General features: G+C 32.2%; 1 long non-coding RNA gene and 1 pseudogene across 1 annotated transcript; one reads left to right on the plus strand and one right to left on the minus strand.

Annotated features, from left to right (window-relative positions):
• Positions 1–6,934: 6,934 nt before the first annotated feature.
• Positions 6,935–24,283, minus strand: LOC143049924 (uncharacterized). The gene is made up of 3 exons (XR_012970365.1): positions 24,150–24,283; positions 9,782–9,842; positions 6,935–9,390 (listed from the first exon to the last, which is right to left on the minus strand). It is a non-coding gene; the product is annotated as an uncharacterized LOC143049924 (long non-coding RNA).
• A 21,246-nt stretch (positions 24,284–45,529) lies between these two features.
• On the plus strand, positions 45,530–47,783 carry LOC143049925 (uncharacterized; annotated as a pseudogene).
• The last annotated feature ends 11,878 nt before the right edge of the window (positions 47,784–59,661 follow it).

Consider the following 59,661-nt stretch of genomic DNA (forward strand, 5'->3'; position numbering starts at 1 on the left):
TAATGTGATGTGTTTTATGTCAAATTTTAAATCAGCGACACTTAATTTACAATTACTATCAATTCCAATTAAAAAATGCCGCATTCGATTCGAAATTTTAATAAAAGAAATTGATTTAAGACCAAATTTGTCATAAAATTCTAAGCTATTGTTACAGTAAAACATAGTTTCAAGTACAATTTTAATGAGCAAATACTAACATGTGACTCATCCTGGTGCGTTATCTTCCATGAAATCCCTCTCGTTGGAGTGGAACATATATGGGTATCTGTAACAAAAGGAAATTATAAATTAGTACCAGCTTTAAAATGGGAAATATTTTTTGGCTATTGAAATTAATGTGATGTGTTTTATGTCAAATTTTAAATCAGCGACACTTAATTTACAATTACTATCAATTCTAATTAAAAAATGCCGCATTCGAATCGAAATTTTAATAAAAGAAATTGATTTAAGACCAAATTTGTCATAAAATTCTAAGCTATTGATACAGTAAAACATAGTTTCAAGTACAATTTTAATGAGCAAATACTAACATGTGACTCATCCTGGTGCGTTATCTTCCATGAAATCCCTCTCGTTGGAGTGGAACATATATGGGTATCTGTAACAAAAGGAAATTATAAATTAGTATCAGCTTTAAAATGGGGAATATTTTTTGGCTATTGAAATTAATGTGATGTGTTTTATGTCAAATTTTAAATCAGCGACACTTAATTTACAATTACTATCAATTCTAATTAAAAAATGCCGCATTCGAATCGAAATTTTAATAAAAGAAATTGATTTAAGACCAAATTTGTCATAAAATTCTAAGCTATTGTTACAGTAAAACATAGTTTCAAGTACAATTTTAATGAGCAAATACTAACATGTGACTCATCTTGGTGCGTTATCTTCCATGAAATCCCTCTCGTTGGAGTGGAACATATATGGGTATCTGTAACAAAAGGAAATTATAAATTAGTATCAGCTTTAAAATGGGGAATATTTTTTGGCTATTGAAATTAATGTGATGTGTTTTATGTCAAATTTTAAATCAGCAACACTTAATTTACAATTACTATCAATTTTAATTAAAAAATGCCGCATTCGAATCGAAATTTTAATAAAAGAAATTGATTTAAGACCAAATTTGTCATAAAATTCTAAGCTATTGTTACAGTAAAACATAGTTTCAAGTACAATTTTAATGAGCAAATACTAACATGTGACTCATCCTGGTGCGTTATCTTCCATGAAATCCCTCTCGTTGGAGTGGAACATATATGGGTATCTGTAACAAAAGGAAATTATAAATTAGTATCAGCTTTAAAATGGGGAATATTTTTTGGCTATTGAAATTAATGTGATGTGTTTTATGTCAAATTTTAAATCAGCAACACTTAATTTACAATTACTATCAATTCTAATTAAAAAATGCCGCATTCGAATCGAAATTTTAATAAAAGAAATTGATTTAAGACCAAATTTGTCATAAAATTCTAAGCTATTGTTACAGTAAAACATAGTTTCAAGTACAATTTTAATGAGCAAATACTAACATGTGACTCATCCTGGTGCGTCATCTTCCATGAAATCCCTCTCGTTGGAGTGGAACATATATGGGTATCTGTAACAAAAGGAAATTATAAATTAGTATCAGCTTTAAAATGGGGAATATTTTTTGGCTATTGAAATTAATGTGATGTGTTTTATGTCAAATTTTAAATCAGCGACACTTAATTTACAATTACTATCAATTCTAATTAAAAAATGCCGCATTCGAATCGAAATTTTAATAAAAGAAATTGATTTAAGACCAAATTTGTCGTAAAATTCTAAGCTATTGTTACAGTAAAACATAGTTTCAAGTACAATTTTAATGAGCAAATACTAACATGTGACTCATCCTGGTGCGTTATCTTCCATGAAATCCCTCTCGTTGGAGTGGAACATATATGGGTATCTGTAACAAAAGGAAATTATAAATTAGTATCAGCTTTAAAATAGGGAATATTTTTTGGCTATTGAAATTAATGTGATGTGTTTTAAGTCAAATTTTAAATCAGCGACACTTAATTTACAATTACTATCAATTCTAATTAAAAAATGCCGCATTCGAATCGAAATTTTAATAAAAGAAATTGATTTAAGACCAAATTTGTCATAAAATTCTAAGCTATTGTTACAGTAAAACATAGTTTCAAGTACAATTTTAATGAGCAAATACTAACATGTGACTCATCCTGGTGCGTTATCTTCCATGAAATCCCTCTCGTTGGAGTGGAACATATATGGGTATCTGTAACAAAAGGAAATTATAAATTAGTATCAGCTTTAAAATGGGGAATATTTTTTGGCTATTGAAATTAATGTGATGTGTTTTATGTCAAATTTTAAATCAGCAACACTTAATTTACAATTACTATCAATTCTAATTAAAAAATGCCGCATTCGAATCGAAATTTTAATAAAAGAAATTGATTTAAGACCAAATTTGTCATAAAATTCTAAGCTATTGTTACAGTAAAACATAGTTTCAAGTACAATTTTAATGAGCAAATACTAACATGTGACTCATCCTGGTGCGTTATCTTCCATGAAATCCCTCTCGTTGGAGTGGAACATATATGGGTATCTGTAACAAAAGGAAATTATAAATTAGTATCAGCTTTAAAATGGGGAATATTTTTTGGCTATTGAAATTAATGTGATGTGTTTTATGTCAAATTTTAAATCAGCGACACTTAATTTACAATTACTATCAATTCTAATTAAAAAATGCCGCATTCGAATCGAAATTTTAATAAAAGAAATTGATTTAAGACCAAATTTGTCATAAAATTCTAAGCTATTGTTACAGTAAAACATAGTTTCGAGTACAATTTTAATGAGCAAATACTAACATGTGACTCATCCTGGTGCGTTATCTTCCATGAAATCCCTCTCGTTGGAGTGGAACATATATGGGTATCTGTAACAAAAGGAAATTATAAATTAGTATCAGCTTTAAAATGGGGAAGATTTTTTGGCTATTGAAATTAATGTGATGTGTTTTATGTCAAATTTTAAATCAGTGACACTAAATTAACAATTACTATCAATTCTAATTAAAAAATGCCGCATTCGAATCAAAATTTTAATAAAAGAAATTGATTTAAGACCAAATTTGTCATAAAATTCTAAGCTATTGTTACAGTAAAACATAGTTTCAAGTACAATTTTAATGAGCAAATACTAACATGTGACTCATCCTGGTGCGTTATCTTCCATGAAAACCCTCTCGTTGGAGTGGAACATATATGGGTATCTGTAACAAAAGGAAATTATAAATTAGGATCAGCTTTAAAATTGGGAATATTTTTTGGCTATTGAAATTAATGTGATGCGTTTTATGTCAAATTTTAAATCAGCGACACTTAATTTACAATTACTATCAATTCTAATTAAAAAATGCCGCATTCGAATCGAAATTTTAATAAAAGAAATTGATTTAAGACCAAATTTGTCATAAAATTCTAAGCTATTGTTACAGTAAAACATAGTTTCAAGTACAATTTTAATGAGCAAATACTAACATGTGACTCATCCTGGTGCGTTATCTTCCATGAAATCCCTCTCGTTGGAGTGGAACATATATGGGTATCTGTAACAAAAGGAAATTATAAATTAGTATCAGTTTTAAAATGGGGAATATTTTTTGGCTATTGAAATTAATGTGATGTGTTTTATGTCAAATTTTAAATCAGCGACACTTAATTTACAATTACTATCAATTCTAATTAAAAAATGCCGCATTCGAATCGAAATTTTAATAAAAAAATTGATTTAAGACCAAATTTGTCATAAAATTCTAAGCTATTGTTACAGTAAAACATAGTTTCAAGTACAATTTTAATGAGCAAATACTAACATGTGACTCATCCTGGTGCGTTATCTTCCATGAAATCCCTCTCGTTGGAGTGGAACATATATGGGTATCTGTAACAAAAGGAAATTATAAATTAGTATCAGCTTTAAAATGGGGAATATTTTTTGGCTATTGAAATTAATGTGATGAGTTTTATGTCAAATTTTAAATCAGCGACACTTAATTTACAATCACTATCAATTCTAATTAAAAAATGCCGCATTCGAATCGAAATTTTAATAAAAAAATTGATTTAAGACCAAATTTGTCATAAAATTCTAAGCTATTGTTACAGTAAAACATAGTTTCAAGTACAATTTTAATGAGCAAATACTAACATGTGACTCATCCTGGTGCGTTATCTTCCATGAAATCCCTCTCGTTGGAGTGGAACATATATGGGTATCTGTAACAAAAGGAAATTATAAATTAGTATCAGCTTTAAAATGGGGAATATTTTTTGGCTATTGAAATTAATGTGATGTGTTTTATGTCAAATTTTAAATCAGCAACACTTAATTTACAATTACTATCAATTCTAATTAAAAAATGCCGCATTCGAATCGAAATTTTAATAAAAGAAATTGATTTAAGACCAAATTTGTCATAAAATTCTAAGCTATTGTTACAGTAAAACATAGTTTCAAGTACAATTTTAATGAGCAAATACTAACATGTGACTCATCCTGGTGCGTTATCTTCCATGAAATCCCTCTCGTTGGAGTGGAACATATATGGGTATCTGTAACAAAAGGAAATTATCAATTAGTATCAGCTTTAAAATGGGGAATATTTTTTGGCTATTGAAATTAATGTGATGTGTTTTATGTCAAATTTTAAATCAGCGACACTTAATTTACATAATCAATTCTAATTAAAAAATGCCGCATTCGAATCGAAATTTTAATAAAAGAAATTGATTTAAGACCAAATTTGTCATAAAATTCTAAGCTATTGTTACAGTAAAACATAGTTTCAAGTACAATTTTAATGAGCAAATACTAACATGTGACTCATCCTGGTGCGTTATCTTCCATGAAATCCCTCTTGTTGGAGTGGAACATATATGGGTATCTGTAACAAAAGGAAATTATAAATTAGTATCAGCTTTAAAATGGGGAATATTTTTTGGCTATTGAAATTAATGTGATGAGTTTTATGTCAAATTTTAAATCAGCGACACTTAATTTACAATTACTATCAATTCTAATTAAAAAATGCCGCATTCGAATCGAAATTTTAATAAAAGAAATTGATTTAAGACCAAATTTGTCATAAAATTCTTAGCTATTGTTACAGTAAAACATAGTTTCAAGTACAATTTTAATGAGCAAATACTAACATGTGACTCATCCTGGTGCGTTATCTTCCATGAAATCCCTCTCGTTGGAGTGGAACATATATGGGTATCTGTAACAAAAGGAAATTATAAATTAGGATCAGTTTTAAAATGGGGAAGATTTTTTGGCTATTGAAATTAATGTGATGTGTTTTATGTCAAATTTTAAATCAGCGACACTTAATTTACATTATCAATTCTAATTAAAAAATGCCGCATTCGAATCGAAATTTTAATAAAAGAAATTGATTTAAGACCAAATTTGTCATAAAATTCTTAGCTATTGTTACAGTAAAACATAGTTTCAAGTACAATTTTAATGAGCAAATACTAACATGTGACTCATCCTGGTGCGTTATCTTCCATGAAATCCCTCTCGTTGGAGTGGAACATATATGGGTATCTGTAACAAAAGGAAATTATAAATTAGTATCAGCTTTAAAATGGGGAATATTTTTTGGCTATTGAAATTAATGTGATGAGTTTTATGTCAAATTTTAAATCAGCGACACTTAATTTACAATTACTATCAATTCTAATTAAAAAATGCCGCATTCGAATCGAAATTTTAATAAAAGAAATTGATTTAAGACCAAATTTGTCATAAAATTCTAAGCTATTGTTGCAGTAAAACATAGTTTCAAGTACAATTTTAATGAGCAAATACTAACATGTGACTCATCCTGGTGCGTTATCTTCCATGAAATCCCTCTCGTTGGAGTGGAACATATATGGGTATCTGTAACAAAAGGAAATTATAAATTAGGATCAGTTTTAAAATGGGGAAGATTTTTTGGCTATTGAAATTAATGTGATGTGTTTTATGTCAAATTTTAAATCAGCGACACTTAATTTACATTATCAATTCTAATTAAAAAATGCCGCATTCGAATCGAAATTTTAATAAAAGAAATTGATTTAAGACCAAATTTGTCATAAAATTCTTAGCTATTGTTACAGTAAAACATAGTTTCAAGTACAATTTTAATGAGCAAATACTAACATGTGACTCATCCTGGTGCGTTATCTTCCATGAAATCCCTCTCGTTGGAGTGGAACATATATGGGTATCTGTAACAAAAGGAAATTATAAATTAGTATCAGCTTTAAAATAGGGAATATTTTTTGGCTATTGAAATAGGTTGAAATTGCGCCTTTTTGTAAACAGTAATTTGGCAAACAAATCAGATCATTAACTGTAAGTTTCTTTTGAATAACGATAACAAGCAAAATTCAAAATTTATAACATGACGTTGACCTTCGATCTTGATCTCAATTTCAAGGTCATAGGTCAGTGAACTCAAAACGGAAGGTCAATCACTTGTATGGTTGTGGAGAAATTCTGATTTGAAATACATAAGGGGAAAAAACTCCTATAAGGGTTAACCAAAACACTTTGACTGAAATAGGTTGAAGTTGCGCCTTATTGTAAACAGTTATTTGGCAAACATATATCATTTACTGTCACAGTTTCTGTGGAATAATGATAACAAGCAAAATTTAAAATTTAAAACATGACCTTGACCTTTGACCTTGACTTCGATTTTCTTCAAATGGACCAAGGACTTCATATCAAAAGACTGTAGGCCTCTACGACTTATAACGTATGAATTTATCCAACAAATCGCCTATATTAAATTTTCAAAATCAAAAGTCAAAATAAACCAAATATTCTCAAGAGTAGACGAACAATTTGGTGAAAACAGTTTGCTAAAATCTTTTACGGTTTTAGAGATATAGCGATAACAAGAAAAAGGGAACGCGGGGAGGTAACTCCTATAAGAATAAGTGTTCGGTCACACAGGGTGAGTTTTGAAACCCTATTACTGTACAACATCATTGGCCAAAAAATCCATTCGATATGTTGTAAGACAAAAAAGCATCTCAGACGGCAGAAGAAAAAAAATAATCAGAAGAAAAACAAAATGTCTTTCCACGAAAAGTGGAAAGACCTAATTCTAATGACCAAATACTAACTATGCGACTCATCCTGGTGTGTTACCTGCAATTTATACAAAGTATTGTTTTCACCCCTTTTTGGCCCCCAATTCTAAGCAGTTTGGGCCATAACCACCTAAATCAATTCAAACCTTCCTTTCTAAAATAGAACCTTGTGGCACAATTTCAAAAAGATCCATACACTTACACAAATTTTTGTCTCGAAACTAGAAAAATACCTATTTTGACCCCTTTTGGGCCCCTTGTTTCTAAACTATTGAGACAAAAACTCCCAAAATCAATTCCTGTACTGGTTATAAACCTTATGTTAAAATTCTATTGATTTCTATTTACTTATTCATAAGTTATTATGCAGAAACCATCTGTCTTTGGACAACGCTGACAACGAAGTGATATCAATATACAACCAATTTTTTTTTAATTTTGGCAGTCATTTAAAAAGGAGCGGTCATAATAGCTGTATCATAAGCATTTTAACCAATTCTCCATATTTGTAATTAAGACAATAGAAGAAATTGATTCAACTGAAAAAACAAAACTTACTTTTAAATCTCTGAAATTTTCTTTATGGTACAAGTTTTTATCCTTAAACAAGAATGTGTCCAAAGTACACGGATGCCCCACTCGCACTATCCTTTACCATGTTCCATGGACCGTGAAACTGGGTAATAATCTAATTTGGCATTAAAATTAGAAAGATTATACTATAGGGAACATATGTACTAAGTTTCAAGTTGATTGGACTTCAATTTTATCAAAAACTACCTTGACCAAAAACTTTAACCTGAAACTCCCACTTTCATTTTCTCTGTTTAGTGGACCGTGAAATTGGGGTCAAAAGTCTAATTTGGCTTTAAAATTAAAAAGATCATATCATAAGCAACAAGTTTACTAAGTTTCAAGTTGATTGGACTTCAGCTTCATCAAAAACTACCTTGACCAAAAACTTTAACCTGAACGGACGGACGAACGGAAGCACAGACGGATGGACAGACGGACGAACGGAGCCACAGACCAGAAAACATAATGCCCCTCTACTATCGTAGGTGGGGCATAAAAAATCTTTTTTTTTAAGGTAGTCGCTGAACCATGAAAATGAGGTCAAGGACATAAGACAATGTGACCAATGGAAACTTCGCAACATGAGGCATCTATATACAAAGTATGAAGCATACAGGTCTTCCACCTTCTAATATATAAAGCTAACACCGCCACCAGATCAATATCCCTGTCAAATTTTCTGCTACAAAAGTTGCAGGCTCGACAAAAATGATCCATTTTGTTTACAAACATGAACATAGTTTTAAGGAAATACGTACATTATGACTTTGCTATCTGCCATGAATGTGTCTTCTTCCGTCAAGGAGGGCAACATAAATTAAAGAAATTTAACAAAAGCTCTTAATTTATATCAGCTTTAAAGAGAAGCTATTTGCTGTTACAATTTTTCAGAATTTTTTATCAGTGAAAATACAGCCAATTATGAAAATCTATTTTGGTGCACCAGCCATTAGCCTTGCTATCAAATTTCACAAATTGGTAAATATTAAAATTAAATTTTCTAAACACTTAAAATTGACAAACTCATTTATACTCTGGAGAAACTATAATAAGTCTAGGGTCAAAGTCAATCCAATGTTTTAATGCATGAACATTTATCAATGCAACTATCAAAAACATGATTTCATCATAACACATCAATATAGAGGTCAATAATGACTATGTTTTTTGAAGGAGCTAGTTCCAGTGGTCACTAGTCCCATTTAACTTGGATATTATGTCTAAAGTCTTTAGTCTAGGTGCAGTGTTTGTCTTCAGTCCAAGTGCAGTGTTTGTCTTCAGTCAAGGTGCAGTGTTTGTCTTCAGTCCAGGTGCAGTGTTTGTCTTCAGTCCAGGTGCAGTGTTTGTGCAATACATAGGATCTACAGAGTACAGATGAGTAAAATTATTTTTAATCAAAATTTTCTTCACAAATTTGTAATATATATGGTGTATGACTTAGAATACACTTAGAAGTTTAGTGTGCTTATAGGGATTCATGCGGTTACAACTTATTGTTAAAAGAAATGGCATCCAACATCATAACCAGTTTTTGGAAAAATGAAAAGTTATCTGTAATTGATGTAAGCACGACTATGGCTAATGTTATATTGGAAAAGTTTTTGATTTCTTTAAGTTATGTTATCATTTTAAAGAAATGCTGAAAAAAATGTTTATCAAAATTATATACCAAGAAACAAGATTAAGAGGAGGCATACACATAAATTAGCTCATTTAAATACATATCTTAAATACCGAAATAAATATAATTAAAAACAATCTTAACTAGTTTTAAATGCTTTAAAATGGACCTCCTCTCAATGTGATTAGAGTTATCTCCCTTGGCATACTTCATGAAAACAACTACCAGTCACTTTTCAATAACTTTTTTCAGTTCATGGTGATTAAGAACTTGAAATACTGAAGGATTTTTCTTCAGTTAATACTTATATTTAAGTATCTTGTGATATGAATGATGCAACAAAAAACTAATCACCATGTATATGTTAATACTAATATTCTTAATTACCACACTTTTTGTTATACATTACCTTTACATTACTTTCTCTAAACCTTAGGTTGTTCAAATTTTCTGCTTTAGTTATTAGATTTCTGTAAAATATCAAATTTGCATATATATAAATGTTGGAAAATAAAATTGAGAAAGGAAACGGGGAATGTGTCAAAGAGACAACAACCCGACCATAGAAAAAACAACAGCAGAAGGTCACCAACAGGTCTTCAATGTAGCGAGAAATTCCCGCACCCGGAGGCGTCCTTCAGCTAGCCCCTAAACATATATATACTAGTTCAATGATAATGAACGCCATACTTAACTCCAAATTATACACAAGAAACTAAAATTAAAATAATTCAAGACTAACAAAAGCCAGAGGCTCCTGACTTGGGACAGGCGCGAAAATGCTGCAGGGTTAAACATGTTTATGAGATCTCAACCCTCCTCCTATACCTCTAGCCAATGTAGAAAAGTAAACGCATAACAATACGCACATTAAAATTCAGTTCAAGAGAAGTCCAAATAGAAAGTAAGCTTACTCCTAATTTTAACCATGATTTTGTTTACTTAAGCGATAAATTTAGATATTATCCAGCTAAACTTAACAAATGCAAGTGCAACCTCAACAGAAGGACAAGGCCAAATAATGAGATGTGCCTAGGTAATACAACTGCAGTGTTCTCCCCAGGATTTTTGGATATAGCGCTGTGGTAAGCGCGTAATTTTCGACAATTCTTAGGAACTTTGTTGCGGTGCACGGTTTGTTTGTAATTAATTTGTTATGTGTTTTTCTTATATTATGCTATTGATGTTTTCTCTTGTAATGAGGTCCTCATCATGCTCTTGGAAGTTACCCCTTTGTTTGCTAATGTTATTGTCTGGATATAGAAGAAGTCTTTATTTCTCCATTGTAAATTCATATAATCCTCATACTATCTGTGTATCAAAAAAAAAAAAACCAAGGAGAAGTCTTTTTCCGTGATTGGTCTATAGTACCAGACTGCCTATGTGAAGATTTCTTAGCACTATAACAGGTGATGTTGCAGAACATGTAAGACCAACAATAAAGTCATTGTCAGCTTCTGTGTTTGGTTTTGTATCCCACTGTAGAGTGTACAGTTAACCTTACAACGTTTGACAGGAATTGATATTTTAATGAAGCATAATGATTTCTCATTTTTCTGAACTTAACGTTTTATAATTTCAAATGGCTTCATCCAAGCTGGACATGGAGAAAGTGAATTTCTCATGTCGTATCAGCTTGGGGTTTGTTTTTCTAATCATATCCTCTCAATTATTTTCAAATGGTAAAATTCACTACTGCTGACTAAACAATTATTAGATGGAATAGGTGATAATTAATACTTCAAAGACTTGCTCAATTTCGGGGTTCGTATGGATAGTAAGCCCGGCAAATTGTAACAAACCCCTGTGTTCGATCGTTTTTAAGATCATTGATTGTTTAAAGTTCGTAAAACAAGTTTGTGAGTGTCGGGAAATGCAGTCAATTTATTTCATCTCATTTCATTCATATATGCCTCTATATATTCTTTAAATTAAAAAAATTGATGTCAATGTTGAAATCTTTGGTTATTTTGATCTTTCAAAGTCAACATTTTATAAAATTTATTAGACTGGTCCTGCGGAGTTACTTAATACAACGGAAATAATTCATTCAGAAATAGTTAACCAGTCGATCACGCAATCAGGATAAGATATTCAATGATTTTCTGAGTGAACTAACAATTGAAATCAATGTACAAATGTCAAGATTTATTCTAAAATGCAAACAAAGTTGAGCATGGGAGAACATAGTCTATTATGTTCACTGTAAAAGTGAAAACTTCCTCACTGAGCTTTCAAACAGTAGGTGTTTCAGGCCCGTAGCCAGGAATTTCCAAGGGGGGGTTTGTTGGACTCACAAACTCGACTTTAACAGTCACAATTAGAACAGAACATTGACTTTAACAGTGCTTATTTGTTTTCAAGGGGGGGTTCGTCCAAACCCCCCAAACCCCCTGGCTACGGTATGTGTTATCTGGAATAGTTATATATATTCATATTGGGATGGACTTCAACACGGAGCCTTGGCTCACCCAAACAAAAAGCTATAAAGGGCCCCAAAATTACTCGTGTAAAACCATTCAAACGGGAAAACCAACGGTCTAATCTATATAAAAAACGAGAAACGAGAAAAATGTATAAATTACATAAACAAACGACAACTACTGTACATCAGATTCCTGACTTAGGACAGGTGCAAACATTTGCAGCGGGATTAAACGTTTTAATGGTACCAAACCTACTCCCTTTTTCTGAAACCATAGCATAACATCATAACATAGAAAACCACACGATAAAATATGAAAGGCTTAACTCAATCAAAAAACATAAATTAACACACTATGAACAAATAAATTTGATCTGCGATACCTGAATGCAAATGCAGTTAACAAAATGTTAGGGACAAACATTCAAGGCCAAAAATCAATATAACAGTATTCTTTAAATTTCAGTTGACCTCCCTTACACTGCTTTTAAATTGTCTAAATTGTCATTTAACCTGAAAAACCCTCGTTTCCCCCTTTATTTGCCCCTCATTTATTGAAACCACTCTTGAAGCAAGAACTCCAAAACTCTATTCCAGCCTTTCCTTTGGAGTAAGAAACCTTGTAGTATAATTTCAGAGAGATCCATACACTAAAACACAAGTTATTGTCTGTAAACTAGAAAATGCTTCTTTTTGGCCCCTTCCTTATTCCTTAATGTTCAGGGATATTAACCCCAACCGGACACTAAGCCTCAATTCCCTTCACTATATGGAACCTTGTACGTACGGTACAATGTAAGAGAGATCCATACAGTTAAACATTAGTAATTGTCCCGAAACTTTAAAATGAGACATCTCTCAATCCAAGTCAAAAGAAAAAGAAAAACCATTAAATACAATGTGCCCTGGCTCACACCTAACAATAAGCTAAAAAGAGCCCCAAAAATCTTTCAAAAGGGAAAACCAATGCAACAGTCTAATCTATAAAAACAAGAGGCTCTCAAGAGCCTGAATCCCTCACCTGTTTTTCATAAATTTTTAAATGTTAGCAAAATTGATAAACAAATTGTGAAAAATTGTCTTTAAAGGGTAATAACTCCTTAGGGGTCAATTTTGGTCATATTTTCTTTTTTGTAGATCTTACTTTGATGAACATTATTGCTGTTTACAGGTTATATAAAACAAAAAAACTTCAAAATTTTCTTATAACTAACAATTCAGTGGCAGCAACCCAAAAGTGAGTTTTGATTAGTCTGAAAATTTCAGGTCTGATAGATCTTGACCAATTGAACAATTTTACTCCATGTCAGATTACTCTAAAAAGTTTAGTTTTTGAGATTTAAGCGAAAAACTGCATTTGACCCCTATGTTTTATTTTTAGCCATGGCAGCCATGTTTGGCGATGGATCAATATTTCAGATACAATTTATATACAAGATACCCTAAGGAACATTAAGTAAAAGTTTGAAGGTATTTGGCCCAGAGGTTTCAGAGAAGATTTTTTACATAGTTTACCACAACAGATGACGACCGACACCAAGTGATGGCATAAGCGCACATGAGACCTTTCGCAGCAGTGAGCTAAAAATGAAAGAATGAGAAATAATATTATTTGTGTTTTTCTCAATTCATTAGTTTTTAATAAAATGGTCACTAGTTTGAACCGAGAGCAATGACCAAATACTACCGAACAGATACCATACAGATACAGATATACTTCTAAGCCACTTAAACTTTGTTTTTAAAATAACAGTTCGTACATTGCAAATTAATATTGTTGGTTTTCTTTATTTCTAAGTGCAATAATAATTTACCGGATATGAAATACTGGTCTAACAATATATAATATTTACCACACACTCTATTGAGAAATGCATTTATACATTCATGAGTGAATCATTGATTGAGTAAAGACCAGTGGCAAATATTTCTATGTACATCCAGTCGATTCAGGAATTATGATGCTTTCCGTCTTGATAAGGGGTAAATAAAGCTACAAAAAGTTTTCTTTATAACATTGAAGCAAGTTTAGCTAATTAATTGTGTACAGAACTTTATTAAATGTTTTCGATATTAATTTTACTCAAAAACATTTCTTCTTTAGATATAGAGGGCTAGTTTTTTGTACAGTTAACTCAGACAAAGCCTATACATTGACAATCAACTGCATGTAAACATAACATGATTCAACTACATACAGTAAACCTTGAGTTTTATAAATGAGAACGTAAAGGAGTAAGTTCGGTTAAAAGTGCCATATTTGGCCCCAATTATAAAGTTCATGGTTACAAGACAATAATTGTTTTAAGTTGCCTTAAAGACATGTGAAAAAGTTAAACAGAGCTGTTTTTGTCAAAGTTTATTTCTAACACAACGATTTTTACATTCCAAAACGGTCAAGTTAAGGGATTTTGGTGAAATTTGACAAAATCAGCGGGATTTCAACCAAATAAAGGACCAGGAAAAATAGAGCGCAGGCGTCGACAAGCTTAAAATTCAAATAAGACATATTAAATGTCTTCACAAACATTATTTTAAAAGATCTTTGTTGTCGACGTATGCGCTCTATGTTTCCTGTTAAATAATCTTTGGAAATTTACCCATTTTCATTGATTTTTTCGTGAAAAATCAATATGAGTATACAACTTGTGACGTCATAATGAAACGCAGAAACGTAAAATTTTAAACAAAATGGCTTATATCCTATCTAGTCAATGTATTAGCTATAATTTATCGTGATATTGGTCAATAAATCCGAATTTGAAATTTACGCTAAAAAAGTGGGCCATATTAGGACCTTATCGAACATACTCCTTTCACAGTTCAGTTTATGTGTGGATTACACTAACACAATAGTTTATGTGTGGATTACTCTAACACAATAGTTTATACAATCATCATTTCTAAATACATTATTTACAAGCAGTGTAAGGGAGGTACAATGTAATCACAGTATTCTTTAAATGGATTGGATTACCTCCCTTGCACTGCTTTTAAATTGTCTAAATTGTCCTTTATTACAACTGTCACATAAGCTTAACATTGACCAAGAAAACTCAATATTAATATTTCCACAGTCAGGATTCTACTTCGTCAAAATTATCTCCCCATTACGCCAGTTCATTTTCACAATCGTAGAAATGGAAGCCATTGTAGGGATGACGCACTACCAAATTTGCTCTTGGAAACCGATAAATTTATCCACACTGCACTATTACGATCCTTATATGTCAGTTGTATTTGAATAGACAAATGTATCAACTAGCTAATGAGCATCAGTTAATGATCTTGTCTGCATTGATTCAACTTAAAACTATTGTCTGATCGGTTGTCAGGTGGATTTTTCGAAAATTCATAAAAATTTAAAAAATTCTAATTAAATATTTCGTGGAAGGGCAGACTAGATTTTTTTTAGTGTTTGAAGACCATTAACCCTAGTCATCACACACAAACAATTATAATTTTTCGAAGATATGCATTTTCATCATCCAACTTGAAAGACTGTCGTCAAGTACTTTTAGTAAAAAAATAGCTATTCGAACACACCTACTCTGTTTTTGTAATTCATTAGATAAGTATTTCACTTGACCCATATATTTCATCTTTTAGTATTGTGATTTTTTATGTTATAAAGTCAACCTGTATCTTTGATATATAAAAATGATAGAATCTGAAGCAAGACAATGTATAAAATATTCTTGCTTTGTACGATATCAAGACAAAATATTCAACTCAAACAAGCCCTAACATAAAAAGGTGCACTCGATTTCTCTTTTCGACACAATTGTTACCTATTTTTTTAGAATTTTTTCGCGAGTCACATAATGGAAGGGCAGACACGAAAATTACTGAACTAATAGATTGAAATGTTTTCCGTCCGTGGTAATTTTTAAAAAAAAATCGGAGGTTATGCATTTTCTACATCCAACTTGAAAGATACCCATGTCGTCGACTTGATATCTAATTGTTCTGCTTAACTTATTATGTACTAGATAAATTTAAAACTTATGCAAATGGTGTTTTTAAAATTAAACACTTCGCAATTGAGAAGAAAATTGTAATTTTGTTTGTTTCTATTAACTTTTAAATTTTTTGTCACTATAGTAAACATTACATTAAACATTTATCGCCTTCTCTAACAAAGAGCTTCGATTCTTTTGTTCTATTTCAACCAGGTTTCCGACTGCAGACAGACATGTACAGCTAACAATTCTTCCATTCAACAAATATAGTTGACATATTGCTTATAAATAAGAAAAACAAACCAAAACAAAAACTTCACACTGAGCAATGAACCATGAAAATGAGGTCAAGGTCAAATAAAACCTGTGCGATTGACATATATATATAAAGATTATAAAGTACATGTATTTCTATACACCAAATATTGTTGACCTATTGCATAGTATTAAACAAGAATGTGTCCATAGTACATGGATGCCCCATCCCTCTATAATTTTCTCAGTTCAGTGGACTGTGGAAATGGGATAAAATCACTAATTTGGCATTTAAATTAAAAAGATCATATCATAGGGAACATGTGTACTAAGTTTCAAGTTGATTGGACTTCAAACAACATCGACCAAAAACTTTAACCTGAATTGGGACGAACAGACACAGGGACAGTTGGACGGATTCACAGACCAGAAAACATAATGCCAATAAACACGATAAATAGGGCATAAAAAGACCAAAACCCAAAAACTTAACTTTGATCACTGAAACATGAAAATTAGGTCAAAGTCAGATGACACCTGCCAGCTAGACGTGTACACCTTTCAATCATTCCATACACCAAATAAAGTAGACCTTTTGCATACAGTATAAGAAAAACAGACCAAATCACAAAAACTTAACTTTGACCACTGCATGAATAATGAAAATTAGGTCATAGTCAGATGACACCTGCCAGCTAGACATGTACACCTTACAATTATTCCATACATCAAATGTAGTAGACCTATTGCATACAGTATAAGAAAAATAGACCAAATCACAAAAACTTAACTTTGACCACTGAACGATGAAAATAGGGGCAAGGTCAGATGACACCCACCAGTTGGACATGTACACCTTACAATCATTCCATACACCAAATATAGTATTCTGTCATATTTGTCATATATGTATATATATGTATTATGCTAAAGCAATGTTGTTGCTAATGCAATAAAGATTCATTCATGCATTCAGTAGACCTGTTGCATACAGTATAAGAAAAAAAAAGACCAAATCACAAAAACTTAACTTTGACCACTGAACGATGAAAATGAGGTCAAGGTCTGATGACACCCACCAGTTGGACATTTACACCTTACAGTCCTTCCATACACCGAATATACTTTAATTACTAATTTACTTATATAGACCTATTGCTTGTAGTATCTCAGATATGGACTTGACCTCCAAAACTTAACCTTATTCAATGATCCATATAATGAGGTCAAGATCAAGTGAAAACTGTCTGATGGCAAGACGACCTTGCAAGGAACGCACATACCAAATATAGTTATCCTAGTATTACTTATAATAAGAGAGCGCTAGAATTTAACATTACAAGAAATCCTAAATTTTTTTTCAAGTAGTCACTGAATCATGTAAATGAGGTCAAGGACATTGGACATGTGACAGACAGAAACTTCATAACATGAGGCATCTATATACAAAGTATGAAGCACCCAGGTCTTCCACCTTCTAAAACGTAAAGCTTTCAAGAAGTTAACTAATGTCTCTGCTGCTGCTGCTTAATCACGATCCATATGTCAAGCTTTCTGCAAAAACCCTTGTTTTTTCCCCTTTTTGCTAAATGGTTTGAGCCAAAAAAAAACCATAACCATCCCTTTGTAGTATGGAAACTTTTGGTATAATTTCAGAAATTCATACACCATGCAGTACACTTAAGGCAAAAAAAAATATATGTCTGGTTTATATGCATGGTTACTGGACCTACCCTATTTTTTAGAGCTGATCCTATATTTTGTAAGTCATTTTGTTTTCCTTCGTAAAGTGAAAAATAAACTGAACTCATGTCAAAAGTGAAGATAGTGTTGCCAATAATATAAATTAATAATTGCCTGATGCATCCCAATGTTCACAATCGTGAATATGATAGCTGTATTTAAGGAAATTTGTGACTCGTGTGATGAAATGAACATTAGCCGCCATTATTTTCCCCCAACAAATGTCAAAGGGAAATAAGCCAATCATCAAAAATATGGGTAAACTCGTCCTCTGATCAACTCAAACCATGGCAAGACGAAACAGCATAACTAAAAATCATGTCGTAAAAAAAAAAAAAAAATGAAAAAATAAAATAAAATGGAAATACCGACCTACCAACCCTATTTCTGTAAAGTATGTAACCTTAAACAGACACATATTTTTTTTGGGCCTAATCACAAGCTGGAAACTGCAAAAATGCTTATCTGGGCCCCTTGTTTGGCCCCTAATTCCTAAACAGTTGGGACAAAAAAAAACAAAATCAACCTTAACCTTCCTTTTGTGGTTTAATATAAACCTTGTGTTAAAATTTTATTGATTTTTTATTTACTTATTCTAAAGCTATTTTTCAGAAACCATCTGTCTTCGAACGAAGCTGACGACAACGTGGAACCAATATCTGACAATTTTTTTTGAAATTTATGCAGTCATATTAAAATGTGTCCATATTTGTAATCAAAGAGCAGATTGCTCTGAGGTATACGATTGCCATTGTTTTCATTGATACATGTATTAGTATTACTTTCAAAAATAATTCAACTGCACGTGAATAATGCTCTTAAAATGTTATTTACGTAATCTGAATAGTTATTCAACTTTAAAAATAGCCAATCCTTGATACAAGTGAAATGTATGAACAATCTATTTTATTTTTGTTCTATCAATTCAAAGTTTACTTTCCACAACAGTCACTGAGAATGAGAGAAGGTATTTCACTTCGTACCCCTATTTTCCTACATGAATTCTAGGTGGAACCCCATTCCTAACTCTTTCAATATTTAATTTCCTATGGGTCAGTGGGCATGACTCCTTTCCGTACTCATTCCTCTGTTTAAATTGTGATTGGTTTTAATATAATACGATGTCTATTGACAGAACGAGTTAATTTTTCTCAACATATTGTTGTTTAAAAGTTTGACGAAAGTTACTTACAGAAGGGAGACAAATTATAGCGATAATATGGAAGACTCCATTTTGGCTAAAGGTGTTTTAGTTACACCTTTATGTTGTGGACTACATTAATTTAAATTCATATGATGCATATAATTATAATTTAAAATTATGCAACAACGAAAACACTCAATAGCAGACATACATAGAAAGGATTCCATGAGTTTCAAATTAATCAATGGAGTGGGGAATCCAGAGCAACCATTCAATCTGATACCCCTTAAAGTCAAGAAAACTATACACATGCACATACTTACAACCCTAGACATGTGATTTGTAGCAAGGACATATATTAAATGTTAATTAAACGACCTCCATTTCTTTATGGAAGTACAATATCAAATATCAGTTTCATAACCATGACATAAGAAAACTCCATGCTTTCAGTTCTTATATAACAGAAATAGATTTATCGATCGGAATTCAGAGAACTCTCGCATGTTATCAAAACTGGGGAATTCCCTCCGACGTGTTTCTAAATTTATAATAAACAGCTGCGCCACGAGCGCATGATACGCCCGATGTCTTGTGTGGAATTTTTAAGCAAAAATCATAAATAGTTTCTGAGAAAGTTTTAAGCAATAACCTTATATTGTTTTTGAGACACGGCGGGACATGTGAAACCCCCCAACCCTGTGGTTTTTTTTTACAAAAACCTAAATTTCACAAAAATAAAATTTTGAATCAAAACCAAAAAGTATACAGATCTTTAGATTAATATAACAAAGAAGTGTGTAAAGTTTAAAGCAATAATCATAAATTATTTTTGAGATACGGCGCAACATGTAAAAAAAACCCTCCCCTGTTTTACAAAATCATCAATAACTCAAAAATGAAATTTTGAATCATCACCAAAAAGTATACAGATATAGAGATTAATATAATTAAAAAGTGTTTAAAGTTTTAAGCCATAATCAAGAATCGTTTTTGAGATATGGTGCGACATGTGAAAAAAAGGCCCCCCTGTTTTAGTTACAAAGTGCCGTAACTCAAAAAGTTTTAATCTTATTTTCACCAAAAAGAATACAGATCATTTGACCATCATAAGAAACAACTATATTAAGTTTCATGATATTTGGATAAGTCATTCTCAAGTTACGGTGCGACATGTTTACGCTGGACAGACAGACGGACACCGGACATTTGTATACCATAATACGTCCCATCAATTTTGACGGGCATATAAAAACCCTCCCCCTGTTTTACAAGATACTCAATAACTCAAAAATAAAATTTTGAATCATCACCAAAAAGTATACAGATCTTTAGATTAATATAACAAAGAAGTGTGTAAAGTTTTAAGGCAGCAACCATTTGATTTTCTGGGGGGGGGCTATGGTTTTTTTTGGAAAAAAAAGTTTGTTTCCAGTTTTTGGAGAAAAAAATAATTTGTTTTTGATTTTGAGAAAAAAAAATTGTTTGTTTCACCCTCAGCTGCCACTTTATGTAATGCTAAAATTGAAAGAAAAAAATTGTTTTCGACTTGTCTCGAAAAAAATAAGATTGTTTTTCGCCGCAGGCGAAAAAAAAAATTTGTCCAGAAAAAAAACCAAAGCCCCCCCCAGAAAATCAAATGGTTGCTGCCTAAGCAATAATCATAAATTATTTTTGAGATACGGCACAGGCATATAAAAACCCTCCCCTGTTTTACAAGATACTCAATAACTCAAAAATAAAATTTTGAATCATCACCAAAAAGTATACAGATCTTTAGATTAATATAACAAAGAAGTGTGCAAAGTTTTAAGCAATAATCATGAATTATTTTTGAGATACGGCACGACATGTAAAAAACCCTCCCCTGTTTTACAAAATACTCAATAACTCCAAAAAAAAATTTTGAATCATCACCAAAAAGTATACAGATCTTTAGATAAATATAACAAAGACATGTGTAAAGTTTTAAGCTATAATCATAAATCGTTTTTGCGATATGGCGCGACATGTAAAAACCCCCTCCCCCTTTTTTACAAAATACTCAATAACTCAAAAAAAAAATTTTGAATCATACAGATCTTTAGATTAATATAACAAAGAAGTGTGTAAAGTTTTAAGCAATAACCATAAATTATTTTTGAGATACGGCACGGGTATATAAAAACCCTCCCCTGTTTTACAAGATACTCAATAACTCAAAAATAAAATTTTGAATCATCACCAAAAAGTATACAGATCTTTAGATTAATATAACAAAGAAGTGTGTAAAGTTTTAAGCAACAATCATGAATTATTTTTGAGATACGGCACGACATGTAAAAAACCCTCCCCTGTTTTACAAAATATTCAATAACTCCAAAAAAAAATTTTGAATCATCACCAAAAAGTATACAGATCTTTAGATAAATATAACAAAGACATGTGTAAAGTTTTAAGCAATAATCATAAATCGTTTTCGCGTTATGGCGCGACATGTAAAAACCCCCTCCCCCTTTTTTACAAAATACTCAATAACTCAAAAAAAAAATTTTGAATCATCACCAAAAAGTATACAGATATTAAGATTAATATAACTAGGAAGCGTTTCAAGTTTTAAGCCATAATCAAGAATCGTTTTTGAGATACAGTGCGACATGTGAAAAAAACACTCCTTTGTTTTAGTTACAAAGTGCCGTAACTCAAAAAGTTTTAATCATATTTTCACCAAAAAGTATACAGATCATTTGACCATCATAAGAAACAACTTTATCAAGTTTCATGAAATTTGGATAAGTCATTCTCAAGTTACGGTGTGACGCTGGACAGACAGACAGACGGACACTGGACATATGCATTTTGACGGGCGTATAAAAACCCTAAATATAAATACTGCTTGATTCAGAATTTCCATGTTGTTAAAATCAAGCATACAATGATAATGTCAAGGGGAATATCGAAACATGAAGATTATGAGAAGGAGATTATAGGACAGTTGTTTGAATTCAATCCTTTTGTTTTTTTATACCATTTAAAGCAAAACAATCACAAGAAACTGAGATGTTCCTTGATGTTTAGTCAATGGTATAAGTCTACAGATTGCTTTTAAAAAAGCAATTGTATCCCAAAAATGATACCCCATGCATGCATGCACACACACTCATTATTTGCACTGCATAAAATAATGCTGTCTATCAAGCATTGAAACACCAAACTACAAAAAGGGTACGTATATACTCGTTAAGGAGGCTCGCGGGTTTTTTCAGATTTCAGAAAAAAATTAAACATTTATTTTTCATTACAAATTTTATTAATTACCAATTACCATAAGTAACTGTTACTTTATCATATGGTACAAAAATCGTTCCAAAAAATCAATTCCTGTTGGCCCCAGGTGACTTTTAAAATGTAGATATCATTGAAAAAACTTCAAATTATCTCCCTTTGGTGAAAAAATGCCTTTTTTGGCATTAAAATTGAAATATCTTTTTTAACTCATCTGTGACCTATATTTTTTAGTCTTGTTTTCGAATAAGCTGTATATAAACTAAATAATTGTAAAATTTAAGCGATTTCTGTAATTAAGTTCTTTTTTTATTTCGATATTACCGCTTTTTCTCCTATTAGTTCAACAGAAAAAAGGTCATTAACAAAATTGTATGCTTCTTTCGAAGGCAGATTGTGAACGTAAATGAACGATGACCCCATTTTTTTATTTCATTTTTCTATTAAGTATAAGATAAAGTTCATTTATAGAAAAATATAGCGAAATCTTATATTAAATAAAAAAAATGATTTAGACCTGCGAGCCCCCTTAAGGGAAGTGAAAAACAGACCAAAACACAAGTTATTAGTAACATGGTGAAATGTCTCGCCTTATTTAATACTAACTATTGATTTTATGTTGATAGTCCTATAAATAAATCCTTACAAATATCACATTACCTTTACATGATCCAAGAAAATGAAGTCAAGGTCAAATAAAGCAAACGAGAAATACATGTACACCTTACAATCAATCATTTTATATATATACCAAATATATAGTTGACACACTTCTTATAGTTTCTAAGTAAACGAAACATAGACCAATGAAACATGAAAATGAGGTCAAGGTCAGTTGAACCTTGCCAGACAGACATGTACACTGAACAATCAATAGATGTATTAAACATAGGTGACTTATTGCTTAAAGTATCTAAGACAAACTTAACCATGAAAAACAGACCAACACACAAAAACTTAACACTGAGCATATATGAACCATTAAAAAGAGTTCAGGGTAAAATAAACGTCACAAATAATTCCATATACCAAATATAATTGACCTATGGCATATAGTATATATCAAAATAGACCATAACTGAGGGGGCTGGGCCAAATAATCTCCATGGCAATAAAATGTGCCAATTCTAATACAACTGCATACCAAATATCTTTGACCTAGTAGGCTACCACTAGTGGTTCACCATAAACTAGACCAAATCACAAACTAATACATTGTTGACGCCGTCATTGCGGACCCCAGAAACAGCATACGGTACCTATGTCTCACTTTTTGACTCTGTCAAGCAAGCCAAAAATGAATGATTTATTGATTGTTGGTGGTTGCTTAACCTATAGTGGCAAATAATTCATGCATGTTGAATATTTAATAGAATGAAAACAAGTCAACAACAAATACAACAGACATGGTCTCAAAAAGAGGCCATCCAGGATGATGGTCATGGTCAGTAACGGATCCAGAGGGAGGGTTCAGGAGTTGGAACCCCCTTCTGTTTGGACAATCAATGCATTTGAATGGGGACATTAAGTTGTCCCCTCCCCCCCAAAAAAAACAATCCCTGTATTCTGGGTTGGGACCTATTTTAAAAATTACGAAATTACTGTTTTACAGGATAAAACTCGAATTAACCATATTAGATAAAACAATTTACTTTTCTATGGCATAATATTACAAATCGATTCCAACATGCATACCGGTCAACTCGAATCGAAAATCCACAGAGTTCAGTCCAATTCTTTGGTTGAACCAGAAACTTAATACAATAGCATTTAATATATGTTAAAAGATGAAATCTTCTCTTCTTATCTTTATTATAAAATGTGTAAAACATTTTTTATAAAGTGAATTACAAAAAGTTTTCTACGAAACTGAAATTAACATTCCGATACTGTGTAACTTTTAAAACTTCGACTATTTATACTGCGTAACAAAATATACTAGGCCATATTTTATTTATAAATTTAAAGAAAGAATACAACCTACCTTTTAGACGAAACTTTCAAATCAAATGTGTGAACAGCCGTTCAGAGCAACATTTTTATACCAAAATGGATCCTTCCACAAGAGTTGAAAAATTAGATCAACAGAAAATTCCCGCCAATAGTAGCCCTCAATGCCCGTGGTTCGATGAAGCGTGAAGGAAAGGTCTTGGGGGCTTTACCGAATAAAGAATAATTAATCATTTTAATTGGCAAAAAAAAATAAAAGATAGAGAAAAATGGGCAAGCATTATAGAAAAAAGAGAATACTGGATTGTATAATTAAATGGATTCCGCTAAAATATAAACTGAACGCTAAGAAAATGGAAAATTAATTAAAGAATTGGTAAAATTTGTAAAATTAAATAATTTGATGAAAATATATCGATTACAGAAAATAACATGAATTAGAATAGCTGCAATTTCACCAAAAAATAATCAGGCAGAAGCAGAAGCAGAATAAAGAATAGGGTAAAATTATACTGATAACAAAAAAGAGCAATATTCAGCCGGAATACAGCTATCAATTAATTATAGTTAATATGAGCGAATGTTTAAAAAAAGGGTTAAAAAATCATAATGAAGGACCCGGCTTATGTAGTGGCGGGTCAGGAAATTGTCATAAGGGGGCCCACTAACTACAAAAGTGGATGCATTTTTCTTGAAAAGAAGGCAGCGGGGACTCGAACAAAAAAGCCGGATGTTATGTATGTAAAAAAAAGTCAGGATAAACTGAGACTAGGACAACATTTTCCAGCCTAGCCCCCTCCCCAATACAAATCAAATGATTGCTCCCTAGATTAGTATTAGCTAGCATACTGCAATTTCTGATAAAAAAGAATAGTTGAATTTTTTATAAAGCAAAGAGAGAGAATATATATATGTTTTCCGCATCAACACCAAAAATATCGCCAGAAAGAAGTTCCATAAAGATAAAAACATTTAATAGCGTTTGTTTGAGCTTTATATTTCATCACAGGGTTGTCACAATAGGAACGAATACTTATTGTTCAAATGTAAGAGATAAATTAGTCCTAATAATTGTGTCTGGACGGCGGAATTTTCACAAGTATTAAATGTCTATGGTGAAAGAATTTACTAGTATACCGTTAATTTGAGTCTTATATGTCAGTAATTATGTCCTCGAAACAATTTTCTAGGAATTCATGTCCAGGTCATCAATATTCCTAAGTTAAAACGTCAGGGGCGGATCCTGAACCCCGATGTCTGGGGGAGGGGGGCAACATGAAAAAAAAAATATTATGCGAGTGTGAGTAGGTTTTTCTCGGGATGGGGTGTCAGATCATCGTTTCTATATTTTAATATCTTTTTTTTTTCCTATTTCACTTTATTCTTTGTTTTCCTTTCAATTGATCTTTATTATATTCGTCTTAAACATGCATCAAATATTTGCCACTGGATGTTAAACAACCAACCAAGAAATCGATACTTTTATCCCCTCTTCATTATCTTATCATTAATGTTTTGCCTCGCTCCCAGACCTACTGTTTTGCACATTTTTTTTTTCTAATATCTGTAAAACACCTTCATATCCTTATTCGTTGACCTATTCACAGCCTCACAGATGTACATAATAATTGAAATAAGAAAAATAAACAAATATAACTGTATGCTTGGGCTTTTAGAGAATTAAATGTATAAGTCCCGGATTCTGTTACAAAGTAGATCTTATGAAATTAAAATAGCATTTTATTAATGATTATACATTACAAAATTTTAATTCATTTTTCATGGACCGGGGAAAAAAGGGGGGGGGGGGGTAAAGAAATTCTCGATTTACCTTGAAAATAAGAGGTGAGGAAATACGACAATCTCTTTAAAAACAAATCCCTGTGCCCCTTGTAAATCCGCCACTGAAAACGTTCATGTCTTTTTTTACACTCAGAAAAAGTGAAATTTAAAGATTTTTTTCTTGTTTCGACTTCGTCAAAATGATCTCCAAATTACGGCCACTGCAGTCGTAAAAATGGAAGCCATTATAGGGACAATACGCTACAAATTTTGCTCTTGGAAACCGACAAATTTATCCACAAAGCGGCTATAACAATCCTTGCATGCAAGTAACGTTGTATTTTAAAAGACATTACTTATATCAGAGACATATAATACAATTGTATTATATGTCTCTGCTTTTATCTACTAATTATTGAGCACTATTTAATTTACTTTTCTGACTTAAACTTGATTTTTTTTTATCCAATCGGTTCTCAGATGTAATTTTTGAAAGTTCAAAAACATAAAAAAAATCCAATAAAATATTTCGTGGAATGAATGGCAGACTAAACATTTCAGAGGAAGACTTGCAACCCATGAAAACTCATATAAACGATTAAGTTTTTTAAGTGATGCATTTTTAAAGATCCACTTCAAAAGTCTGTCAGTAAAAATTTGTTAATCGAACACACCTTCTGTAACTCATTATGACTCATCGGAAAGGTATTTCACTTGACCAACATATTTCATTTTTTAGTACTGTACATTTGTAAAGATATTAAATCAACCTGTAGCCTAAATATATAAAACTAATAGAATTTGGAGCGAGACATTTTTGCTTTATACGTTTTCAAGACAAAACTCAAACACGCCCGAACATAAAAGGGTGCATTCGACTTTCCCTTTTAATGAAATTATTGCCCATTTTTAACCAAAAAAATGTACCCGAGGGCAGAAATGCAAATTAAAGGATGTATTTCTCTGAAGTTACAGTCAGTCTCGTTGAATCTCTTTCTAAATTGTTTTCTAAACTTGTAATATAAGTGGAAAATATCAATCAACTTATAAAATTTTCATTTGTGGCATTTTTTTTTAAACAATCAAAGTACTGAAGTACTGAACATCGGATGACCTCAAGTTCTTGTGGATGGTCCAAAGCACATGTCACAGAAACAAATCACATCTCTATACCTGAAACTGAGGTCAATGTACAGAGATATATTTGTTCTGGTACAATTAAGTTCGTACGTGGATGATTAATAAATGACAGGAAATTCTACCGCACCGTAATAACTATTGTATTAAAGTGATACAAATCAATACACCTGGAATAGTTATACTAATATAATAATAGTCCCAGAGTATACATTTGGTTGTTATAATATATTTCATTAACAATACGTTTGCATGTATATATATTTTTCATCTGTATGTCACTCTATTCTACTATTCTACTTATAGTGTAGTGCAAGTGCATGATGGACACTCTTCTGTAAAAAACAATCGATGTTTCTAAAAGATTGGATATTAGAAGGTATTCATATTTTCCCGCAAAAACAATAACAGAGTTACCGGTCCTTGTCGGGAGTGTCGTAAAACGTTCTTCATCGAGATATTCTTCTACAAGCTTTAATACTATTTTTCGGTACGTGTGCTTAGATATTATGAATGGTTTTTTACTTTTGTATATACATCTAACGACAACACATTTTCATATCAATTTGTGTTTTAAAAAAAAAAATATTTATAGGAGTATCCATTGAAAAAATAAATTTGAAACAAGCGATAAGTAATGTTATTTTGCACCAGATAATGACCGCGGATCTATAATTTGTATGGATCAGTTGAAAACCCCAAAATAATTTGCATAATGGAAATTTTGGCGATAACAATACATCGGAATGACCTCATGGTGTAAAATAAACCGATCAATTGTATTGAATTTAGCCTAATACTGAACTATTTGAGTATTGATATTTTTATTATATCACAGTGTTCGTGTGTCCGGCTACAAAATATATGCCCTAAAATGTTTGCACCAGAATCAGGCGCGGAGCTAATTTGTGTCAAAACGCTGTGGTGTATGCACATGCATTTTGGAGCTAAAAAAAGGAACTAGTATTAATAAATTAAAAGAATTAGTTATGTATTTTAAGTTTGTTTTTGTTGCACTTCTGATGTTCAGATGTTTTCTTCATAACGTTGCTGTCAACTATATATCGTGTTGTTTGTTGCGTGCGTTACTTCTAGAGGGAAATATTTCATGCATATTCAGTAAAACAAAACATTAAGAAGTATCCATATTGATTTGGAAAAAAAGGCCAGAGGTTCCTGACTTGGGACAGGCGTAAAATACGGCGGGGTTAGACATGTTTTTGTGAGATTTCAACCCTCCCGCTATACCTCTTGCCAACGTAGAATAAAGAAACACATAGCAATATCCTTATTATAAAAAATAAGTGGACCCCTTTTTGAAAAAAGTCGTTGCAAATACATCGAATTCAAGTACCTCCTTTTAAGATAAAAATGCGAAGTGTTTCTCTTTTCCTTTCTACAACAGCAAATTGACTTCTTGTCTGAGGGATAGTCCCTCATTTTGGGGGTTGCTCCCAATAAAATTTTTGTATTTGATGAGAATAAAGCCAAGATTCTTTTGAAAAATTACAGACATGATTACAGAGATTTTCGTTATAATGTTTTAAACATAGTTTACTTGACTTGTTGGTCCATAATGTGCTAGCCTTAAAAGTTTGCAAAAATGTCATAAACAACTTGTACAATCCAAAACTAATGCTTTTTTTTTTATCCAATATCTTTAAATACATTTAAGTGTTATAGGGGGATCATTGCAGGCGCTGCATACAAATAAGACTATATTTTAAGAACAGAATGTTCAAATGTAGGAGTACACGGAGAAAGGCAGAAGCAGATTTATAAAATTCTCATATATTGAGCAGGAGACTTATGATACGTATACTTTATGTCTCTAGCTTAGCATTGAAACACCAAAAGGGCACATCATCTTAAATCGCGGACTGCTTTCAGGGGCGTTTACAACTATTTTTAAAAAGGATCCTAACTTTATATCCCCATTCAGATGACTTGATCGTGAAAAAAGGGGGGTCCAGCCTACGGCATCCCTCCCTCCCTCTGGATCAACTACTGGCATAGGCGGATTCAGGGGGGCCTGGGGGGCCCGCTCCCCCTTTCGTGGGAAATATTTGGTTGATTATATAGGGAATCACTGAAGCATGACTGGAGGGGGTCCCCCTTAGGTCAGTCAGCGGCCCCCCTCCTTAGGCAAAGTTCTGGATCCGCCACTGACTGGTGGTTTAAAAGACAGAAACACCGAGCCGAGTACGTAGTCACCTTGGAAATTTGAATTAAAGTCTCTCTGTTAAATTTATTCAAAACGTTTTTTAATAGGATCTTTTTAAAGATCGTATCGTTATATGCCTTTCTTTTTTTATATGATGTATTTCTAATATTGAAATCAACATTTTTGTTCACCATATAACATGCAGGTTAATATTAGAAAAAAATGTGTACTATTACTTTACGATAACGGTCTGTTGCGAGTTTGATTCTGGCTTTTGTAGACAAATTTACAAATTTACTATATAATTAGGATCAGGTTGATTTAAAATTACCATAGACATTATATGAGGGTATGGGTGGGGTTTATAGAATTGCGAATAATGAGCAAAAAATAGAAAGAATAGAGAAAAATTAACCCAAAAATAAAGAAGAGATAATAACGAGGTGCTTATATATATATATCGTTAAGAGAATAACAGGCAAAATGTATATAAAGAATAATTAATAAAAGATAATGGCCTAACAAATTTAAGTATGCAGAAATCAAGGACCTCCGAGGCCCCTCATGGGGGGGGGGGGGGGGTCCTAGTAATCACATAATCACCATTTTTTTGCCAATATAATCACATAATCATTAAATATTTGCTTATCTTTAGTAATCAAATAATCATAAACTAAAAATACAGTCCTAGGTAATCAAATAATCATGAAATATTTGGCTTAATAATCAAATAATCATTAAAAAAACGGCCAAGTAATCACATAATCAAAAACCCCATGAGGGCCCTCACCTCATCTTTTCGTATGCCACAAGTTCTAGCTTATCTTTCATAGAGAACACACCTTTTTTAAGGTTGAAATTGTCTTGCCTGTCTAATTGCTATAAGGGTCATGTTATCTTTGACAAGACAAGACACGACAAGACAATTTATTACAACTTAGGCACACGTATGGTGCTACAAGAGGATAACAATTATACATTAAGAATTACATCTATAATACTAAAATTGCGAGGTCCAATTTGTCAGCCGTCATCACGTAAAAACGACGAATTAAAGAATTCCACTTTATATATATAACTAATATAGTACAAAGGTGTAGATTAAAAATTACACCACTCCAGGCCCTTTTGTTTTCCACGTAATTAATATTGCCAATAATTAAGAAGTTCCGGGTCGAGTCCGATACCGATACCAATAGTATATTCACCGGTTACCGATTACCTTATCTGTACGTTCCGCATCTGACAGGCGCACCACCAAACGGTGTATTCAGGATTAATATGCTATATAGTATTACACGGGTCATAATCACAGGGTTGACACTACTTAATTGTCAAATTGTTACCTATTGTAGTATTTTAATCAGTTAGACTTTCTACGATAACAATACGAATACTAAAAATCTGGACTAAAATAAGGCGTATAGGTACAGTTTTCAATTTGTTAGCGGGCATGACGTAAAACAGCGAATCAAAGAATTCAATATTTATAACTAACATAGGACAATACTGTTGATTAAAAAATACTCTATTCCCGGATCTTTTGTTTTCCAAATTATTAATATTATCAATAATTGATAAGTTCCAGTTCGACGGGTTCAAACAGAAAGATTTGAAAGCAGAGAAAAGTGTATCTTATAATCAGCATGACTTTATCAGATGACAATACTAATACTAAAATAAGGCTTGCGCATAGTTATATACTTTAATTCAGTCACGGACCCGCGATATACGGGTGTGTTCTAGTACATACTAAGTCTTATACATTTACAAGAAATTCACACAATAGATTAATAATTGATATCATACAATAAAACTGAAATATATTTGGTTGATTTGTTTGCAAAATTCTTAATTGCAACGTGGTTAGAAATTATTGTAACATGCTATGAATTATGAAAATATTTTTTCAATATGTCTTAGAAACATGCACACTTTTGTTAACACTGGCACGTTACAGTGTGATAATAGACCAATAAATTTCAATTGGGAAGGATTTTTTATGTAATATTTAGGTATATACCTTTCTCTTAAAGACATAATTTGTTTATTGGAACATACAAAAAAATAATGATATTCGTCACCAATGGTATTTGAATCGCAGTAACAGCATATACAATTTTCTCTTGGTGTATTTTTCCACCGACCAACTTCTATAGGGATTTTGATGTTTGAACATCTAAATTTACTGTAGATGTATCGATCTGCCACTTTTTAAAAGATTGAGTAAATATGGCTCTAAACAAAACATTGTTTTGTATGAAGCATAAAACACACCTCTAGATGAGTTTGTCATATCAGCAGATAGGCTCTGTCCGAATTGGTCAACCAATCTCTGTTTTATTTCTTTTTTAATATCCGAACTTTTGATATCACCCTGTGCATTCCAGACAAAAGAAAATCCTGTATCATCTAAAATTTGTTTCAAGGGAGATAACCATTTAAATGAGTATTGGCCTGAGTTATGTAAGTTATACATTAATTGATACAAGATCCCAGATAATTTGTTACTACTGCTTTGCACTAGCCTTGACCAAAAGCATAGTAATTTAGTTTTGATATTAATTTTTAATGGAAATCTGCCAGTTTCTCCATAGACCATATAGTTTGGTGTTGTTGATCTAACATTCAGGACTCTTTTTAGGAAACTCAAGTGCACCTTTTCAATCATGTCAACATTTTCATGACCCCAGATTTCCGACCCATAAAGTAAAATTGGAGCGACCATACAATCAAATAGTCGAAACTGCAGATCTGAAGGGATGTTTACATTTCTTAACTTATAGTATAATGCATACAGTGCTTTTTGTGATTGTTCAACAAGTTTTTTTCTTTGATAAATTAAAATTACAATTGTATCTTATTAATAATCCCAGGTAATTATAACTGTCGGTGAGCTGTAACTCCTCGCCCCTTAGCATGAATCTCATATTTCTTTTACGCTTCGCCTTCTCAAACACCATTACTTTTGTCTTATCAATGTTTACATTTAGTTTCCAGTCAGTACAGTATTCATCAAACTTGTTTAACATTATTTGTAAATCGTTAGCTGATTCTGCCAATAATATTGTATCATCAGCATATAATAACAAGAAAATTCGAATATAAATGCCTAGTTCATTTAGACAGTATTCATTTACCTTTTCTAAACCTGTTATATCATGCTGAATAAAATAGCTTTCAAGATCATTAAGGAAAAGAGAAAAAAGAAAGGGTGATAAGTTTTCACCTTGCCTAACTCCAACTTCGCACGGAAAGAAATTTGAACAACTCGAGTTATGTCTTACACATGATTTGACATTAGAATAGAGGTTATAAATAGACTTAAATATTTTGCCGGTTATGTTACTAGAAATAAGCTTTTGCCACAGTCCTACCCTCCATACAGTATCAAAGGCTTTCTTGAAATCTACAAATGTACAGAATAAACGTTTTCCAGAGAGTAAATAAAGTTGAATCAAACAGTATAAACTAAATATATTATCAAGTGTGGAGTAACCTTTCCTAAATCCCGCTTGGCATTTTGAGAGTAATTCTACTTCTTGGGCAAACTTGTCTAGTCTGTTATTTAGTATAGCTGTAAATACTTTACCTAAACATGATACCAGTGTAATACCTCGATACGAGTCTGGATCGTTAAGAGCTCCCTTATTCTTATAAATGGAATTAATTATTCCCATTGACCAGATTTAGGGTATAATCCCTGTGTCGAATAAAAAATTGAACAATTTTACATAAAGAGGTAAACATACAGACATGGAATTTTTAATAAACTCGTTTCTTATTCCATCATATCCAGCGGCTTTGTTATTTTTTAATTTTTTAATGACTTTGATAATTTCTTCCTCGGTAATAGGCCCATTTAAAATTTCGTCGAACTCATTTAACTCTAGGTTAGGTAATTGAAACTCTTCCTCCTCATTTGCCACACTTTCGTTAAGCTTCTTAAAATGTGCATACATTACTTCTAGTGAAATTGGACTTTCCTGTTTTTGTTTCGGAGAGAATCTATTTAAAACTTTCCAAAATTCTTTCGGGTTATTTGTTGATATATTACGAAGCTCTTTTTCTGTCTTCAACTGATAGTTTTGAAAACATTTGTTTATTTCTTTTTTGTATTCCTTACTTGCTCTTTTCAGTGAATTCTTATTATTTATACTTTTCTGTTTATTATATTTATATTTAGCCGAGTGAAATTGTTTTCTTTTCAGCTTACATGATTTATTAAACCATGGTTTATTCCTATTTTTGGCCCCATGATTTTTTTTAATCGGATTTTTATTAGCAAAGGTTCCAAAAGAATCCTTAGCTGCCTGCGAGTAAAAATTTGTTAAACTAGTTATAACTCTGTTTATATCATGATTATCTTTTTTTGAGGATTCTATTTCATTACACAAATCAAGAACTTTTTCCACGTTCTTTCTTATATTTTCGATGAACTTGTGTTTATCCTTTTCAATCCATTTTATTGTCTTCCTTTTATGTGAACTTTTTTCTTTTTCTATAGTAGTGACCTCTGTTGTGAGTTTGACATGAATGCGCTGATGAACATCTGAGAATAATGCATCAAAAGAAATAATCTCATACTCTTCAATATATTTAAAAAGATTTGACGAGACAATAAAATAGTCAATTAAACTGTTGTCTTTCGAAGTAGCCTTACGTATTTGGCACAACTTTTTGGAATTTTGGATCCTCAATGCTCTTCAACTTTGTACTTGTTTGGCTTTATAAATATTTTGATATGAGCGTCACTGATGAGTCTTATGTAGACGAAACGCGCGTCTGGCGTACTAAATTATAATCCTGGTACCTTTAATAACTATACCCTTATCCGAACCTGTCCTACCCCCTGTAATATACAAATTATTTCTCTTAAAAACTCTACTAGTTTATAACCCTGAGTGTTTGGACGCATTTTATCTTCTGAATATCTTTTTAGTGGAATCTTTAATGAAATTAAATTTTGGTAATCATATAAAAAATCGGTTATTTCATCATTTAAATTTTCGTCTAAAACCTCTTCCAAATTTTCATCTGGAATGACAAAGTCCAAAAGGGTTCCAGTTCTGGCATTAAAGTCACCAATCAATGAACACAACTGTTCATCATCCCTAAGTGTTACCATCTCCCTTTCTATTTCCTCAAAAGCATCTTTTGATGCATATTTGCTATTTTCTGGTGGTATATAAACACATCCGATAGACATGTTTGATTCGTTTGAAATATTTTTTAGTTGCAACCATTGAACAAATTCACAGTCGGTTTTGATGAATTTGATATTTCTTTCTATTGATTTACTGTAAGTGACCGAGATGCCCCCAGATTTTTTCTTGAAATTTTTTCTACATTTTGAAAATGAAAGATACCCATCGGGCAAAGATAGCATATCAAATTCATCAATTTTTGATTCAATACATACCAGAATATCGTATTTATGAATAGTTTCAATGAATTCGGGAATAATCAATTTAGATTTTAAGCCACACACATTAATACTAGACAATTTTAGCCCCCCAGGTTCATAGTTCGAAAGTTCAGAAGTAACCTTAACTCTTGTAGCGGCGTTGTCCTACACATATTCGTTTTCTTCATAGTTTGTATCGGAAGATTGTGTACGCGTTCGTTTAAACGGTCTAGGTGGTACTGGAGGACTTGCACCACTTTGCTTTTGATTGTTTTTCAATAGGGTCTCTCTGTATTCAGATGCTATATTCTGCTCTTCTTCTGTACTTTGATATTGTTTTCCATTAATAAATAGTTTGTCTCGGACCAATTTAACTTGTTTCCCTTCGTGTCTAGCTTTTTTAAGAACCGGGTACAATTTTTTCCGCCGAGTTTCAATCTCTTCCGGGAATTGTTCATTAACTCCAAATCTCTTTCCTTTTAATTTGTTTGTGTTTCTAAGCACCGCTTCTAGTTCTTTTCTCTATAAAAACCTTGCCACAATAGGCTTTGCGCCATAAAGTCCTGGCTTGCCAAATCTATGGACATTTCCAAGTTATACAAGCTGGCTAGCAGGAGACATCAATACCGTTGAAGACCACTAGTCCAAAACTTAGATTACACCGCTTGTTTTCCAGTTTGTCTGAATGGTTTTACACTAGTCTTTTGTTGGAGACCTTTATAGCTCTCTGTTTGGTATGAGCCAAGACTCTGTGTTGAAGGCCATACTTTGACGTATAATGGTTTACTATTCATCAAGTGTGACTTCGATGGAGAGAGGCCTAGTGTTGTCTCATCTTTTTATATCTTTTCAATACATTGAGAAAAGTCACCTGAATCGATGATTAATTAATTGATTGTTTCTAACTTAATGTCCAGTGGCAAACAGTTCTAGATATTTAATGTTAAGAAATTAAGAACTAAACCGTAAACTGATAATTGAAATGACACCAAAAGTTGGTTGCCTCCTGTTGATTGGTAAAACTTGGAGAAATTAATCCAAGTACGTGAATCATGAAGTATTAGAAAAAAAGACCTGGCAGATGACCTCTATACACCTCACAATAGTTGTTAGGTCGGAGTGATACTGATCTGGGTACATCAGTCCAAAGAAGATCATTTGCACCAAAATTAAAAAAAATCCCGATTTTTTTCCGATTTTGTACTTTAACTGGACTTGCAACCGAAAGTAGTCGTTTCCTTGGCGTATTTTGATAATAAACATGATCAGTAGTTATACGCCTTCGGGTTTACACTATTTTTCAATATTAAAGGGTATCTAGATATTTTACAACAAATATAAAAATAAGAAGACATTGTATAAATGCCAATGAAACAACTCTCTACAAGGGATCAAATGACATAGACAGAATAACTATAAGTCACCATATAGCCTTTAACAATGAACAAAACCCATACTGCATAGTCAGATGCATACATATGTCATCAAAGAAATTAAGGTATAAAACCACTAATTCATAGCCCCATTGCTTTCAATGTAAATTCTGCAATTTCAAGCATTAATAAAATTGAGAATGGAAATGGGGAATGTGCCAAAGAGACAACAACCCGACCATAGAAAAAAACAACAGCAGAAGGTCACCAACAGGTCTTCAATGTAGCGAAAAATTCCCACACCCGGAGGCGTCCTTCAGCTGGCCCCTAAACAAATATATACTAGTTCAGTGATAATGAACGCCATATTAATTTCAAAATTGTACACAAGAAACTAAAATTAAAATAATACAAGACTAACAAAGGCCAGAGGCTCCTGACTGGGGACAGGCGCAAAAATGCGGCGGTATTAAACATGTTTGTGAGATCTCAACCCTCCCCCTATACCTCTAGCCAATGTAGAAAAGTAAACGCATAACAATACGCACATTAAAATTCAGTTCAAGAGAAGTCCGAGTCTGATGTCAGAAGATGTAACCAAAGAAAATAAACAAAATGACAATAATACATAAATAACAACAGACTACTAGCAGTTAACTGACATGCCAGCTCCAGACTTCAATTAAACTGACTGAAAGATAATGATTTCATCATATGAACATCAGGCACAATCCTTCCCGTTAGGGGTTTAGTATCATACCATCATAACATATATGAGAAGAACATAACCCGTGTCATGCCAACAACTGGTTTTTGAATAAATGTGTTTAGTTCCGATGCAAAGACCCTATAAGTGAATCAATATTAACGCCAAAATATGCAATCTTTAATGACCTGACAACAGTATCGTAACTATATCCCTTCTTAATAAGTCTATTCAAAGGTTTTGTTAGTTTTTGAGGTGAATACTGACACCTTTGTGCTTTATAAAGAATATTTCCATAAAAAATTGGATGTGAAATACCTGAACGTATAAGAAGTCTGCATGTTGAGCTATATTTACGAATGATGTCCTTATACCGATGATAAAATTTATTATCGCTATTTTGTGCATTTTTCTTTTGATCTTTTTTTGTGATAATTTTCATATCATGCTTCTCGCTTGAGATGGAAAAATTATTGCTAGAAACTAAGGAGGCCACGTGGCGTTGCTAACGAAATTGACATGAAATTGACAACGTCGTCATAGGTAAAATAGCGATAAACAGATTATCATTGGTCATCTCAACTCGATTGCTTTTCTCACTTTCGCTGTACCAGCTCAAGCAAGGACGTATGTTAGTTATACGTCCTTGGCTCAAGCGAGAAAATCAATCTCGTTGAGATGATCAACGATAATCTATAAGTAAATGTTTTGACTAGTTTGTGATATCGAAAACCCTGGTGTAATAATTTTTCAGTAATACATAAATTTCTCTCGTTCAAATCTAAAACATTGTTACATACACGAGCGAATCGTACAAGTTGAGATCATTGCCAAGAATTAGTCCGGTTTAAGGGAGGTAATCCAATCTTGTCAATAAATATATTTCAAGGACTGATAACTCTAGCATACATTGTTATCAATCCATCCCAGCGTGTGTGGTTAAATATCGAGGTCTGGCAATTAGCACCTTGTACTTTTTGTCTCTTATCTTAAAATTCATGTTATAAACATACACAATAAATGTTCTGATTATATCATGGAAATTGATAATATATCAAGAACCGACTATGTTAACATTTTGGATATAGTTTTCTAAAAATTTTCGTAAAACCCATTCAGCGCTTATGAACGCATCTATTATAACAAGCTGCTGTCCCTTTAACACATTCCCTGTTTCCATTCTCTGTTTTATTTCAGTTTTGATACGTTAGCTGGTTGTTAAAACAACGTGTCTTTTGTTTTAAGTTTTATATATTATTATTTTTTTAATTAGATTTTTTATTATCATTTTTTTTTCGAGGAATGATGGGGATTTGTTTAAAAAATCTGGTTGTGTGTTAATACCACTTAACATTTCGCTTGTAATAATTGTAGGTCGGTTTTTGTCCTTTTTTTCTTTTCGTAATTTGAATCTTTGATATAAAAGTTTGCCAGTTAAATAAATATAGCTCTCCATTCTTTTGCTCATTCGATAAATCGACAATCGTTTACTCGAGCAACATTCATAAAGGAGTAGGGGCATTAACACCCCTTTTTGGCCTATTTTTTTCGGAAATTTTAAAACACATGAAAAATTAAAAACTTGTACTTTTTGAATACTTTACAGTTGGAAAGCAGGTCACGGTTTGACCCCAAGTTTATCAGCAACAATAGAGTCACGTGACCGTGAAAATTCAGTAAAAAAACGGATGAGACAAACCTCATTTTAACTCACTGAATACTATTGTCGTAATAAAAACTTATTGACCTAACTAATCTTGAGTATCCATAGTTTATTCTCGTCAAAGCTCACACATCATATCAAAGTCCTTTATTCTTTATTTTATCTGCAAACTTGGAGTTCGGGTGAAAATTGTCAAGTCTCCTGAACGAAAAATCAAAATATTTACGAGGAAACTGAAAATGATGGGCTGAATTTAAATTTAATAAAGCATCTCATTAAGACAAACACTCGATATGAATATCTCGGCAATAGAATGTTGGATACGCAAACGTCAAATTGATTTCAAACCGAAGCGGTGGTTTTTATGCCGATTTGTACAAGTGGTTATCTCCCCTTAATATCACCAGTCAAAAATAAAAACCCAGCAAAATGCATAAAAATTAAAAAAGGAGTTTACTTTACAAAAATTAGAAAGAAAATAAACGAAACTCGATTTATAACTATGTTATGATAATATAAAGAAGAGATACTTCCCCCTATTTTTCAGAGAAGGACTAAATTTAAATATTAAAAGACAAAATATTACTGCAGTAAAAAAAAAACAATTCAGAAATGTGGATAATGACACCTATACATGTAAAATTAAAAACCTACCTATATTGAAAGAAATTAGATCTGGCCGATGAAATATACTACATGTAATTTTTATATGTGGGATCATTCCTAGCAGAATTTTTTTATAAACACTTCTGATTATATTTAATGCAATAAAACATAGTTTATACAATTTCAATAATCTTTCTGAAAATTGATATAATTATTAAATAAATAGTACTGATCATATATTTTTTATATTTTAAAGTGTGACCAAGAGTCACAACAAATTTCTTCAAATTAAGAGAGCCTTTAAACTCAAGCCTATGTTTCTTAGTTGAACAGTAAAATACAAAAAAGGGATTTATAAGTTTTATACCAAAAATATTGACAGAAATTCTGTAAAAAAATATGCTTTAAATTTAATATAAGTGAAAGTGACACAATTTTGAATTTCAGAATCATTATTATTGTAAAATTAAACTATTAGATTAGCTTGCACAGTATAGCCCTTTGTCTTATTTCTCAGAGTATTTTATAGATTATGAAAGTAAACTTTTTGGAAAAAATGGGGCTTCTTCTCTTAATAATTACATATTTATAAACAAAGTTTTGTGTATATACTTTACCTGAATACTAGTAATAGGAAATGAAATGAAACTGGTGGGACACATTTTGTGCATTTTACTTCAATAATGATCAAAGATGCTTAAATTTGACAAGAATTTGCCATTTGAATAAATTCAATTTTGTAAGAACACATCTCTATGAATAAACTTCTTGTTTGGCTGACTTGGCTTGATAAGCTAGTTTTTGCTCTTATTACCATAAAATTGAGAATGGAAATATAGCTTACTAAGTAAAGAGATAATAATATAAGCAAGATTTTATTAACTGACCTTCTTTTTCTTTTTTCATATGTTTTTTTCCTACAGAATTTTCTTTGCAATGCATTTTCTATTGCTATTTTTGTGCTTTTGTCCATCCATACAGTAAATCTAGGCTATCAATAATTTGTCAGATCTGTCAGAATTTTCCAAGACGTTTAGCTTTAAACGCAATAAAGAAGATCTTTGTTTGTTGTTTCACTTTTCCAATGTGTAAATTTTTACTATGCACATGACCCTGACACATATTTTGTTATAAACGTTACATGACGTATGTTGAAAAAAGAAAACAATGTCACCGTCAATTTGTGTAGGGGATCAAAAGGGGTTTTAGTTACTTTAAAATACAAGTATCGTATGGAATTGTGAAAATCCACATCTTTTAATCAAAATTTCATTCATGTCTTTAATAAAATCAGTATTTTAGAGCACTTTGAAACAGGTACAATGAAAAGAAGCTAAACTTTACTGTTTTGAAGTAGAAACGTAGCTAAAACCAGATAAAAATTGACATGGCTGGTGGTCACTAAAATTGATGTATAAAAGTAAAAAATGATGGCTTCAAAACAGTGTATAAATTTGAAATAGGTTTCCCGGTTTCATTTAAGATTATAACCGTTCTTTTCTGTATTTGGATACGCAAACGTCAAATTAGGAAAAATCGATTTTTTTGTCGAACAAAAAAGATGGTTATTTTTTTCAGAACGGACAGGATAAAGGAATAGCAATAACAAGCTATTTTTGTAATGTTTGTATGTCGTAAAGAAATTATATTGGTCACAAAACCTACAAATTTTTAAATTTAATTATAATAAAAGCATGACAAGTTGCAAAAAATACTTTAAACGTCAATCTTTTAGCCGATTGATTTGGCGGACTTTTTGACGTTACGGACGACTGTAGCGCCACCTAATTAATTCCCCCTGCTATTGTTGCTGATAGAGCTTGACGACAACGGCCGTATCGAAGGACTTGCTTTCCAACTGTTAGGATGAAAGCTTTAAGTTTTGATATCATTTTTCCAACATTTTGCGTCAATGACGTCACAATAACAACGTTTTCGTGCCTATTTAAGACGTTTTCCCGTAAAATTTATGAAAATTTGTCAAATTTACATTAAATAAACTATGTGCGCATGCAAGAAACAACTTCATATTTATACACAATCATTCAAACAAATGAACACATAACATACTCAAATATCTTTTTGTTTCTTGCCTGCGCACGGTATGAAATTTAACGGAATGTGAGCTGATTTCAAAGGACAATTGCACTTGTTAAACGTTGTCGTCAATTCACGAACAGGTTAACCTATTTCTTAGCATAGAAACAGTATGAATTTAATAAAAATGGCCCGGAAATTAGTTTGAAAATATTTGTAGTAAGAATAAATCACATGTATTGTTGCATAATTGTGTCACTGCGTTTGCATGTCGGTGGTAAACGAGATCGAATGCGGGATCGGAATACGTACTCCATAGAGTTTTTGAAAAGTCCCATGAGAGCAGACGATAGCAGCCAGATTGTGTTGAGAAAATATTTCTTTCATTAAAAATGTGTATATTGTTGAAAAAATGAAGCACAAACCACAAAAGCAGGTAAGCACAGTCAATAAAACTTGTTTTTTTTACATTGAAATAAAAGTAAAAATCGCGGAATCTCCCTTTCTATATTTATATCACGTAAACAAATGGTCAGAATATTTATAGAACTGGTGCCTCGAAAGTTATACAAGTAATACCGTTTTACTGTTTCAATTATTTTGCTATCATATGGAGACAATTCACGGTCGATTATCTATGTTTTTTAATTATTTCATTTAAATAAAAGAAAACCACGATTTATATATGTGTTCAAATCTTCAGAATAGATCCGAGGACAGTACACATCAACTCCAGTGTGAATGAGATTTCACGACTTTCATTTTCATTATTATACCAAAAGATCCACTCTGTTAAATCATTAACTGGTTTACATTTCACTTGTGTATGCAAAGTAACAAAACAAGTATTATATATCATATACTTTGGTTTTAAAAACCATCCTGTTTCTGTTCTTTATATAGACGGTAAACAAATGACGATTATCTCCCCTATCGATCTTTACTAAAGGAATGTTATAAAAAATATAATTATTTTATTATTTTCAAGAATTACAATCTATATATAACATATCTTGGTGTTTGTCTTAACATTTTGACAATATAACATATTTAAAAACTATACAAATTAATAAATAATTGCAATCACAAAAAAAAATATGCAAATATTGTTAACCTTTTTAAATGAAGAAGGACTAATTGATCAATATATATATGAATATGAAAGTAGAGATTTTCGCAATTTAGCGTTATTAACAACCAGAACACACCCGCGAAATCGCGGGGAATTACAGCGTATTTATACTGTAAAAAAATTAACTGGAGAATTTCAGGAGAGGAATCAAAAGTCAAAGGTACTTCGGGGACTGGGCACAATTTTTTGCCCTCCCCCTTTTTTCCAATTACCGATTTATTATTCCTTCTGTTTTTCTGAAGACTATGAACATACATATATACTATAATTGCATATACTATATGAAATTGAATAAATGATATTTGCTATTATAGTATATGTGTATGTTCATAGTCTTTTATATTTGAAAACGAACAGGTTAACCTATTTCTTAGCATAGAAACAGTATGAATTTAATAAAAATGGCCCGGAAATTAGTTTGAAAATATTTGTAGTAAGAATAAATCACTTGTATTGTTGCATAATTGTGTCACTGCGTTTGCATGTCGGTGGTAAACGAGATCGAATGCGGGATCGGAATACGTACTCCATAGAGTTTTTGAAAAGTCCCATGAGAGCAGACGATAGCAGCCAGATTGTGTTGAGAAAATATTTCTTTCATTAAAAATGTGTATATTGTTGAAAAAATGAAGCACAAACCACAAAAGCAGGTAAGCACAGTCAATAAAACTTGTTTTTTTTTACATTGAATCAAGAAATGCAGAAATATATCAGTGACCGCCGTGGTTAGTGAACTATTGGAATGGATAGTAAATAGCAAATACACTTTATTTATAGTTTATGTATGATCATAGTATACAGAAAGAACGCGAAAATAATTGTCCTGCCCCAAGTACTTATGCGCACAAATTATGTTTAATTTTAAAACAGGCCTTAAGGGCAACGGAAGTCTTTTATATTTGAAAAAGTAAGTTCAATAACACAAACTGAAATACTTTAAGCAAGGATGGTAAATTCTAGAACACACCCGCGAAATCGCGGGCATTCAGAGTTTCGTCCAATGACGGAAAAATATCCGGACACATTTTTTTTTCGTTTTTCTCCCAAAATAGCCTGTAATTCAGTGGTTGTTGTTTTTTTATGTGTTACATATTTGTTTTTCGTTCATTTTTTTGTACATAAATAAGGTCGCTAGTTTTCTGGTTTGAATTGTTTTACATTGTCAGTTCGGGGCCTTTTAAAGCTGAGTATGGGCTTTGGTCGTTGTTGAAGGTCGTATGGGCTTTGCTCGTTGTTGAAGGTCGTACGGTAACCTATAATTGTTAATACGGGGACGAAGTCCCCTATTACAGTAGAAAATTCAATAAAAAAAAAAATCAAAAAAAAAAAAAAAAATTGGGAAAATTTCCCGAATTTTTCATTGTACTAATAAACTCAAAATCGTTCAATTTTTTTTTTTTGTCGCGTTTTTGAGTTTCCGGATAGGCGCAGAAATCTACTTCCGTTTCCGGTCTTGTTTACATGAGACTTTGAATAAAATGTATATTTATCAGTGTAAGAAAGGAACTAATACTAATTCATTTAAAAAAAATGTTTGTTATTAAAAAAACGTTACCTGATGACAGCGTTTCTTTGTTTACATTGAATATGACGTCATAACTTAAATAACGTCACAACTAAAATCCCTAACAACAGAACCAAAATCGGAAACGTTACGGTATTTCCGTTTCTCTTTTTAACATTGTTGATTTAAAAAAAAATCATAGACTTCGTCCCCATTCACAGGTAATTCCTGCCTCATATTATCTGTGTCATATTGGTCTCTTGTGGAGAGTTGTCTCAACATGGCAATCATACCACATCTTCTTTTTTTGTAATCAATGATTTTTGTAAAAGATTTAATGACTAGAGAATTTCAGAAAAGGTATCAAAAGTTCACATGAATATTTTTAGCGCTTATCTGTATATTATGAACATTCATTACTATATAAATATAGTGTATTTACTTTCAATTCTAAGTTTACTAATCGATCCATAGTGGTCATTGATATAGTATACAGACCCTCTCTATTTAATAAACTCTGTGACTGCCGTGGATAGTAAACTTGAAAATGATAGCAGATAGAATTCTGAAAATACACTTTATTCTTTGTATATGTACGTTCAAAGTATACAGAAAAACGCAAACCGGAAGTCTAATCTTACTTAAAGTTTCGTCCAATGACGGGACAATATCCGGATGCCTTTTTTCTCGTTTTTCTCCAAAAATAACTCAATCTGAATAATCATATGAATGGATGACAAATGGCACTATGCACTGTACCTATAGGACTCAGAGGCGTGTTGATCAATTAATTGTGGAAAGAAGAGAAGCGACACCCAAAATGAGGTCTTCTCGTTTAATAGTATAGATTCAGATTAAGTTAACATGGACAATAACATTTTGAGATTAAGATAAATTTTTTTTAGAACAATTCATGTTCAAATGGTAACTCGAGGTCGTTTCCATGTATAAAAATGTCTTAAATTCAGGCTAAAAATTATTATATTTATAATGTTAAAAGATAGAGAAGTTTGATGAATTAGCAAAAAGCAAATGATTGATTGTTGCCTGCTTCATGTCCTGCAGGAATTATTTCATGTATATTCCAGACAAAAACCACAGCAGGTATACTAAAGGCTATTCAAGGTAGGCCGCTGGAATTCAAAATAGGTTCTTTAATCAGTCACGGCCGATGGAGGGAAGATGGAATAAATGAAAGGATTTTAAATCGCGACATAGCACAATGCGGGTTTGTTGTCTCAGAATTATGTTAGACTAAAATCTAACGTTGAGAGTATGATACCGGGTCTCTTTAGACGAGGCGTCGTCCCGATTTCGACCGGACGTGACTTCGTATCACAAGTATTCGGGTGCCCTATTTCAATGACAAATCTTATAATAACTGACAGATCGGAATTCACGGTAGACTTGTTGGTGACCATACATATATACACCAACCAGCAACCAGATACACCAACTTATTAATTGACATACAAAAGATTAAAGACGAAGCATTAAAAAAAAAAAAGCAAATCAAAACAATTTACCCGATAATCCTAAATAGATTATATATGTATACATAAATTATGCCTCAATAAAAAATAACGTATGAATATATTTTTCTCCCTCGTGCACTTGTAAAAAAAGTTTTAATTTCTACTTTCAGCATGCCTCCTCTTAAGTGTTATTCATGTGTTGTCTGTTGTAAACGTACAAAAACGGCTGAAAGGAGAAATTTAAGTGGTGAAAAAAATAAAGAAATCAGGAAATATCTTGTAAATAAATTATTAATTCGTCCGCAAGAAGTTATTGAAGGTGTCACGTGTAATAAATGTAGATTGTTTTGTGGAAAAGAAATACAAAAGAAACCAAATACTAAAAGAAAAGCTGAGTATCTAGACAAAGATCCCGATTTTATTCCAGTTGTAAGCAGCTCCAGTAAAAATTATGTTGATTGTCGTTCACCCCCAAGTATTCAGCTTAAGTTTCCATCTACAACAGCCAGCCACGCACAATGTGTAGTCTGCAAACGCCATGGGCCAAAACTTGTTACTGTTCCAATTCTGCTAGATATGACTTATTCTTACAAAGACTTATTATTTTACCACAAGGTGCAAGATGCTGCCCTGGACATCTCTCAGATGATTTTTTTTCAGGCTTTTCATGTGAACAAATTGTTGAGAAAAAATCATCAAGCGATTTTAATCGAACTGAAATCACCAATTTATTAAAACAAATTAGGGACATAGCGCTAAAAAAATAGTAAAAAGCGTATAGACTTCGACTCTCCAACTTCACTTTCAGAAAGTGATATTTATAATTTAACTGGACTGACAAAGGCTAATTTTGATGATGTGTGTTCAAAGATCCAAGACTCACCCATGAGAGATTCACACTGCCGTACTATTCGGCAATGTATTGGCATTTTTTTAACTAAACTTAAGTGTGGAATGTCAAATAGGCTATTGTCCACCTTATTCAACTTGGGTCGTGATGCTACACGGCGTGCTATTTCATCTGCCAGAAAATATCTAGTTGAAACCTTTGTTCCAGAAAATCTTGGGTTTGAGCATATTTCACGTAATAATGTAATCAATAACCACACTCGTCCATTAGCACAGTCACTCTTTGGTGATATAACAAATCCTGCTATCCTTGTTGTAGATGGAACATATATATATATACAAAAAAGTGGCAATTTCCAATTCCAAAGAAGATCGTTTAGCATGCACAAACACAGGCCATTGGTAAAGCCAATGGTTTTTGTAACTACGTCTGGCTATATAGTGAGTGTGATGGGACCATATATGGGTGACGGAAAAAACAATGATGCAAACATTATAACTCATATCATTAAAAGAAATATAGAGAAAATAACAGACTGGCTTCAGGAAGATGACATTTTAATTGTAGACCGTGGTTTTCGAGACTCTCTTGATCTATTAAATGAGTTAGGTATTAAGTCTGAAATGCCATCTTTTCTTTGGAAGGGGAGAAAAGCAACACTCTGTAGAAGAAAGTAATACAACACGCCTCGTAACCAAACTTCGTTGGATTGTGGAATCAATTAATGGTAGGATAAAGTTTTTTCGATATTTGGACAAAGTCTTACCTACGAATCAAGTTCCACACATTCGTGACTATGTACACATTGCTTGTTCTTTGATTAATCGTTATTTTAAACCAATGAATATTGGTGATCCTGAAGCAGATGAGTTGTTGGGTGCAAAAATGCTTTTTTTGTCAAAACAAATTAATGAGTTGAAAAATAAAGTTGAAAATGATGGTTTGGACAAACGAAGTTATAAATGGTCCAAGATAGATTCAACAGATTTTGATATTGAATTTCCACGTCTGAACGAAGAAGAACTAAGAAACCTCACTTTGGGAACATATCAACTGAAGATGGCAAAATCATACACAGAAGAACACTTTGACTCTGAAGGAAAATATGAGGTTTTGGTCTCTGCTGAAGATCAGTGTCTACTCTCTGCTAAAATTCAAAGCCGACATATAAGTGCAAAATGTTACCAATTATGGATTTCATTTAATGAGTGCATTGTACTTGGTTGGTACTGTAAATGTAAAATTGGTAGTCGTGTAGTTGGTATGTGCTCTCACATTGCTTCAGTAATATGGTACTTGGGTTTCGGCAGGTATACTGACAAACAATTCCGAATTAACAACTGGGGTCAGTATTTATTAGATGCCAAGAATATTCCCGAACCAGAGGAAATTGATGCAAGTGATGATGAAGCTACAGTTACTGAAGAATGACTATGAATATTATCATTGATAACTGAACATGTACTAATATATATATGCAACTTTTGAATCATACAATCGTAAAAATGTATCATGGTTCAATGTCAGCTTAAATTCACAGTTTAAACAAAGACACATTTTTAAAACTTATCTGATTGGAGTTAACTTGACTTAGAAATAACAAAATGTTTATTTAAATAATTAATTTGAACAATAGTAGATTGACTCAACTACATGTATATGCGATATACTTTCCCTTTTATTTTGTATTAGTAAAGTCACAATAAGATTTGTTAATTCTTTTTTTTTGTCAACTTCCCCCAACTTAAGGGACATTAACATGTCAACAGTATTTTTTAACCGACTGTATATATGTAAAATATTTGTCATGATAAAAAATCTATGTTTGTTTATTTTGAACTAAACATTATGGTACACAATTCATAAAAATCTCTCCGCCTTTCCTGTGAAGAAGCAGTGAAATTGATTCCATCAGTATAACAGCATATATTTCCAACTCCTGTAGAAATATAAGTCATATGTATTTAAGCTCAGCTAAGTTTGTTATAAATGTTTATAGGCTGAAATAAATAGATTGGCAAGTTTTGTGATTTTTTTTTCAGAATAGGGAGATGTGGTATGGTTGTCAATGAGATAGTTATCCACCAGAGTTCATTTTATGCGACTATAGGTCATCGTATTTAATTGCATTGTTTTAGTCATACTCTTGCATTACCCGTTATATATCTTCCTTTAGTCAAACATATATAACTTTGAAATGTGTCCACATCATTGAAGCCTTTGTGTTAACAAAACATCTCACCAAAATAATAGAACAAAATGAATGACTATATTGTACATGATGAAGACATATTTAACTTGTTTTAAGAATATTTGAATAGAATTTGGTTGTCATGGTGATGTTTTTCATAAACAAATTACCTTTATTGTCTTCTTTAATTTGAATACATATTTTATGCATCAATATCAAATATTTATCCAAAAATTGACAATTCAGTCAAAATGGCCGTATGAAGAAATTACTATAATTGCAAAAAAATACATTTGCGGTTACCATAGCAACCAAATCAAAATAAATAGTTTCATGTTAATAGATAGAATATTATTTTACAATAAATGCACAGCATACATACCTACTTTACTGATCACATGAATTAGGATTTTGATGATTTCAAGGTATTTCAACGTTTTTTAGGCCTATCCTTAAAATCGTATCTACCTCCGTTACCATGGCAACCACATTTTAAACTGGGGTATATATCATCAGTACATGTTACCATGATACACATATGTAAATATTAACATGATTCTAAAATGGGCCAAAAATGGCCCTTAATGCCCCTACTCCTTTGAAAGTCGTCACGTCACAAGCATAACATAAATGTGTTTTAATTGAGAGTTATAATAAAAGATGATGTTAGCGGCAATGAGACAGCAACCAAATGACAGAAATAACCAAATAACGCCTAGATATGGCAATACTCAGTCTACATGGTCCTGGCTTGGAACGAATATATATAATCACAGAATTCGGTCATATTATTCGTACATAAACATAAGTTGCATTTAAAGAAATAAGTGTGTTTTTCTCTACAACAATTATTTTGACCCAATCCAATACTTTATGTTTACAAAGAAACCATAGGACGTTAGGCTATATTACAATTCAATCCCATTGTAATATTATGAATAGTTATCAATAAAATGTCTATACACGTAAAGAAAGTAATGCTTACGACCAGAAATGGTTGTCTTGTGATAACCCGTACAGACTCGGTTCGTTTTTTCTGACATGAACGCAAACTGAAGTTATTCAGGTCCTATAACCATAAAAGTACAATACTTAATAAAAATTTCAAACTTTAATAACTTGTAAGCCTATGAACTCAAGTTGTGAATACTAGTGCACAAAATCTACTTAAAAGGGTTGTGGGATACAAGAGAAGTTGGAACAATACGTTTTGAACTCAGTACTAATACTCCTATAGAGAATGACATACAAAGAAGCCTAGTGTTGGTCATAACAAGGAGGTTATATTGGTTTTACAAACAATTGAAAAATGTCATTTATTCATGTTTAACCATTTTGTTTATTCTTTTAAGTTTTTAGCTGCCTTATTCTTTTCAGCAGTAGATATTTTTCGGTTTTACACAAATCAAATATGCAGTTGATGAAAATACGAATAACAGGATGAAAGATAATTTTTCAGTGAAAAAGTTGTGTAAATTTTAGGATGATTAGGAAATGGGAAATAACTCTGTTTTTACAATGTTTTATAGAAATTCAATGATGAAATACATTTACAAGTTGTCATTAGGTTAATTTGTTTTTGACCTATTAATTTTGTTTTTGTCAGTCTTAAAAATGTATTGTAATAATTCAAGCCTACCCAATCAATAAAAAATAAATTTATGAATAAAAATAATTGATTTGGTACGCTTTGAAACATTTTTTAATGAATAAGAAAATTACCTGCTTTAGACTTGAGTATTTATCACCTCTAAAAAAATATTGAAAGTCGGACTCAAATCGCATGCAGCAATAGTAGTATGTTGATGAAATGTTATACATGAAATATGGAAATGTGAAATTGCATCCAACTATTGTGAATTCATTACTAATATTTTTAGGTGTATTCAGTGGAAGGAAGTGAAACAGTAATTTGAAATTTGAATAACAAAGTGGAATTTAGATAAAAAATATTTAAATTCTAAACTCTAAAGACTTGTTTACATAATTTGTAAAAACATGAATTCAAATATACAGAAGACTACAATTATTCTTATTACCATAAAAGATAAAAACAACATACACCATGACTTTCATTTACAAAACAAGAATGTGTCCCCGGTACACGGATGCCCCATCCACACTATGATTTCTATGTTCAGTGGACTGCGACAATGGGAGAAAATCTCTACTTTGGCATTAAAATTAAAAAGATCATATCATAGGGAACTGGTATACTAAGTTTCAAGATTATTGGACTTCAACTTCATCAAAAACTACCTTGACCAAAAACTTTAACCAGAAGTCGGGCAGACAGACAAACAGATGGATGCACAGACCAGAAAACATAATGCCCATAAATGGGGCATTAAAATTGGAAGGAAAATATGTTACACCCTTACATACTGCACATGCGTTTACAAAAATTAAAAACAAATCAATCATCATGACATCTTCTGGATGGAACATAAATAACTAAATGCTTAAATAGTTTACAATGAGGCAAACAAATTAAAATATTGACAAATTCCATCAATAATAATTGTTCTTAGCAAGAAATGCCAAAACCAGCAAATTCAAACTCTTTTAAAATATATAATCCTGAGATTCATTTGATTTAAATATTGTCTGTGTGCAAACATTTATATTGTAAGATTTCAGATGTCAACAGTTTTTGAAAAATTTTGTTATAAGGGAGATAATCAAGACATTTTTTTTCCAATTTTCCAAGGCTTTTTAGTGGGAGATATTATGGACATAATTGTGCAAATCGTGACACAAGCATGAAATTTGGTATAGAGGTTGACTAAATGATACTAAAAAAAAAATCCGCTGCTGGCCAGAAAAAAATTTCATTTTTTCAAGATGGCCACCACACATTTCGGAAATGGCGTCATTACAAATTGACAATAATTCGTTAATCCTTTAAAAAGTGTGTTATATGTTAAATCCAATGTTAGATTTGATAAAAAGTAAATGACAGTTCCTAAATTACGACTAGACAATACATTAATGAAACTAAAGGTGACTTCCGGTTTCAAAATGCCAGTAAAAAGGTCAAAAATTTCAATTTGTATACTTTAAAGCAACTTCACGAGGGATGTATAATCCAATGTAAGTTATGATAAAACGTTAAAAAAAAAGTTCCTAAGAACGACGAAACAACACATAAATGAAGAACAATAGTGACTTCCGGTTCCAAAATGGAGGCAAATACGTAGAAAATATTTTTATTATTTCCATCAACTTAACAAGTGTTAACACTCTTTGTTAAGTTTAAATGCCTAGTTTGGTTAGAAAGACAGGTTGCTTATTTTATAATTATCTGATAGTTGCCTATACAACAACCCGTTCAAGGAAGACCAGAACGGTAGCATCTACAGTTACCAACACAGCTTGGTTTTCGGCTCCGCATTTCAAATTTGTCTGACACGAGGATGCAACGGCAGTCAAAGAAATCCATTTTGGTTTCCAACTGTCATTGATTCTTTCTTTCATACAACCATCTCTTTTGATATGCTCTGGAAAAGAACCTCTTGTAGGCGGAATTGCATCACAATGCAGCTGCTTCCTGGCAAACAATTCACATCGTGCCTCGCTCCGTACTTAAGCCTAAAAAAAGCATCATTTACATCTGGAAAACCTTCCATTGTTAGCCAAGCTGACCTTTTGCCTTTCTCATGAAAATTCGACAAAGTGCCACATCCACTAAATGCATGGACGAAAGGAAAAGCAGCTACACAAGGACCAAACGCCTTTGATATGTCACGTGCAAGAAGCCATCAAAAGTCGTTATTCCTTCCATAAACCTATCCGCAATTTGTTCTACCTAATTTTGCGATTGCTGCAATTCTTGATACTATTACATCTGTGTCAGTACTACCTAAAATTACATTTTACAACACTTTTCATAATCATGCCGAACATGGACAAACATTCGTGTATCTGCTTCTTCATGATTACAAGGGGATAGATAGCAAGTATCTTTATTGAAATTGCAAAGAATATTTTCACCATGAGTTACATACACATTTGTATTAGTCTCTTAAGAAGCAATTTTGTCATCAAGAAACTTGAACAATTCGTTTTGTTGTCATCTTCACAGAGAAAACTACTACATACCCTTGGTGTTCTACCAGAACCAACACCTTTCTATCTGGCAACCTTGTCTTTGTCTTGTCACAGCCTTTAAATTATTTATTTAGTAAACATCAAATACAATGTCTACTTTTGAATACTTATCGATGCAAGATTTTACATAAGGCAGTATGACATCATTAGCATAATCATCAAATATTTTGCCCAACTTTGTAAACTGGAATTAACCATTGCTGCCCCACCAACGATAAATGCGTCCGAATTCGGATCAGCAAATCGCAGAATGTTTCAAGTAAACCCATTTGCAGCGAATTAATACCACTATTTCAAGTGACATCCTGAGATAAAGACGGAGGAGCAGTTTGGTTTCTATGCATAAAGAAATATTCCAAGTAAACTGTCTACTGTGACAAGAGATGAAAAGTCTAGAAAAGATATCGCAATCACTTTTAAGGTTCTCTAGCTTTGTTTTTGACAAAGACATTTCCAGTTTCATTTTGCGGCCAACATAGGAAGTTGTTCTTTTTTATTTGGTTATAAAAAGCAGGTTTTCCTTCGTTTTGCATTTGCTTCAAAAGATCTTCGTATTGTTTAGACCAATATCTTGGAGTTTATTCACATATCTTACCTGTTTCCCAATCAACAATTTCCTAAATGAAGTATTTTTTTTTTACAAATCTGACGACTCTTCCAGAAATGAATTTCCAAACTCGCTCATACTTGCAAAGCCTTTAAAGCTGTTTAAAGAAATCTTTTTGTGTTTTCGTAGAGTCTTCAATATGTCGTTCGTCTGTTTTAGAATGACCCAAACCACTAGATCTTTCAAATTAATCTTCTAGTATACTGACTCCTGGTCCAGCTACCATCCATTTGTCTAAACGAGATCTTCGGTTAATCCTATGGCACCAATATCGCCCTTTACAATTGCATTCTGTTTTTGTGCCTGATTAATTGTGTTACAAGAAAGAATTTACTGGTCTTACGTACAGTGAAATTATCATTTTCAAATTCTATTGCCACCTGTGGGTGATGTTCAGGAAGGGAAGTCATATCTAGGAGATGAGTCGGTAACGATCGAGTATAATTTACATGATCAAGACCTAAAATAATACGCTATCATGCTCTATATGGACTGTCTAACTCATGAAATGAGCATAATACCAAAATCAGAAGAAGTTCTAAATTTATAATTGAACGCCAGGAATTAAACTATGGTCGAGATGACTCTATTTCCTTACACCAGTCTTTTAAATCATTGAACATCACAGAGTCATGACATAATTATATATTCTGAGTTTAGCAATTAACAAATTAACAATTTTTAAGCAAAATACATGCAGTTGTCTGATGCGCCTGTCTAGTCCTAGGTACATTTGAACATACATAAAAAGAATCTGCCGTTCTTGGTGTTGCAATATTGGCTTCAGTAAGACAACATGTCTATCCCCTATCACGCAATATATCAACCAGAGTTTTATAAAAGTCATTTCAATGTGCAATCCACCAAACATGACGATACACATATATTTTCCTTACAAATCAGGCCATTCCCACTGAATTTGCTTAGGCATTTCCAAAAGTGGCTGATCTGCAGTTACATTTGATGTTTCTCCAGATTAACTTCATTTTCGCCTTAACCATCGAATACCTGAGAATTGCCTGGTAGTGCATACAAATCGCTCTTGATGTCTATAAATAGTTTGCACATGCGCAAAAGTGTGAAACACATGTGTTTCATAACCTTGAAAAATGTTATTAAACCAATTCATAATATCATTAGAAATCCAAAAACACTAAATATATAGTAAATAGCTCAAATGTTTTTGAAAGAATTTTGTTACATTTTCACGCATGCGCAAATACTGGATCTGTCAAATATTCATTTTTAATAAATATGTGATGTAAGGAAGGTAGCCACCAAACCTGGTAATTGTTTTTTTCTAAAAGAAATTCAAAGAAAAGATTTTCAGAAAAATCAGTATTTTCAAACTAAAGAAAACAAAATTTTTTTTTAATGGCCAGCAGTTATTTCTTACAAAGTATATAATAATGACGCTTTGTGGTAATTTTCATGCTTGTACCATCATTTGCACAATTCCCTCGATTTTGCTTGCTAATATCTTCCACTATTTGGCCTGTCAAATGCACAGAAGCAGTTTAGTCTTTATATCAATTTTCTATTATAATGATTATGCAAGTTTGAAAAGAAAATCTGAATAGTTATAAAATTTATAAATTTATTTCAACCATTAAAATTGTAATGGTAAAAACATAAAATCTTTTCAGACGTCTTGCATTCAAAACCAACAGACATTTTTGAAATTTATTGACAGTTACTAGATTGTCTATATCTCATTCTAGCTGAAGTTGGCACTTAGAATAAGAATATAAAATAGTGAAAAATCTTTCTGACATAAACAAAAATTATTAATATGTTACTTTTGTTCAAAACTTGCAAGTAAGCCTGGCAGTGAATTTGAATTACAGATTAATGTATTCCAACTGGTTTTCTTTTCAATGAAATCTGTATTTTCTGGCAGGTTTGAGATTGATATAAGTTTTCTTCATTTCTTCTGAATTCTCCTTCTTAATCTCTGTAAATTTTTCCCCTTTTGTGCTGACAACTTTATTGTCCAAATATCTTACAAGTTTTTTCGATTCCTGTAAATAAAAAAAAAAATAAATAAATATAGGAAAATAGTTCATTGGTTTAAGATAACTGGAATTAGGAGAGCTCAGCTCTTTGTACTACATGAAATAAATTGCTACAATTAAAAACATCATGCATAATTAATTCACCCTCATTTTAACAAACATTTCCATGATGACCAAGAACAACAAAAATCCAAAGCACTTAATAATTTCAAACCAGAAGTGGCTGCTCGACACATTTGTAAATCACTTAATTGTACAACCTAACATTAGGGACGACATCAAAAAATCAATAAAGGATAAAAAACTTAATTCAAATAGTTTGGGGTGGGGGGGGGGTCAAATTGCTGCAAGTTTTGTATAAATTGACATCGATTTTACATATATCCTTATTGGTCAATCAACGTTTCCCAAATTAAGTTAAGAGGGGGTTAGGGGGGTCAGTGAAGAAACTGTATGAATTAAGTTTTTTATTCTTCATTGAACTTTTGATGTCGTCTCTTACTAAGTTTCAAATTAGATATTCAACTAATCTAAATGCAGAATATGAATTATTCCATACAGCGAAAACAAGATGCATGCTCAGTGGGAATGTTGTTTGCACCTGCCCTAAATCAGGAATGGGTTGTCAATGGTTGTCGTTTGTTGATTTGGTTCATTGTTTTTTCTTGTTTTTTATTTAGATAAGACTGTTGGTTTTCCCATTTGAATGGTTTTACACTACAGTAGTTATTTTTTGGTGCGCTTTATAGTTTGCTGTGCAGTGTGAGCAAAGACTCAGTGTTTAAGACCTTACTTTGACCTATAATGGTTTACTTTTATAAATTGTGACTTGGATGGAGAGTTGTCTCATTAGCACTGATATCACATCTTTTTATATCTATATATTAATATAAAAAACATTAAGTATTTTCAGAGACATATATTTTCAAACAAGAACTTACTATCCAAGGGATCAGAGAACGCGGCAATTCAAAACCAAATATAGAATCTTTCATTACTACAGAAACTGAGTAACATGTAATGAAAGTTATAAACCAAACATAAAATCTTTCCAAGACTACCGGTGCAGGCAAGGCATAAATTGCAGATGACAATGCTTTTTCCATAACTTTGTATACAGAAATATTGTAAATATATCTGTTCACAGTTACATGGATTGAACATCTCCAAATAAATCATATCTTTTTCTTATTTTTTATCTGCACATCTTGTATTTATTTGTGTGTTGTTTGTTTGCCGTCTTATTGGGTTTTTCATATTTTTTTCATTCTAGTTTCGTGAATTCCTGTCACCATGACAAACAAACAAGATAAACCTTTAAAACTTTAAAGAATTACTTATTCTCACCTGTTTTTGAAAAGTTGGAGTATGTGTTTTCTTGTCAGCATCTGTGTCAACATATGAAAACCTGCAAATACAACATATAACATTGGATGACAATTTTCTGTGAATTGTAAATGAAACCATTCTTGCTATTGCTCTTCCATTAAAGGCTTGAGAATTGGGGTGTTCCTAAACGGCGGAAACGGAAAACGGAACGGAATACGGAACGGAAACGGAAAACGGAAACAGAAGGAATTAACATCTTTTCTTTTTGGTTATTTTATCTACATAGGCATGTTTTATACAGTATTACACACGTTTACAAGACACAAACAGAGAAATGAATTCAAAATAAAAGATTTTAAAGCATAAGGAGTATTAAAATAATTACCAGGAGATGATGAGACTATGATATACAAATATGTGATAAGGCCATTTCGTACATCGTTCCTGCGATTCAGGATAGTCTGCAGTTGCGGATCCAGGGGGAGGGTTCCGGGGGTTGGAACCCCCCTTTTTTTGGACGATTAATGCATTTGAATGGGGACATATAGTTGGAACTCCCCCTTTGTCCTGGGTTGGGACCCCCCTTTTTAAAATGGCTGGATCCGCCCCTGGTCTGTTCGACTTTCCTTTAAAAAAAAGTTTGATCAATGCCAATAAGATATCAACCGAACAACACAAAAAAAATCTCTATAGGCATAAAAAAAAAGATTGACATCGGCCTTGGTTCTATAAAAAGGTTGTGAAGTAATACATTTTTGGGGAAATCCTTTGCATCATTTTTTTCTTTGTTTCTTTTTTAATTGACTTGAATCAAGATTAGTGATGTGGTGTTTCATGTTGCGTTGTTCTGCATTGGTGATTTTCGTTGTATCTTTTCTTGTATAATGGAAAGAAAACGTAACAAAATCCGATATGGAAACCAGGGAACTAGAATAGAAACTTGTATATACTTTATTTTTATGAGAAAAGAAAAAGACAAATCTCTCACTATACAAAGCCTTTCTCACCCTTTTACAATACTCAATGATTTGTATAGGAAATCCTTGCAATACTGAAGTATGCTGTTTGGTATTTACATAGGAAAAGCATTATATCACCTAGAATTTAAATCAATAAATACGAATTGATTTGCAAAAAGAGGCGAACAGTTAGTAGCCTACATGAATATATACGATTTGCACATTGCCCTCACCAAGTTAGTCGTAGTCATGTCCTAAATGTCCACGGTGCTTTAGGCGAAAAATATCAAAGGGATATTCAAACTCAGAAGTCGAAAAAAAAAAACGTCAACGCCATGACTAAAAAAGAAAAAAAGGCCAAAAAGACCAAAAGACAAACAGACAAACAATTGTACACAAAACACAACATATAAACTAAAGGCTGAGCAACATGAACCCCACGAAAAACTTGGGGTGATCTCAGTTGCTCAGGAAGGGTAAATAGATCCAGCTTCACATGTGACATCCGTTAACATAGCATGTATTATTATTCATTTACATAAAAGGAATATTGAAATTTGAAAGTTACTTTTATTTATATATTGATAGATTTTAATGATTTTGGTGCTATGTCAAGACAACTGAAAAGTCATTCTGCTCTGTTCTTTTTTAATGAAGGCAATGATACTTAATTTTACACTATGCATCTGATCGTTTGGATGTTTCTACTGGCCAAACACCCTATTTTCCACGATATCACTGATATCATTTACTGACCCAGAACAGTTCCTTGAGATACCCAGAATCAACGGCCTGTTGGACCTGTTTTATGTTTGACATACATACAGAATGTTGCGGGGTTCAACATGTTAGCGGGATCCCAACCCTCCCCTAACATGGGACAGTGATATAACATAAGAACATAAGAACGAACAAAAAAAATCAGTTGCTTAACTCATCAGATGGACACAAATACAAGTGGACGTGGTTGGGTACCTGTAGATCCCAACAACAAAAAGTCACTATAGGTACAGATATGAGAGTACTCGCAGTTAACTGACAGTAAATGTTAGTTCAAAGCCACTAACAACTAACAAAAAAAAAATGCATCTAAGACGTAAAGCAAATGGTGATATTATAAAAATCTAGACGGTAACGCATTATGTGGTAGTATACTATATGTTGCAGCATCTTGCAGAGAATGCATGTTTGAGATAATATAGCAGACATTCACAAATGTCTCCTGTTGTCCATTTATGAGGTATCAAGCTAGTATTAGTGATTGTTGAAAAATTTGTGAATAATGATATGCTAATTCATTTTTTTTTATTAACATTTTATGGCCTATTTCTTCTGGCCCTCATACTTTTTATGTATTGAATCCATACTCTAATTTTGTTCTCGCTTAAGTTATTATGTCTTTACATTTTGGATGTTGCGGTTTATTTAGTGGTACATATTTAGTTGATGTCTCCTTAGTTGATACAATTATAGCGAACTATTCATCAATGTTTTTGCTCTGTCAGGGTCGTTTTCTGCTGGTAATTAGAACTGCTTTAGTCTTTAGTGGTATACTTTGAGAGAGTTCTTTTTTTTAATATCTGACCTGGCCCTGCTAAGAAAGCTTTGCTCGTCACTTGGTGTTCGTCGTCCGATTTCGTCTTTTTTTAACTTTTACAAAATTTCTCTGTCTCTGAAACTACTAGGCCAAATGTTATTGAACAAATGTCTTTTAGGGAATCGCCTGCTAGTTTTGGTTAAACTTTTCAACAATTATCATTGGTGTATCTAATTTAAAAACTGTGTTGGATACCCTGACTGTCAGCCAAGTTAGCCGACAAGGTTAAAATAAAAACAAAGGGATAAAATGTAAGTGCTGTTAATTAAAAAAACGTAATGAATAACGAAAACCTTATGTGAAAAACATGTCTAATCTGACATTGGACTCGGACTTTAAAATGAGTTTTACTGTATGTACATGTATTGCTTCATATTTGTTTCTTTATTCTACGTTGGATAGAGGTATAGGGGGATGGTTGGGATCTCACAAAACATGTTTAACTCAGCCGAATTTTTGCGCCCAAGTCAGGAACCTCTGGCCTTTGTAAGTCTTTTATCTTTTTTTAATTTAATCTCCTTTATATGTGTTGGAGTTTAGTGTGAAGCCCATTTTCACCAAAGTAGTACACAATTTTATTTCAAGGGACCAGCTGATACCACCTTCGGGTGCGGGATTTTCTCGCTGCGTTGAAGACCCATTGGTGGCCTTCGAAAGGTGTCTACACTTTGGTCGGGTTGTTGCCTCTTTGACATGTTTCCCGTTTTCATCATCTCATTTCAGTTTTAGAATGTTGAGCTCTAGCTTCTGTTCATTCGCGTCAGAACGGTCAGATGACTTCTTATAGGAGTTATCGACCTTATATGACGAATTTTCTCACTTGCATGTTCGCCTGTTAAATGAAATATATAATGAATAGATAGAAACTTTTATTACCAAAAATTACCAGCAAGACAAGATCT

This window comes from Mytilus galloprovincialis, chromosome 10, assembly GCF_965363235.1.
Source record: "Mytilus galloprovincialis chromosome 10, xbMytGall1.hap1.1, whole genome shotgun sequence".
Lineage (NCBI taxonomy): Eukaryota > Metazoa > Mollusca > Bivalvia > Mytilida > Mytilidae > Mytilus > Mytilus galloprovincialis.